This window comes from Amphiura filiformis, chromosome 14, assembly GCF_039555335.1.
Source record: "Amphiura filiformis chromosome 14, Afil_fr2py, whole genome shotgun sequence".
In the NCBI taxonomy this organism is placed as follows: Eukaryota; Metazoa; Echinodermata; class Ophiuroidea; order Amphilepidida; family Amphiuridae; genus Amphiura; species Amphiura filiformis.
In genome coordinates, this window is record NC_092641.1 from 14227583 (window position 1) to 14299671 (window position 72089).

The window sequence follows — 72089 nt, forward strand, 5'->3', positions numbered from 1 at the left end:
AGCCTAGAATTGGCTGAAATTGGGCAGATTTGGATGATTTTTTCTTGATTTTAGCTTAATTAAATGTTTTGGGTATTTTAAGGGCTGGGGTATGAACGTTTGGACAGTATTTATTGTGGGACATTAGAGCACATCAGACATATCGAATTGCATTCTGAATACTGAAGAATGTCATTCTGATATCAAATAATTTTGATTTTTTGAAATTCGCAATTTAATACACATTTTATGGCAAATCATTAAAAATTTATATTTTTGATATTTAACAGTACTTGAAGTAAACTTTATAAATCTGATGATTTATACTTAGTGTATGTAGGTGGGATGAAAAGCCGACGATCAATTGAAAATTTTGACCTTTTCATTATTGAAGATATGGATTTTTTTCCCAAAACACCAAAAAAAATTAGGTCTTTTTTTTATAAAAATTTATATCTTCAATATTAAAGTTCATTTTTTTCAATTTACCGTCTACTTTTCTTCCCTTCTATATACACTTTAATATTATATTCATTAGATTTATATAATTTACTTCGAGGCCTGTTATACATCAAAAATTTGAAAAATATCAAATTTTTATAATTTGTCATAAAATTTGTATTATATTGTGATTTTAAAAAAATGAAAATTATTTGATATCAGAAAGACATGCTTCGTATTCAGAAAGCAATTCGATAGGTCTGAGGTGCTCTCACGTCCCACAAAAAATACTGTCGAAACGCAATAAACGCTCATTTTAGATCCCTTAAGGGACATGCACCAGGTTTTCTCCTATGTGTGGATCCACTCATGAGGACTATTTCCTTACAGCATTAATAAAATTCATTGAAGTGACCAATCAAGCCTCTTCAGCCTCACCACCATTCTTACCATGTTGCTGATTGGCTCAATAAATCACAATAGTCTTCTAGTAACCAATCAGCAGGCAGTACTCACGTCAGAGTCAAGCCTCTTCAGCCTCACCGCCATTCATACCATGTTGCTGATTGGCTCAATAAGTCGGAATAGTCTTCTAGTTACCAATCAGCAGGCAGTACTCACGTCAGAGTCAAGCCTCTTCAGCCTCACCACCATTCTTACCATGTTGCTGATTGGCTCAATAAGTCGGAATAGTCTTCTAGTTACCAATCAGCAGGCAGTACTCACGTCAGAGTCAATCCTCTTTAGCCCCACCACCATTCATACCATGTTGCTGATTGGCTCAATAAGTCGGAATAGTCTTCTAGTTACCAATCAGCAGGCAGTACTCACGTCAGAGTCAAGCCTCTTCAGCCTCACCACCATTCTTACCATGTTGCTGATTGGCTCAATAAGTCGGAATAGTCTTCTAGTTACCAATCAGCAGGCAGTACTCACGTTAGAGTCAAGCCTCTTCAGCCTCACCACCATTCTTACCATGTTGCTGATTGGCTCAATAAGTCGGAATAGTCTTCTAGTTACCAATCAGCAGGCAGTACTCACGTCAGAGTCAAGCCTCTTCAGCCTCACCACCATTCTTACCATGTTGCTGATTGGCTCAATAAGTCGGAATAGTCTTCTAGTTACCAATCAGCAGGCAGTACTCACGTCAGAGTCAAGCCTCTTCAGCCTCACCACCATTCTTACCATGTTGCTGATTGGCTCAATAAGTCGGAATAGTCTTCTAGTTACCAATCAGCAGGCAGTACTCACGTCAGAGTCAAGCCTCTTCAGCCTCACCACCATTCTTACCATGTTGCTGATTGGCTCAATAAGTCGGAATAGTCTTCTAGTTACCAATCAGCAGGCAGTACTCACGTCAGAGTCAAGCCTCTTCAGCCTCACCACCATTCATACCATGTTGCTGATTGGCTCAATAAGTCGGAATAGTCTTCTAGTTACCAATCAGCAGGCAGTACTCACGTCAGAGTCAAGCCTCTTCAGCCTCACCACCATTCATACCATGTTGCTGATTGGCTCAATAAGTCGGAATAGTCTTCTAGTTACCAATCAGCAGGCAGTACTCACGTCAGAGTCAAGCCTCTTCAGCCTCACCGCCATTCATACCATGTTGCTGATTGGCTCAATAAGTCGGAATAGTCTTCTAGTTACCAATCAGCAGGCAGTACTCACGTCAGAGTCAAGCCTCTTCAGCCTCACCGCCATTCATACCATGTTGCTGATTGGCTCAATAAGTCGGAATAGTCTTCTAGTAACCAATCAGCAGGTAGTATTCATGGGGTCATCCATTTATTCAGTAAATATTATTTGTGTCATGGCAGCATTTTCCATATAATTGGCAAGTAACATATAATGCAGCATTCGTCTGTTGCTCTTGTCATGGAAAGACATTTCCAGACACAAGTTTGTGCAATCACAGGTCTGAATTTACTTTTCATATTTCAACAAACTCCCACATGCTCAAAAATTAAATATGCAATCAATATGCTCTGTCGTCTCTGAATTCAGAACTAGCGACACTTACATGTACTAGCAAAAATGTATAGTACGCTCTAGGTAATTATAGCACTTCTCCAAGTGACCAGTGGCCTAGATTTTGTGCCAGTTTGCGAGAATCAAAAACCATCCGAGTCACTACACTTACTGCATGATTCAATGAAAGAAATGTTACGAGAATCATTACGAGAATCGATTCAGTGATTCTCATCGAATCTGAGGCCCTAAAATTTTGAAATTACATTTGAATTTTCGGGTGAATCTGAAAATGTACAAGAATCAATCCCATTTTTGTAAATTTCATTCAAAGATATTTATGAAAAGACTTGCTTGAATCAAAGAAGTTTGGATGTCATATATATAAGTTTGCATAAGTTTCTCTTATTCACATGACGGTGGGAGACTAATAGATATATTGTAATTTCTTACGCTTTTATGCTTGTCTAATTTATTCAAAATCACTCTTCAGTGACATGATTTTGACGGGGCTAAGAAATCACAACTTCTTGAATAACACAAAGCAATCATTAAATGGGTGTGACCAGCTCAAGATCTTCATCGCACCTATCAAAATGGAGAAAGCTCAGAATAGAGGTAGTCATTGTGACGTCAACGCCGCCATCTTGTGGGTACGGAGTGCCTTGTTGCTAAGATCACCGCATTGACGCTTGACTGAAGAAGTGCGTCATGCGCTGCGACTTCCGCGTAATTGGGGTGTAATGTCTAACGCATGACATGCAGAATGGCAGTACCCACAAGATGGCGGATCCTGTGGAAAAGGCTGACGGCCTCTATTACTTTCCCTCAAAATCTCAGTGACATTTTCAGTCTGATGTTTCATTTAGTTCTGAAAGAAGTGATATATAGCTCCATCCCCCCATGGTGGTTACCATCCATACTGATCTATGGGCCATTATGAAACACATTTTTGCTTCTAATATCAAAATCGCAAGAGCAATTTAACTCGAACCTTGGAATCAGATTATTTTAGTACAGGCTTCAATGTTGTAACACACAATATGAAAACAATCTGACCACACACCTTACTTCACCTTTATAATCATTCTTCATTGATAGTTTCATAAAAATCACATAATGTACAGCAATCATCATCATCATAGTTGATTAAAGTAAGTGAATAAACCTTCAAGCTCAAGATGGCACAGTGGCGCAGCAATACGGGCTTCCACTCAATGATTGGAAGGTTGTCGGTTCAAAGCCCCACGGTGTCATCATGTTGTGTACTGTGGGGTGTCTAAAGGTAGAATGGCCTGTTCCAGTTGAAATCCACACACCCCTATGGAAGACATGACCTTGATCTCCCACACTGGGGATGTAGATTTCAAATGGATTCACCCATCCAGGTGATTCTGTTTGAAATTCACACTCCCTATGTGGAAGATTGTGTCTTCTATTGGGTTGTAACTGTATGCATATCAACTGGAATAGCCCAATGACACTAATATAACCCTTCATTTTCATCTATGTTTTGCTTTGTTTGCTCAGGAAAGTGGTAAAAAATAAAAATAAAATAACCAATATTATTGTCATTTTTCATTCTTGCTTCCATTTCAACTCAAGGTAGTTAAGTTATTGTACAATATAAAATAATTACATTAAAAATATAAATAACACAACTGAAATTTGAATTCAATTGTAAATTAAACTAATCAAATAGACTATTACTATTGGAATTAAACTACAATGGAACACAAAATTATTGACAATTACTCCACCCTGAGACTAGAACCTCTCAGCTGCCTCTTGAAGTATAACTTATTCTTCCCCAAGAATTCTGCCATTTTGATTATATGTAAAACACCTTGCAACTGAAGATGACAGGAGGCATTATAATGCAGAGTCGAGATCCAAAGATAACTGATTCCACAACTCTTCCTATTACCTTTGTACAGGAGCCAACAATAATGAATTTTTATTTTGCCTGACAAATGAGCCATTTTGCTTGATCGAATCACATACTATTACATTACCAAATATGTGTACATCCATATCAAAAGGATGCACTTGTCGGCTGCTATATGTGTCTCATTTCACATAATAACTGGGAATAAATACCGCACTCATTTCAAGGAGGTCACTTTATATATCATCCCAAGTCACATGGCTTATTAATACAGCGAACATGCCATAACCATGTCACTTGGGGATGATTTGAAGTGACCTCCACTTGAGATGAGTCTGGTATTTATTCCTAGCTCTAATGTAAAATGAGGCACATGTAGCAGCCGACAAGTGCATCGTTTTGATATGGATGTACACATATGTTAATGTTAAACTGGTTCACTTTTTGCGACACTTTCTAAGCCTTCAACAACAGGCAATGCCAAATAACAGGGAAGGATTTATGCTATAAAGTCAACATTGAGTCCATCTTACATACTCTGGTAACACAATTTTAAGGACAGTGCTTTCCATAGGCTTTTGGATTGAGAGACACCTAGCTTAGTTGCAGCTAGCACATTACTTCACAGTTCCACTTCTGAATTATTTGGAAGTTCAAAGAAGGGATAAACAATTTCCACATCAGTTACAGCCTACTGTAAAGATTCGCCTAATGGCGCTATAGGCTCACTTGACATAAGTGGTATTTTAGGCACAACCTAAAAGTGCCCTCCAGTAAAATTTCCGCCAGCAAATAAGGGCACAGAACCTTAATTCTTGTTGGGATTTCAGAGGAAGCTCTCTATTTGAGAGAGGAGCCCAAGTGCGCCATGAGGCGAATCTTTACGGTATTACACGACAAAATTCCATGATTGCAATTAGAAGAGAATTATGCATCTACCAATAGACACATAAACACCACATTCAACATCCATTCCTTATTCATTTAACATTAATTTGCAAGCAATATCCTTGTAGGTAGACCAATGCTCACATATATAGCAGGGTTACACTGAGTATCAAATTCTCCTTGCAAAGGCAAATATAATGCACTCAGCAAAGGTCTGTTGGAAGGTGCACAAGTGGTCTACAACAAACAGACCATTTCGGTAATCCTGTAAGTCAGTGATTAAAACTGAGATTACGTCATCAACAAAGTGCACACCGTCACTATGCACTTTTGACAAATCAAATGAGCACAGTGATGGTGTGTGCAACTGCGCATAGATTTAGAATGGATTTTGGCACATACCAACAAGGTCTATTGCATGGGAAATGCATGTGAATTGGATCACATTATTTGCTCTGTTACCCCATTTAATTCCCATTTGTTTCAAGTTGTACACAGCTTATTATAAAGGCACCCTGTACACATACCACAGCAGACAATCACACCTTCCCCAGGGGCATTGCTATATTTTGTTTTATAGGGGTTAGTGTTCACAGAACATCAAACGGCTTAGTTATATAAAGTTGAAACTTTTATCTTTAAACTCATAGTCAAAATAATAAGTCTTATTTTTGTGAAAAAGTGCTATTTGTGACCGGCTAACACAAAATGAGCATGAAGTTGGTACATTCGGAGACATCCTGGCTTCTGCGTTGGTGTTCTTTGTTTTTACATGCACCTGTTCAAACCAATAGTATGTTCATAATTGCGAATGGAGGCACAATGGGCCATTCACGAAGGACTTACTACTGGCTTGTACATATGCATGGCAAACAAAGAACACTGCTCACACGCACCTGTCAAGGCAATAGTACGCCTGTATGTCTTTTGTAAATGGGGGCACAATGGGCCATTCACAGGCTTGTACAGGTGTGCGGCAAACAAAGAACATCAACTCCAAACTACCAACTTGCGACTTTACACTATTTTCGTGGTAGCATGTCACATTTATGACGTCTCTAAAATGAGGCATGATGGGAAAGCATGATTGTCTGCTGCGTAACGAGATTAGACTTAAAAGAGTCTACACTCTGGTATATCCACCTGCCATATTGGCTTGTCATCCATGGAGCCCAAAATAATGTTGTCGTTGGGCAGGAGAACCTCCTATGTGCTTGTGGCCCCTGAACATGTTTAAAACAAAACTGCCAACCATTTACTTAAGATGTTTTGCTTTAAACATGTTCAGGGGCCAAGGACACATAGGAGGTTTTTCCTGCCCAGCGACGATGTACTTCCTGCATTTACCGGTAAGAGCTAGAAATCTAACAATGATTTGAGCCTTTGAGCTTGAGTGTCCCAAAGGCTTGTGTATGTAGCACTTAGCAGCTCTACCAGAGATGCCACTTGGTGTGTCAAAATTTCCTGAAAAAGCACTTTGCCCTATCATTTTGCAGTTGAAGGGTAGAGCACAAATTTTCTAAAATTTGTACATTTTTTTCAAAATTTCCTGAAAAGTGGAATCTCTGGCGGCATAATCCATCATACAGACAAGCATGCACTATGCCAGGTTTGACGGACACATGCAAAAGAATCTGGAGCCACACTTTTTGCCCTCCACAATCGACACGCAAACATGGCCGAGTTAGGACTCTCCAAGTATAATCTCACTGGTACACATACATACATACAATACTATATATTGCTGCCCTGAATCAGCCCAGCATCAGCCTGAGTCAGCCTATCATCAGCCCAAAACCAAACCGGTACTGATTTTTCCAATGATTGAGTACACCGCTAAGTAAGAAAGTGAACGGAGCCTGAGCCATTCTCTTCTCCAGTACACCTGCTACTGTCCAGTTGGTATCTACCATACCTGTAGCGATAAATAAGAGTTGATACAGAGATTATTTATATTTATCTCAAGAGGGCTACAACAATTATCGGTTTTAAAATATCATTTATTTTGAACCTGCAAAATACATACAAATTGAAAAAGGAAAAAAACACACAGGAGGATTGAGGAGGTACAAAGTAAAAGCTAGCTCAAAAATTCTCAGGGGAATTAATATGAAACTTTATTTACACCAAGAAATATACTATTGTCTGTCCAATTAACTTAGACACCCAGTTTTTGTTACTTATTTGAAAAAATATCCACTTTTAAAGAAAGTCATGAAAGAAAAGTGTTCGATGAGACCTAACGGGATTTTTGTGTTTCCAAAGCATTGAGTGAGAGTTTACCAGAAATTCTATTGAAATTGGAAGGTTTTTCTCAACACTTTAAAAATAATCCGGTAGAAGTTGGGTACCATTATTTTGGAAGGTCTCATTATACAGATTTGTAGGTATGGTGATTTTGGATAGTGAATGGATGAATAGTAAATTAATTATACTCCTCACCAAAAACATTTTATAAAAATGAAAAATATAATTCAATTCATAAAATGCAGACAGTGTTTCTAATTGGCATATTTATTCTTAGTGTATAAAACTATAAGTGATCCCAGCTATCCCTCAACCAATTACAACAATTCGGCGCGGTATTTGAATCTTCTTCTGTGCATGCTTGGCCCAATTCTAAGAAAATACAAATTGTATGCCCTATAAATGTTCTGATGTTATTGGTGAGGAGTATAATTCACAATACACTCCAGACGCATAGTAACTTGCCCTATCATTTGTTATAATGCACCAACTGTGACATCTTTTGAGTTATAGAGGTTGTGCATGAAATTATTGATTGGCTCCAAACAAAGGATTTGAACTGGTGTCCTTCATCGAAATCATGGCACAGTGCAGTCCATTCAATCAAATATTGTCTTCAACCTATTTGATCATAGTTTATTTGTTATGTGTGTGAGACGGCCTCTCGCAGTAGATTGCAAACATGCTTTTGTTGAATGCATTTGAGTAGACCGCCATTATTGTGAATTAGTAAAAGGATCAAAGAAAAAGGGTGGAATCACTGATCAATATGCATGATTACAATGTTCAAACACCCCTTACTGTAAATAGATTATCCCATCAAAAGTTTCAAGTCATTAGGAATATTCGGCTGGACCCAGATATCTTGCTGTAAATCGGTCAAAATTGAATAAAAGTAGACAAGGAAAATATTTTTTCATCGCTTTAATAATAATTTCTGTTAGGTCTGACCGTGTTTAGCAACTTTTCTTTCATGACTTTTTGCCAAAGTGAAAACTTTTCGAAATATATCCTAAAAACCGGGTGTCTAAGTTATTTGGACAGACAATAATATACTCCCCACACAAACACAATTTACACAAGTATGTGTCCACAAACCTTCAATAAATATACATGCATTAAAAGGTGCAGGAATGGATCAATGCCAATTACGCATCAGGAAACATAAAAGCTGTCTTTCTATATATTGTCAACATGCACAGCTAGCATGACGTACTATAAATAGTATATACAGGGGTGTAGTAAGAGGTGGATGAAGTCCAGGTGCTTAAGGGTTCAGGCGCCCTGAGCAAAAGCAAAAATAATGTGGGCTAGGGATAATAAAGGATATGTTAAAAGTGCCCCGTAATGTTCCTTGTCCATGGGCCCTCAAGGCTATATGCTGGAATAGTGCACATTAGAATATGATCGTTCCTACGTCAACTGGCTCACGCTTCCTTTGTTATGAACCACTGATCAAAATGATCACAACACAAGCCTATGGCATATCAAAATTCCGAACAGGTGTATGAGCCAAGGCTTGAATCAGTAACCAATGGTTACTAACATGCACTACAGCAGTGGATTGCTACGCCCTGAGTACATTTGTTCTAAAAGTATTGAAGCACTTTTTTATAGATATAATTTAATCAAACTTCGGTTCAAAAGTGTACAACTGTACATGTATGTATACAATAAACCAAGCCATGCCTCAAGTTTCCTGTGTTCTAAAAACAAGGGCCCATAACAGAGCCTTGTGGCACACCAAAGAAACTTAACTCTCTTCACGCGGGTGTCAACTGCACACGACAAGTTTCAATTTTTTTTTTAATTCAAAAATTTCAGAAATGTAAATTTTCATGACCATATTTGGAATCAGCATGAAAAATGCATTAAAATGAGTACAAACAAGCCTACTGTCTGTTCAATTAGCTTAGATTCTTGAATTTTTAAGATATTTGAAAAAATAAATAATTGTGGCCAAAGTCATCAAAGAAAAGTGTTAGCACAGCCTTAGACCTAACGTGTTTTATACTTTTCAAATTCCAAAGTTCAATTTAAAACCCCATTTCTTTTCAATTTTGCCTCATTTTAGGCAGTTACTTGGGTCCACCATAAGGGTTCGCGACCTTTTTACAAATCGAGTGGGACGGTCCATTCTCAACTTAGGGGCATAGACCCTATCCAATTTGGCAAAACAATCTGTCCACCAATCTGTCCTGCCATTCCAATTGTTATATCGTTCCGGTTATTGGATAGGTTCTATAGGTGATGATGGTCCACCGGTTTTTGTTACACGAAACTATAATTAGGGCCTATGGCGCGATTACGTTTTATACATAACATTATTCTGAGCATTATTTTTTTCTAAACAATGACATTAAAATTATGGATTTCGTTCTTATTTCAACTGGTTTACAATGTAACTTGAGTTTTGTTTAATACCATCATTCCTTCCCAAGAATATCAGCTTTCGCTTGACATTTTCAGATACAGTGACTTTACAAGAATTGTTTTCTGTAACCTGATTGTTTTAAATAATATTTTCTGATGCAAAAATTCTTTTGTTTCCAAATGTCCTTCTCATACAAAAAAAACAAAAACAACCGGAATAACAAATTGAAAATAAATGTGTAATTTTATAGTAGGCCTATAGGCCTATACCTTCTCATACCAATTGTAAAATAAATAAATAAATAAATAAATAAATAAATAAATAAATAAATAAATAAATAAATAAATAAATAAATAAATAAATAAATAAATAAATAAATAAATAAATAAATAAATAAATAAATAAATAAATAAATAAATACACAAGGAATGTATTTATAAGCTGGGCATATTTTAGAACAGCTTAGTTCATAAATAATAACGTAATGTTTCAACAGTAGGGTTTCAACACAAATTATGCATACTGGCAAATATATAGGCCTAGCTATTTTGATGGACAATACTTCCTGATACGGATGGTCGAATAGATACTATCTCAGCGCATTATGACATTCGTCCCCATTGCTCTAAATGGATTGATTCAAAAAAGTTTATGGTACCCGACGTTCTCTGCTTTTTATAAAAAATATCGCGGGAAAAGACCAAAATTGAAAAGAAATGAGGTTCTAAACTGAACTTTAGAATTTGAAAAGTATAAATCATGTTAGGTCTAAGGCTGTGCTAACACTTTTCTTTGATGACTTTGACCACAATTTTCTATTTTTTCAAATATCTTAAAAATTCAAGAATCTAAGCTAATTGAACAGACAGTAGTACTGATTCAGTAATTCTTAAGATAGCTCTTGATATTTTGAGAAAATATTTCAAAACTTGGAACTTTTTTACATTGAAGCGCATGGCTAGCACGCAGAGCATTAAACTACTTTTAAATGAAACTCTTACCTTTAAATGTACAGTTAGCTTGTGGTATATCTACACAGTATCCAAGACCTACAGCTGTTTCCTGCGCTCTAAAATTGCTTTCAAATTCAACACCAAATTGTATGTCTTTGCCCTGGTGATAGTATGTTGCATGACATGCTGTTGAACCTATAGTACCTGATGCTATCCAATTATCACCTGTAAGAAATAAAACAAACAATGATAGATAAATAATGACTCATGAAGGCACACAACAGAACCTTGTGGTACACCAAATTGTTTGTCTTTCAACTGGTGATAGTATGGTGCCTGACATGCTGTTGAACCTATAGTACCTGATGCTATCCAATTATCACCTGTAAAAAATAAAACAAACAATGAATAATGACCCATAAGGGCCCACAACAGAACCTTGTGGTACACCAAACTGATGTCTTTCAACTGGTGATAGTATGTTGCATGACATGCTGTTGAACCTATAGTACCTGATGCTATCCAATTATCACCTGTAAGAAATAAAACAAATAAGGATTGAATCATAAGGGCCCACAACAGAACCTTGTGGTACATCAAACTGTATGACCTACAGCTTTCTTTTCCCTGAGGTTGGGTCAGTGTAAGACAATCAATAAATCCCTGATTTATTTGATGGGAGGAATTTGTCAGTCTAGTGATGGATATAATGCCCAAGTATGGACTTGAGTCACTTGACTATACTTACATGTTTAGTTTATTGCTGATTGGAGAAGACTCATAACATTGTGGATTGATTTAGAATCATTCCAATGGTGTGCACACAGTTGGGCGCAACACCTAAATTAGTTGCGCTTTACATGACTGATGCAAGTGTAAGTTGGGATTTTACTGATAAGTGCACTAACAAAAAACAAATAATTTTCCCTAATTATAAGCCGAACAACATACTATGTACAAAGTCCCCGGATTTTAAGATTTAGGAAAAAATCATCCTGGGGAAAATGTGCTGAAGCATAGTATTTTTGCATAGAACACACCCACACTGGTACAATTGTGCATGTGATTATAATTGGAGGAAAAAAAGAGAAAAAAAAGTACAGGTACAAAAAAGGGTTAATAGTCAATTTGTGATATTTACATAGTGGGTCTACTCTCACATCCCTGCATTACTACCCTCTTCAATCTTATGATACATTGCTTGGTTACACATTGCTGAGCAGCACTTGGTTGCTAAGCAACAGTGTCAACAACTGACAGCTGTGAACATAGATTGCTATTTAAACTCTTTTACATGTAGTATCAAAATTGTTAGCAATTTGTAATTTTTTAGTCGTATGTCAGAAGGTGGGCATATTTTCCAGCTCATGTTCAAAATTAACATTTTTTTTATTATGTTATACTAAGGTATTAACTCTCTCCCTATAATATTATTGACACCATTATAAACTTGAAAACATGTTTACTTTTTGTGATAATGCTAACACAGGCACCAGATGTAAATCTCAATTTTTAAATGTGTTTTTCTTAAGGGCTCGGATAGCAACGTTTGCACAGTATTTTTTGTGGGACATGAGAGCACATCAGACATATCGAATGACATTACGAATACGGTACAAAGAATGTCCTTCTGATATATTAAATAATTGTAATTTTTTTGAAATTTGCAATATAAATACAAATTTTATGGCAAATTATTTATGCTTTCAGGGTCAAATTTAGGACAGGGGATTTTTGGTGGAAAATGAAAGGCGCTTGTCATATCCTAGCCTAGCTAAGACCCTGCATGCAGTTTTACTTTTTAAATATGAATGCAAGGAGATGAATACTAGCGAAAATAGGCCCCATTATTTTTTTAATTTGCATCTTTATTCCCAATGCCAAAATCAAAATACCCCACATGCAATTTGCAGATTGCAGAGAACCAGAGAAGATATATCTTACACTTCCCATACCGTAATGCATTTCTCCCATTTCAATTTTCTGTCCTGATTTGCTATCTAGTGCAACATGGGTGGATAGTGACGAAATGTACCTCAATGAACAGAGCACAGTTCTAAATAAATATGTCTTTAAGAAGCTCTGCTGTTTACATAACCGGCTGCTACCTTTCAGAGTAAACATTCTAAAAACATTTGTAATAATTCAATTCAGTAATAAATGAGAACCCCTAACAGGTTTCCAACAGTGTGTACAATATATGAGATGTGTCCTTCATATACACCTACATGAATTATGATGTCAACCCTCATCAAGACAGTTTTAAATACAAATGATTTATATAGCACCTAACCTTTAGGCACTTCAGGTGGATCGTAAGGCAATTTCTTAAAATTATGAAATGCACATTATAATTGTGACCCGGCAGCACAAACGAGCCGTAAATTCCCTAAATTGTATTCTGTGTTACGGTGTAAAATGTGTACGAAGGTCGTATTCATCGATAACTTAAGCTGGCCCGACATCCGTCTTATTTTGATAGTCAAAAACTAATCAATAATCCTATTGTTGAAGTGGATAATAAGCTTCTACCTTAGATGGCCGGCTATAGAACTTTTAATAGCTCTGGTCTTTGTTTGCTTTTGCTAAATCCTGTTCAAGTGGTGGGTTATCAGGCATTGTATTTTGTACAGGTATGCATAACCAACAATTAACAATGAGAGAACTTTCTTAAACCTCGTTGACTTGGGGATGATTTGAAATGATCGCCAATTATGACTGTTTGATATATATTGCCAGCAATGTGGAAAAAGAGACACATGTAAAAAGCTATAATTTTGTTGAAGGAGCAAAGTTTAACAAACCATAACCCCGCTTCTGGATATCGTTTGAAGTCAAATGATATACCATTTTAAAGTTTATGATGGGTTTTTTTTAAACACAAAATAAAACAAAATTGACCGGGGGAGGAATTTACGGCTCATTCGCCGTGGACGGTCACAATTGATAAATTGCTGTTGGTTTTTAAAGCCAATCAAGACTCCCAGTTTTACTTTTTTTCATTGTTCTTAATATATAATCAATGTAGTTATTATGTACTATTTAAGTGCTTCCACCCCAATTTGCCATTTTTGTGAAAAAGTAGCCCCTAGTCCATCCCTCCTTATTTTCACCCTGCCCCCCTCCCCCAGGAAATATGGTGAAATGACAGGCTTGTAACTTTTGGATCATTTACATTTAATAAATTCCTTGATTCCTGGAGATCCCTGTAAATAGGCCATTACATGCCTCTATTTATCTAGATATATATGGAGCACCATAATTATAGTCACGAAACCCTGTATTTAAAAAAATAGGGATCGGTCAAAAGTATCAGAATAAACAGTTTTTGATTGCCTGTAAATAAAGTACAATGTATTTTATCAACATCGGAAATTGGTAATTTTAGCCCAGCAGTTGCTACGCATACTTACTAGTATATTTCCCTGCTAGAGATACTATTGCTGCTTGTTGCCCTTGCCCATAATGATATAACAACTCGGCCCCTAAGGCTAGTCTCTGTGTGATGCTCTGTAGATAATGGCCTACTACTATGCCTGTTTCTTCTAGCGGATTGATGTTTGCAAGGGTCATAGTCCCTGTGTATGACGGACCTTTGTATTCAAATTCACCCTGATAAACGCCCCATTTCGTTTGTTGTGTCTGGAATAAAGAGAGACAAGCAAGGTCATGGATTAGTTTGGGCAAGTGCTCTCGCACCAGGGGCTGCCATTTGTGGAGAGTGAGAGCAATCGCTCTCTACTGCTCTCCTTAAATCTGATATATAGGAGAGTGATTTTTAGCTCCCCTTAAATGCACTAAACAGCTCTCCTTGAAGGCACCAGAAGAGCTATTTAATGCTCTCCTGCAAATTCCAAAAGACAGTCCCTGATTTTGCACTGGCATCACACTGACTAGCCGGGTGTAATGCGACATCATCTGATCCCATCAGTCCAAAGTTGGTAATAAAAAAATGGGATATAGGCAAAAAACAATACAAAACATTAATTGAAATATACTAAGTTCATAACTTTGCAGGCAAGTATACCATGGGATAACCTGAGCAAGTTAGTAATAACTGACTTTTTAAAGTTTCTGACTTTGGTCAGAGTGGATCAGAATATGGCACATATTGCAACAGCATCCAGGGAACATGGAATGACATATTTTATCATGCATTTGAACTTGACTAATAGTAGGGAAATGCAAAAAAAACTCAATTTTTTGAAGTAAAAAACAAGATCCAAAATATTAAAAAGAGCGAAAAGCATCATTTTCCCTAAAGAAATGGCACCAAAAGCTTAAAAACGCCCGAAAATACAAAATCCCCCCCACCGCAAAAAAATCCTGTCTGCCCTCTATAGTTCAGAATTACCAAAATTCTATTTTTAGATTGTCAACAACATTGCCGGTGTCTGTCGAAGAAAAAATGACCAGTCTCTCATTTATACTCCCTGAAGTATCTCCATCATCTAGACCCACACACCCATGTATAATACCAGCAACCATGGACATCACCCAGTCTATATTACTACATAAACACACATCTACTCACCTGTAAAACAAATTTTCCCCGTAACCTTTGTGTAAGTTGATGAATTATTTGTGCATTTAGACTCCCTGAAGTATCCATGTCCCCTAGCATAACAGGAAAAGCCTGAAAAGTAAGGATATTTGAATTACATTTTAATGCATCAATATGATTTCATTATACTGTGTAATAAAATGTCACAATACAATGTTGAGATCATGGCATATTGCCAGGGTTCGAATTCGTCAATTTTTTTGCATCGCAGTTTGTGCTAGATGCAAAACACATGTTTGCATAGCAGTATAGCACTTTTAGCTATGCATTTTGGAAAAGAGCATAGCAGTTGATGGAAATTGCATCGCATTTTGCGATGCGATACCGTCGAATTCGATCGCTGCATATTGCCCAATAACATCCAACTATAGTTTGATCAGCTTGTAATCTTAACGTCAGTCTACTTTTTGGCGTAGTGGTAAAAGCCTAATAATTCCCGACGATTACGAGCTGATCAAAGTATACTGTACATGCATTGGTAGCACTTGATCTAATAGATTTGAACTAACTTTGACCAGGCTTTTGTTGCAGATATTAAGCAGTTTCCAATGTTTTTCAAAAATTCAACCAAACAAGCGTGATGTCAATTTGATGCCATTGGATAATTATTACAACTTTATCACAAAATGATCACATGACATTGTATTCATGTCTGTTCACATCACTCTCTAGATCTACTGCTTCATACATATTCATACGCATATTTTTTTTTTGGGGGAGGTTCGCGCCCCGGGGTAAAATCAAAAGAATTATTATTTAAAGTAAAAAGGGCTGTTAAGTATTATGCAAAAGGTTTAAAAAATGTTGATAAAAATGGGATCAAATTTTCCTTTGCTTTTAGGTTGATAGTGCCTATAATCCTTTTTTTGTTGCTCAATTCACCTTTTCAAACCATCGAATTGATGAAGGGGGCGACAAAATTTACCTTTTCTGCAAGGAGAAGTGACCATAGTCACTGATATCACTGAGTTTGATGAGAAAAATATGAACCATTACCGGATAACAAAATCTGCATTTTCATTGGGTAAAGTAGAGGATGTACACCAGTATGGAGATGTGGCTGTCAATTAGGGCACACACCTTTAATATTTTTACTGTTCCCAGTCACCTTTAAGGGGGTTCGAAATGATGTTTCTGGAAAACAGAAACTGAATTTAGAACCATTTGAATATATTGAATAAGTTAAGCTAAATACACTGAGCAAAATAGTTTTTGTTTGAAGGAAATCGGACATACGGTTGTCAAGATATACATGTTTTTAGTTTCTTTGTATTCTATTGTTTTTGCCAATATATTGATGAAGTTAATGAGGAAAATTGGCATAATGTGCTCATGAATATTCATGTTTGCCAATATTATACCAATATCTTATGAATAAACCTTCATACTACTTTTATTTTATATGATTTTGACATGAAACTTTGCCAATGTGTTTCTATGGCCTAAAACATAATTAATAAGCATTATACTTAAAGCTAATTAATTATGCAAATATGCAAATTAGATGGGCGGGAAAATCACATGTTAAAGGTTTAGGTCATAGAGACACATTGGCAAAGTTTCAGGTCAAAATTCTTAAAGGTAAAAGTAGTATGAAGGTTTATTCATAAAATATTGGGAAAATATTGGCAAAAATTAATATTAATGAGCACATTTTGCCAATTTTCCTCATTAACTTCATCAATATATTGGCAAAAACAATAGAATACAAAGAATCTTTCAACAGCAATATCTCAAAAACCGTTTGTCCGATTTGGCTCAAATTTTGGAATTAAGATTATTTTGCATATCTCTCTGCAACAAGTCTATTTTAATCTCAATCAGAGCAACTTGATTTTGCCTTTCGTACCACCTTAAGGGGGTACTACACCCCTACCTAATTTTGTGCCAATTTTTGACTTTTTTTCAAAAATTATAGAGCATTGATGACAAGTAAGATATGTATATTATAGGGGCAAGGACTACAACTACTGCACTGGAAATTTTATTTCAGCACAGACAACAGTTGTGGAGTTACAGTCAAAAATGAGGAAAACCAATATTTGATCAATAAATCAATTTAACTACTTGCCTTGAGGTGCTTAATTTTCAGTGCAGTAATTGTAGTCCTTGCCCCTATAATTTACATATCTTACTTGTCAACAATGCGCTATAATTTTTGAGAAAAATGCAAAAATAGGCACAAAATTGGCCAGGGTGTAGTAGGCCCTACCCCTTAAGGATTCATTTTTTGGATATTTTTGTTTACCTCTGATGGACTCAACTGCTTGGATCCCACGTATGTTGTACCAAAGTGATATGAAGACGGAGAAAATGATGCTAGCGATACTGTGTGACTAATCTGGAAGTGGTTACTTAGTCCCTTGTTGACTGCCAACTTGAAACCTTCAACTGGTGTTGGGAAAACCTCTGCAATGCAAAGTGAACTAGAGTCAACAGACGCTGATACAAGCCGCAATTTGACCCCTATAACTTGACCCCTGGGTTACGGATGGGGTCAACTGCTCTTGCATTGTGCTTAGGAGGTCATAAGAAATATTCCTGGTGAATTTCAGCTTAATCGGAACTTATACATGGATTTTGATTTTTTGAAAATTTTGATTGACCTTTTGACCCCCTTAATGACCTTTGACCTAAATGAAAAAAAAAAAAAAAAACCTTGTGTACACCGACAAAATGCATTGTTCCAATTTTAATTAAAAAATTCTAACTTGTTTAGTTCTTGAGATAAAAATTCTTAAAGTTATTCAGCTAAAAACAGGAAGTGACCCCTTAATGACCTTTGACCCCCAAAATAAAAAATACCATGCATACATCAGGGAACACTTATTCATGTATGTTGGTTATATTATTCTGGTTTGTTTACATTTTGAGATAAAAAATTTTAAAAATTTTTGATAATTTTCGCTTTTTGACCGGAAGTAACCCTTAATGACCTTTGAGCCCAAAACTGTAGGCATCCTAAAGACCCTGGCTAGTAGCAATGCATGTGTGCTAATGGCGACGCTCTGCTATATAATTTGTAAAGACAGTGATTTTTTGAATATTTTTTACAAATTTTTCAGACTTTCACCAGAAATGACCCCTTAATGACCTTTGACCTCAATCTTTTTAGGAAGTTTTAAGCACTGCCACATGTTGATTCATATGCATGAGTCACATGATCATTGCATGTAATTTGTGGAAGGAGTAGCATTTTTGTGAAATCAATATTTTTGGCCATAAGGTCAAGGTCAAAGGTCACAGTCAGGTCAAAGTCAAATGTAAGGTTTGGCCTAGTCCAGTGGTCATTTGGCTCAAGTATGGTTGAAATCTGTCGAAGCACAAGAGAGCTAGGGCGCAGCGTGGCAAGTCACGCAAAGTGTCACGAGGTTGCCAGAAGAAAGAAAGAAGAATTAGAAGAAGACAGAACAAGCCGACATCCGTCGTCGGCTTGTAAAAATTGATTAGTAAAATATGTATGTACTAATAAGTGCCTTGGGTTTTTCCTACGGCAAACACCTATTTATCACTGTAACATAAGGCCAAAAAAAAAAAGGTTTGTCTCAAAGCTTGCGCGCGCGTTTGTAAACCCCCACGATTTGACAAAAAACAAATGCGGAAATTTGTTTTATTTCAACAAAAAATTTTTATAAAATTTTTTTCCAGAAAAAAATCCATATTCACAGGCGAATAATTGGAATAATTGTACACGCAGTACACGTTCTACCGCAATTGCTAAACGTTTAACGGATCATCCGTGTGTTTAACGGTACATGCGTTTAACGTGCCCATCCCTAGTGATCATACGACTCAAATCTAGGAAAATGTCAAACTGTTTATTACAACGTCTACTATAGCCAAAATAATAAAATCTCGATCATGAGAGGATGTACCTTCTGCGTTGACCCAGCGTATTTTTCATAGAATAACACGATCGCGCGACCTGCATGACCGAACCTTGACCTTGCCTAGCACCGACCGTGTGATTGGTTAATTTTCAAAAGCTGTGTTTGCGCCGTAAGCGCCGGTCTTTGCGTAGTAGGCCTACGCTCGGCGCAAATAACTGTGCGTTCCGAAATTGGCTCTCATGATCGAGCATTTATTATTTTGGCTATATTGCCGTGGACGTGGACTAGTTTTTAAATCCACTATTATCAAACTACACATCATCACATGTACAGTCAATACGTATACTGTAAGGTGCATCATGCCCCCCTTTTGTCAACCAGATTTTATGTAGCTAGTCTTAAAATGTGCCAAATGATAAAATAATAAGATTCCCAAAATTTAAATTCATTCCGAGTTCGTCTTATGGGTCCTCCGTGGCCCTAAAGTTTGAACGAATAACCCATATGAACATTACGCAATAGGCATATGGCAGCTATACATTTTCTAATGTTTAATGGTACATATAATGGCTGCCATGTACTTAAAATACATGATCAGGATTATATGTAATTGGGGTTTGTTTTCAACTAAACTTGAAGTTAAAATTCACATGAATATGGCATTTATATCACAAAAATGAATAGCTGCCATGTGCTTTGACACACTTATTTAGCATAGTGCTGCCATTTACAAATAAAAGCTGAATTTTAACTATATTTCAAAGCATACTTTTAGCTAAAAACTTACCCACAGTTCAAGTGGGATGAAAGTCATATTTTCAATTAGTACTCCTTCAACATGTTCAATGTTTGTCTTCATATTAAAAGTTTGTTTACCCAGATTTGGCCTGTTCTCACCTAGGTTTCATTATCATTGAGGTATAGGACTTTTTATTTTTTTGGAGGAGAGCAGATAGGGCAACTACTTGATTATATTTCTACATGTTCATACTACATACTCTGAAAATTTTAGAAAATTCATGACGAGTCCGTTTTTTAAAATCACATTTTTGTTCCTAAAATGGGGTTATAAGCGCCCTCAACGGGCACTCTCTCCATAGGGCTACATGTAAAGACCAGTTATAGACAAATGGCCCTAAAATAAAAGCGGACTCGTGCGAATTTCCTCAAATTTTGCATATGATGTAGATTTAACATCTGGAATGTAATGCAAGTGATGCCGTTGCTGCTCTCCTAAATTCATTTTTAAAATGTCCACCCCAGACCAAGGTGTCTTCCTGTCCTATTCAACCTGAAGAACATTTTGATAATGGCGCTCAGATTTTGCAGTGCTTAGGAAATCTGAATTCAATTTTGATTGCATTGATGGCACTGATGTTGATTTTAGGAGTCTGATATTTGCACACATAGCCCAGTTCTTCACTCTCTCTTCAAGACATTGATGGTCGATCTGCAGTATCGCTAGATCCTCATCATGAACCATGAGTTTGGTCCTACCAAGTCTGCGTCTCTGCGAGTGAAGTTGACTGTGTGATGTTGTCTGGGAAGGTTGATTTACCAAACCCCATACCAAACCGGTTACTTGGGAGTTATAACCTCTTCTGCTGGTTTTACCTCTAGAAGTTTAACCGCAATTGCTTGCTTCTCTGTGTCTGGCACATATCTACTGAAGAGGGCAAGAGGAATCATATTCTTCAATTTAGGCGTTTTAGTGCCTTGATTGCACTCTGTGATACTGAAGAATTCACAGAATCGTATGCTAATACATTTAGGCGCTTGTAGAGATCAAGATCATTCTAGGCCTCCAGGGTGCATATCAGCAGTCTGACTACAGCTTATCCGCCAGGAACTGTAGATGTCACATATCTTGGGTAGCTGATGCTTTGTTGTAACTGTTCCCTGTGGCACCTGACCTGGCGATGTTATTTTTCAACATGGTGATCTTAATCGAGGCCAGTATCTTTGCCATCCACCTTGCCTTCTGGATTGCACCAGGTTGTTTAGAAATTAATGTTGGCACCTTCTGATCACCCAAGAATATCTTAGGCCCTACATAGCTGAATGAATTCAAGGGAGTCTCTCTTCATTTCTGTCTTCTCCAAAGTATCAATTTACATGACATACCATCTAATAATTGTGCGTCTGATGAATCTGTGCTGGGGTAACCCAGCTAGTGCCCAGGGATACAATGGAAGTCCATGCACTATTTTATCTCATTGACTTCATATTATTAGGCCTAAGACCAATCATCAATTACATTGTAAGCCAAAGTCATTTTTAAATAACTCAAAAAGTCATTTTCCCCACCATAAATACACATAATTTCACTGTGTTAAGTGTCAAATACAAGAAATGTATATGGCAGCTATTTGTTTACATGATTAATTATGGGTTTGGAAAAGCTACTTCATGTTAAAATGTAATAGTTTTGGATTGCCTGTATCATTTACATAGTTGAATAACACCCCAAGTACTTGGGTACTTAGAGCAGCCAATTTCTATGATTAAAATGCATGTTATGTGAATAGCTGCCATATGCCTATTGCATAATGTTCATTTGGGTTATTCGTTCAAACTTTCGAGCCACGGAGGACCCATAAGACGAACTCAGAATGAATTCAAATTTTGGGAATCTTATTATTTCATCATTTGGCACATTTTAAGACTGGCTACATAAAATCTGGTTGACAAAAGGGGGGCATGATGCACCCTACTGTAAACTACATAATTTATCCAAGAAATTAAAAGAAGAAACACTAAATATTGCTTTTAATAGTTTCAATGATGCTTACCAATGCTGGAATCCACCGATCGTGCATAACCGATTGTCTGTGACACTGTGTTTTACTTCTGAACATCTCTTGCTTTACAAATTCATGAATTATAATGCTTCAATTTTTCCCGGATTTCGCTAGCTCAGGATTCTAGCCATGTTAGCCTGCTTGAACATGTTGAATGTGCACATCCACATGTGTAGCTATTCACTCGGTCGGACATCCGGGACTCTGGAACATTGTCCCCTTTTTTTGCACAAACGCGCGCATAGCAACCAGCTCGAGAAAGGGGAACTACACATGCGTACACTGGTTTTACAAGGCTATTTCCCCTTTGTGACGTCAGCCCGACCAAGAGAATTGGGAAAGCCTTGGTCATGTTGGTGAGCAAATGCAAGGCAAATCATGCAAAGCAAAGCTAGATTTTTCGACAAGTCACAAAGCTTGTCAGTGAAAAGTTGAAAAACAATACGGTTCCGAATACGGGGTACGGTACAATATATTGGATTGCTGATCACATGATCATGCAGCAATGCTATGGTAAATAACAATATACTAAAAAGTACAACTGCTTACTGACCTTTAACCTTCTTGAATAAATCTTCAAAATTGCCAGGATTTTGTAGTCCATTCTTTTCTGGACCCGGCACTCCGGTAGGCTGTGGCATTTGCCCAAATGGTGACCCTGATGCCGGAGGCGTCGGCATTCCCGGGATCGGAGGGCTGGGTGGGGTAGTTGGACCTTCTGCTGCTAAAACGTTACCCATTTTAGAGTATTTTAAAAGCCATAAATTGGAAAACTAAAATGATTTGTGTAACTACTATACACACACGTGTTGTACGATAGGAACCGGCGATCTCGAGAGATGACATTACAGAGTTTCTATATTGTTTTACACATTCCCATAAATCAGATTTATTTTTTACTATGTTAAGATAAACACCCAATTTACTACATTCTACAAATTCTACATTTTAAATTAAATATGGGGTGTGTTTTTTGATACAAAAAGGTTACATTTATCGCTAAATTACATTAACAAAAAGCAATCAAAATTTTACTTATTTCAAAACTTTGACCCCAAGGTGAGAGGTCAAAGGGTAACTTAAAGCCAAACCAGAAAGTTCGCGAAAACGTGTATGTTTTTATGTTGTGTAAAGCAATAGTGCGTAAGTCACTACACATGTTTGTGCGGGGGTTAGTGTCGCAAACTGTTAACATTTGTGTTAAATCTTGACAACATCACGATGTCGACTGAACAACCATACGGCAACGCTCCCCTTTTCCGTGATCTTCAAGGGGATGAGATTGGAGATTTAGAAGCAACTCAAATTGAGAGTCTCTGTATGAATTGCCATGAAAATGTAAGTAACATGATCAGTTGTTAGGTATGCTATACTAAAATGCAGAAAACCTTAGACGAGCGCGTATTGTAAGGATACATCGCGTATATACTGCGTTGCACGCACTTGTCTCTGATTGGCTGCTAAGGCGATATATTGTTGCTGAGTGGAAATTTATGAATGAACTGTGCGCCCGTCACAGCGTTGTTAGCGCCGAATTTGCAACATCACGGTAGTCGCGCTCGTAAAAGGTTTGCTGCATTTTAGTATAGGTGAATTCAAATTTGCCATCAAACTGCATCATTTTATATATCAAATTAAAGCCCTTGAGTAAACAAAGCCAACACTGAAAACCTTTTTTTTTTTTTCTCTTTCCGTAGCAAAGTTACATCTTGTCAAAGATTGACTTTCATCAAAAAGATTCAGCTAGCAAAATAAGCCAAATCGGCATTAGAAGTTTGCAATGCATTGTGGGACAGTTTTTGCATTTTCAGGACACTTTGTCCTTTGACCTATCAGAAATATTGGTTTTTGTGCATACAAAAATAATTTTAAAAAGTTTTACTAGAATAAAAACAAATCAAAAAAATATATTTGTTGTATAAATTAATTATTTAAATATTTTTAATGATAACATTTTTACAATAATAGATAAATAAATAATAATTAGAGAAATTTCCCCGATATGTCATAGTACAAAGTGTCCTAAAAGTGCTCTCAAAAACCGGAAGTCACAATGGCGATTGGGCTTATTCCCCAAAACGGCATTTCGGGGTGTTTCTAGATCTTAGTCTCATGGCGATAGCAGCTTTTTTAATGGAACTGCTATCAAAATCCTCTAAAATTCCATGTGCGACTTGATTATCACCATAAAAATCATATATTTGGGTCAAGTGAAGTATAGAAAACATATTTATGTAGGTTTCCTTCACCGACCTATTCTCGAAAAAAATTCAAATTTCTATGTAAATATGCATTATGTTTGGGCCCCGGTCTCGGCGAATTTCGCTGACTAGCAAATGTGTTAACTAAGGTTTGCCTGGGATACCTACAGTTGTACTTGTAGTAACTACAAATTTCGAACGTTTGAGGACTTGTTCTCCAGTTGTCTTGATCTTGATCTTGATGTGGTTTCTGCACAAAAGCGCCCGAAGCGGCTGTTGGCGTGCAGGTTCCGCCTCATGCATTGCTAATTTCTGGTGCTGGTGGCGTCTTGCAGCTTGGTTTTGAAGCTCTGCACAGTAGCTGCTGTCTTAACGTCCGGGGGAGCGCGTTCCATTGGGGGATGGTGCATGGGTAAAGTGATTTCCTGTAGCAGTCTTTATTTGATTGGGGAATATTGTAGTTGAGATTATGAGATGAACGGGTGCGTATGTTGCCAGAAGGGAATTTGTTGACCTGGAGATGACTAATATTACTTGGGATGAGTCCGTGTGTTTCCTTAAAAATGGTAATCAGTTTATCATGAGTCCTGCGGGTTTCTAGGGTGTCCCACCCAAGTTCTTGAAGCATTGTAGTAACACTGCTCATGCGTCCGTAGTCACTTTTCACGAACCTTGCGGCATGCCTTTGAACTTTTTCCAGGTTATCTTTTAATGTCTTATGGTAGGGGTCCCAGATTTGACTGGCATATTCCAACTTGGGTCTAACAAGAGTTTATATGCGATCTCCTTTGTTTTAGATGAACCGTTCCACAAGTTTCTCTTGATGAGACCGAGCATTTTATTTGCCTTAGTAGCTGTTTGATTTATGTGCTTTGTCCATGCGAGGTCGTTTGAGAGTTCAACACCTAAATAAGGGTGCTGGTTCACTTCCTGAAGTGGCGAGTCACCCATGAAATATTGATGATTCAAGGGGGTTTTCTTATGGGTCATCCTCATAATAAAGCATTTTGCTTTATTAAATTTCATCTTGTAGAAGGTGCCATAGGGTGTCTTCAGTGTTAATTGTTTTCATTATAAATGTCGCAAAATATTAATATTATTGACATAAATAATTAACAACCTGTTTGACCTCTATATTCATACATTGCTCACCTGTTTTCATATCATATTTTATACGTATGTATCTAGTCGTTTTGCTGTGCTTAGCGCATTATAAATCACTGCGCTTTAAAACAAAATAATTACCTGTTTTTAATTTTGTTTTCAGGGTATGACAAGGCTGCTTTTGACAAAGATTCCATTTTTCCAAGAAATTGTCATCTCATCATTTGACTGTGAACATTGTTGTTTTTCCAATAATGAGGTGCAGCCTGGAGGCAGAATACAAGACAAAGGATGCAGAATTGTGTGCAAAATACAAACACCAGAGGTATATATGGTAGCTTTATAAAAAAAAATTACTTGAATGCTTGATTTTGTAAGACATTTAATTATTTTTGGTAATTAGAGAATAAAAGTACCGTAGGCCTATTGTTTTGAGACCCACTGTATCTCTATCGCCCTGATATGACATATGGGAGATAGCATTATTTTAAAGGTCCTTGACCCAATCAACAGCCTCATCCCCCATTTTCTTAAACATCAAAATTGATATTTTGGTATCAGAAGCAGGGTCTTGGCTAGAAATCGAGGTTTGCCCGTCATTTGAATAACATCACTGGCCTAATTTGACCTTTTCATTCATTCATTCATTTATTTCCATACGGTATATTAAAACATTTACCAGACTTCTACAGCCCATTGGAGGTTCAAAGAGTTCAAATATTTGATGATACAAATGTGGATGATTGTTCTTATTTTTAAATTCAAGTACTAGCCCCTCCCCTGTTTTTGAAGTGAAATCTGCCATCTAACCTAGACTAGAGGCTTGGACTTATTCCCGAGTGTTTACGGTAATTAGCACTAGCAATCATCGGGTCATGTCGGGCGTTGGCAATGACACGCTTCATGTATATTACATCTTTCTTTCGTTCATTCTTTCTTTTTTTTTTTTTTCTTTCTTGTTTTTCTTTCTTTTTTCTTTCTTTCTTTACATCTTTCTTTTGATCATTCTTTCTTTCTTTCTTTCTTTTTTTCTTTCTTTTTTTCTTGTCTTTTTGCCTTTCATTCTTTTCTTTCCTCTTTTCTTTTCTCTTTTCTTTTCTCTTTTCTCTTCTCTTCTCTTCTCTTCTTTCCTCTTCCTCTTCCTCTTCCTCTTCACAAACAGGGGAAAACTGATAGTATTGTATTGGGTATCCTACATGCATCTGGAAGTTTAAGTTAATTTACTCTTTGTGTTTCCATTTCAGGACATGAGTAGACAGGTAGTGAAGTCAGACTCAGCATCATTGAGAATACCAGAGTTAGACTTTGAGATTCCAGCCAACTCACAAAAGGAAGTAAGTCATTCTACCCGGAAAAGTTCTCTTTTGTGTTTTGTATACCTATAATGCGAACTCCTTCCCTCTTGCTTCTTCTTCTTGTTCTTCTTGTTCCTCCTCTTTCTTCGGGCTTTCTTCTTCTACCTCCTCCTTCCTCCTCATCTGCCTCCTCCTCCTCATCTGCATCCTCTTCATCTGCCTCCTCATCTGCTTTCTCATCCTCATCTGCCTCCACCTCCTCATCCTAATCTGCCTCCTCCTCCTCATCTATATCCTCCTCATCTATCTCCTCCTCCTCTTCCTCATCTGTCTCCTCCTCCTCATCTGCCTCCTCCTCCTCCTTCTCCTCCTCCTCATCCGCCTCATCCTCATCTGCCTCCTCATCCTTCTCCTTCGTAAAGTGAAGATTTTACACTGCATTGTAATTGCATTGATCATTTTGCCCAATTATGTAGAATTTTAGTAATTTTAATTTAGCTGTTTTAAGGGTAATTGAAATATGGTCATAAAAATGAAAAGTTTTGCATATTGCATATAATACAGTCTTGCAGAGTTTGGAGCTCTCACTAAGTGACATCATTTTCATTTGACTATTAGTTTTAACCACAGTTGAAGGCCTAATATCAAGAGCAGTGATGGGACTTGAACAAGACCAGCCTGTCAGAAGGGTAGGTATTTCTTGCTTCAAATCAAATGATGGAGGCAACTTTCTGGACTTTCTCGATACCAAATGACACAATTCATTCACACAAGTGATTGTTTTAATGTCTGCCATGCTGCTAACAAAGATTTACTGTATCATTGATGCATAAACATACCATGCGCTTGGTGTTGCTAGATTCAAGGGCGCACAACACTGGATATTACAGCAACCTATCACCCTTTATAATTGCATAATATTTATATAAGACAGTTCTAGATAATGTCTTCTGCTTCTATATGGATAACAGCTTCCATTTTCAATTGTTAGCAAAGAATGTGTTACCGGTACATGAACATACGTAGGAATGTACTTCAGTCAGTGTCATGTTGAGGCCAAGTACATTCCTCTTCAGAGAGGGCAAACAATTTTATGGTTATTGCCCCAAATCCACCTTGTGCATGAAGGCACTGATCTACTCCCCATTCCAGAAAAATACAGCACTAATTTTTTGGGATTAAAAAATATTATCAAGTTCTACCAAATGAAACAAAGCTCAATCCTAATCATTCATTTAGTTCTAACTGGAGATAAAAGAAGAAGTTCACTATTTTACTAATTTCTTCAAAAAAGAGCCAAAAACATGCATTTTCAGCATGTTTTCTGACTATCAAGGACTTGAAACAAGTCTAAGCATTCAAAATCTTTAGTATACACCTATCCGACTTCGCCATTACTGCGGTGTCCCCGATGTAAAACTGCGGTGTCCCGAGGTCGGGGGTTCTATCCATTATTTATTGTGTGCTATACAGAATTGTACCCGGGAATTGTACACAACAGTGATATTCAATGCACAATCATGAGTATTGAATTACAAATTAAATCTCCCGCTCTGGTACATCTGTGTTGCCGTCAAGAGAGGGCCAAATACAGTAAACGCTTCTCGGATTGGTGTATATGCCGAAATTTTGCTCTAATTTTCATTTTTTTGTGTTACTTTGATTAAATGGTTGGTTATAAGAATGAAACATGTCTTTCCAAAAATCAGAATGCATAAACTGAAATTAGTCTTAGTACAAGTCTTTGGGCTTGATTGTCACAGCATACGAAAAACACATGTTTTTGGCCCTTATTTCCAAAAATTGGCGAAATATTAAAATTGTACTTTTATTGCTAGTTAGGACTAACTAAAGGATTAGGATTTAGCTATGTTTCATATGGCAAAACAGGATAATATTTTTTAATCCCAAAAATTAGTTCTGTATTTTTCTGGAATACGGGAGTAGGCACAAAAAGCACACAAAGAATTGCATTGTGAGTGCTCCCCCACAAATATAATATTGCAAACAAATATCTCAACATTGTAAGGCACTCAAGTCTAATACATTTATTTTTTTTACCAGATTATGCATCCAGAGGCAGCTGAACAAATAGATGGTTTCATTGGCAAACTCAAGAATCTTCAGCCACCATTCCAGATGGTAAGTGATGCCAAGAGGGAATGAAAACAGCAACATGGTTTTACATTTGCAATGAGCCATTCGAGGGGTCATTGACACAAAGACGTAACTCCACTTTGGCCATTCTGAGAAAAATGAGTTTAAAGATAATGGTCCATGCACACAGGGCTGTTCCGACCATTAGGCCAGGTAAGGTGGTCACCTAGGGCGGCAAACGCAGAGGAAAAAAAAAAAAAGGTCGAAACATAAACCAACGGGAATGGAGACAGAAAAGGGAAGAAAAAATGAGGCGGATAAAAAAGAAAAATGTGAGGAAAAATAAAAAGGGGCGAAAAGAGAAACAGAAATCAGGGCGGAAAAGGAAAAGGGGGACCTGAGAAAAAGACAAAAATCGAGCAGAGAAAAGGAAAGCAGACACGGGGCAGAGAAAACAAAAGAAGAAATGGGGCAGAGAATAAGAAAGAAGAAAATGAAGATGAAAATCCGAGGCCACTTCATCTTTGCGCGCAATGAGCCCAATGTGTATCAACTTTCCCTTCAAATAGTATGAAACTGAAAATTTTGCGCGCTGTGCGCGCATCGGAATAATGCTCGCTGGATAATTTTGTTTCCCCCTCCTCCCTTGACAAAATGTCCAGGCTAGCATAGCAACTAGAAATAAGCTGCAAACTGTTTCAGTTGGAACTTAATAAAAGTGTCCACCAAATGCCTTCATTTGGCCCCCATTTTGTAAAATTTTCCAACGACTAAGAGGCCACATCCCCCCTCAGTCATCCCCCTGCGACGCGAGCCCTGTGTTCGCGGTCAGATTTTTCAAAACTTATGTCCCCCCCACTATCAAATTCGGATTGACGCCTTTGGTGTGCAGTATACAAATAGGTCAAAACTGGTGAGTTTTCAAGCTTAACCCCCTTAACACTTTTTTGGTGTGCTTTGGTGGGGCGGCAGGGAGGGGCTTTGCCTAGGGCGGCAAAATCCCTAGGAACGGCCCTGGGTCCACATTGCAGTTAAGTCTATGTTTCACTGGCCATTGATTTCAATGGGGTGCTAAATGGAAAGTGCTCATGTTTCTGAACATTTTGATATCAAAGTCTCATTTCGCAAAAAATGGATTTACGTCTTTTTTTCACTGACCCCTCACATTATTCTCACTCACCTTCACTTGCACAAAGGTGATTTCTGCATAACCATAACCTATAAGGTCACTCACTTTGACAAAAAGGTGATATGGCTGATGATGTGACTCCAATCAATATTCTATGAAAGGGGGGTCTATTTAAGAGCATGGTACTTAAGTGTCCCAAGACTATTTTCCAGGATTATAGATTAAAAACGGTATCTAATTTTCAACTTGATTTCTCTGTTTATTTTCCAGATTTTAGATGATCCAACAGGGAACAGCTACATTGAGAATTTGATGGCTCCAAAAAAGGATCCATCAGTTGAAACACAACATTACACAAGAACACATGAACAGGACCAACAACTAGGGCTATCAGTAAGTTAGGGACGCACCATTAGACTTCAAGGTAGGGTTGGGATTTTCGGGTAATTTTGTGCCCGGGTACCCGTTTATTTTTCGGGCGGGTACCCGAAATTGCAACAAAAAAAAAACATTTTAATTTTTTTTTAAAGTTATTTATTTTTTCGGCTTTGTAGTGAAAAAGTGTATTTTTTTGCAATTTTGGGTACCCGGGCATGGAATTTCCTGCCCGGGTACTAGGCTACCCGTGCGGGACTCAAATTGCCGGGACTCAGTCCCAACCTTACTTCAAGGGTGGGAGTTGGAAGTTTTTGAAAAAAAAACTTCACCCACTACATGAGCAAAAAAAAAAAAAAACTTTCCCCACTAACACACAAAAAAACTTTCCCCACCTATAACTCACAGTGTATAAATGCATGAATTTTTTTTTTTATTTGCCGAAAAAACATCAACTTTGCCTCGACCCCAACTTCCTACCCCCCCTTGAAGTCTAATGGTGCGTTCCTTATAAGATGAGGTTTAATATTACCAAAACCAATTTAGCTTTACTCACCTGACAATTTTGTTCATCTTGGGTGGTGGCCATCATCTGAATGATGGTGAAGGCTATAATTAAAGACAGAATTAAAAAGACTATTTTGCATCTGATGTGAGTGTCAATCAAATTCCCTTTGACCCTTGATTGTTTAATTACGCGTAATAGGAAGTTTGATTCATCTGGTGCTGATTGGAGAAAAGGAATCGCAGAAAATGGCAAAAAATTATATTGTATATTTGATGGTAATTTGGGATTTTGAAGGCTGACAAGGCCTTAAAAGTGAGGGGGGGAAACTAGGGAGGGGGCAAGAAAAATGTAGCCAGGGTCGTAACACTCATCAATCCCTATATAAAAAGTGAAGTCATTTTACCGGCATTTAGATAGTTTTTAGCCTGAAATTTATATTTTCTTTATGCTGGAATTCAAGTTTCAGAAGTAAAATTTTTAAATTGCATTTGTTTACCTCTACAGGATGGAAATGAAGGAGAGTTGCAACAGGAAGCAGCAGAAGCTGAAGGTCAGAGGTCAGGGTCAGAGGTCACTGTATCAGGAGGTGGAGATACTGATGAGGATGTTAAGGATGAGGTTCTACAGTTTGCTGTCAATTGTTCTGAATGCAATTCACCAGCCAAGACAAACATGAAAGTTGTCAGTATCCTTAATGTAATTTTAGTAGGACATTAGTGCATGAAAATTGTTTTATTTCATACTATCTGTGCCCAAAGTCATGATGAATTTTGCTATTTGAAGGGCCAGTGCGGGAGAAGTGTGCAAAAGTTCGCAATTTTACAATATTTTGGCCCCAAAACACTGCGTTTTTCGGGCTAAAAAGATGCACAGGGCAATTTTGAGGGCCCCATGGTAAATCCTGCCCTGGGTATTAGTTGGGAAAATAAAGTCGCATTGAGCCGATGAGGTTTCAAAATATGCAGAACAAAATTGTCCATCAATTTGTTAATTTAGTTTAGTGTCTTTAAGGGATCTAAAATGAGCGTTTATTGCGTTTCGACAGTATATTTTGTGGCACATGAGAGCACCTCAGACCTATCGAATTGTATTCTGAATCTGAAGCATGTCTTTCTGATATCAAATAATTTTCATTTTTGAAAATCACAATATAATACAAATTTTATGACAAATTATAAAAATTTGATATTTTTTGAATTTTGATATATAACAGTCCTCAAAGTAATTGTATAAATCTAATGATATATTCTTAAAGTGTATGTAGCAGGAGGAAAAGCCGACGGTCAATTGCAAATTTTGACCTTTCATATTGAAGATATGGATTTTATCCCAAAAGACCTATTTTTGTTGGTGTTTTGGGAAAAAATCCATATCTTCAATACTTAAAGGTCAAAATTTTCAATTGATCATCGGCTTTTCAACCCACCTACATACACTTTAAGTATAAATCATCAGATTTATAAAGTTTACTTCAAGTACTGTTAAATATCAAAAATATCAATTTTAATGATTTGCCATAAAATGTGTATTAAATTGCTAATTTCAAAAATTCAAAATTATTTGATATCAGAATGACATTCTTCGTATTCAGAATGCAATTCCATATGTCTGATGTGCCCTAATTTCCCAAAATAAATACTGTCCAAACGTTCATACCCCAGCCCTTAAGATATTGCTTATATGTGACGTGTCATGTCAAAAGGAGACACTTTTGGGCAGGATCGTAAATGGAGAAATAGCCAAAAATCTGCCCGAGGGTGATTTTTTCACAATTTGGGTTTGTTACTGAATTTGTGATGTTGTTAATGTTTAAAATATTATCTGATAGTTTCAGACCGGAATTTAACTCGCATCTTGTATTTTTGAAGACATTTTTCAAGGTAATTCCTACTCTCAACATTGTCAATAATATTTTTAATGGCCGATATCTCAATTTCCAATTTTGTAATACTATAACTTACGAACTCAATATCTTCGCTTAGGAATGTCAGATTACATTGGGGAAAACGGTGTTGTGGAGCAAAATATCTCTATATTTAAGATATGTAAAAACCACCAAATTTATAACCTGCCCAAAAGTGTCTCCTTTTGACATGACACGTCACATATGTTTTAAGTGTATGAATACTTTTTTGCGCAGTATACAATCATGTATGTCAGTTATAAATGTCAGACATAGAGAGACTAGTTCACTGTTGCATCACTGCATGCATTCAGAAATTTCAATCATCATGAGGAATAGTAAACAAACTATTGAAAAATTATTTAATTCGTGTACATCGTGGAACATTCAACTACGCTTGTTACTTCGCGACTCATGCTCATGAATACACGAGCGTACAACGCTACTCTACGGGTCCATATTAGCGAGGTTATTTGCGTACAACAGCTTACTACGCACAGCCACGCAAAGAGTATGTTCCACGATGTACACAAATTAAATAATTTTTCTATAGTAAAGAAACTGTTTCTGAGTTTGATAGACAGGTGACCTCAACCCAAACTTGTTTCTTTATTTCTGACTTTACTATCGCCCAACCAATCATGTATTCCCTGAATTGAAAGATATAACTTTTTACATTGATGAGTCTTTATAGATGAGTTGACCTCAATGTTTATCAACAAAGGCAAGGGACTGGTATATTGATATGCTTGAGTGAACCCCGTGCAACCACTACACTGTTCAATAACCTTATTATGATATGGTGGGAGTTTTAAAGACATGAGCCCTGAGCATAATATGATGCACCGCATACTGCCAAGCAAAAACAATAAAAATTGTGATGATGCATGCGTATACTGCAAGGCATTGATGTCAGAAGTCAACTCATCTATATTCAGAACCTCCGCGTATTACGCCATTTGTGCGTCCCAATCTAATTGTTCGTTATTGATATCCATCAATGACCTCCGCTTATGCTTACGCGGTACAATGACTTCTGCGTGTGCGCATCTGTTGCGCCGGAATACTTCACGCGCACGCAACTACCATATTTGCACATGGCGTGATTGCACAGTGCTGTAATTGGTAAGTCCGTTTTAGCCTGTTCGACTTTTTGAAGGGCGAAATATAAGTTTTGATAAAAATTGTTTATTTCAACAAATTTCGGAGAATAAAATCTTTAGATTTGGTTGAGTGATGAGTTAAAAATGAAGGTTATGAATTCGGTTAATAACTTTGCATCAGTTATATGTAGGGCATTGTGAAAAATCTAAACATTTTGCTTTGGACCTCGGAATATCCCTCGGAGCTGCGCCCCTCGGGATATTCCTCAGTTCCAAAGGCAAAATGTTTAGATTTTTCACAATGCCCTCCAAATAACTAATGCGCAGTTAACCTATAATTCAGAACCTCTTTTGTACAAATCCAAATTTGATGAGACATACATCAGTGATAGTTACAAGCTAAATGACCAATTCCCGATCATGGATGACTCCTTCCTGTAGGAGCTGACACTTCCCGATCATGGATGACTCCTTCCTGTAGGAGCTGACACTTCCCGATCATGGATGACTCCTTCCTGTAGGAGCTGACACTTCCCGATCATGGATGACTCCTTCCTGTAGGAGCTGACACTTCCGATCATGGATGACTCCTTCCTGTAGGAGCTGACACTTCCGATCATGGATGACTCCTTCCTGTAGGAGCTGACACTTCCCGATCATGGATGACTCCTTCCTGTAGGAGCTGACACTTCCCGATCATGGATGACTCCTTCCTGTAGGAGCTGACACTTCCCGATCATGGATGACTCCTTCCTGTAGGAGCTGACACTTCCCGATCATGGATGACTCCTTCCTGTAGGAGCTGACACTTCCCGATCATGGATGACTCCTTCCTGTAGGAGCTGACACTTCCGATCATGGATGACTCCTTCCTGTAGGAGCTGACACTTCCGATCATGGATGACTCCTTCCTGTAGGAGCTGACACTTCCCGATCATGGATGACTCCTTCCTGTAGGAGCTGACACTTCCCGATCATGGATGACTCCTTCCTGTAGGAGCTGACATTAATGGAGCTGTTTGATTGTTATGGACTTGGTCATAAATTTGGTCGAAGAAATATTTGTGTATAATGTGTGGAAGAAAGCATTTCCTTCATCTGTTTGGCTCTCTCTTTCTTATCCAGATGGCTTCCTGCATATCATCACCCTCATAACCAAATTGCCTAGGTTTTTTTTGCAGTTTTGAGAAAAAGGCAAACCAAAACCTGCAAAATGATCACTTGGCAATTTGGTTATGAGGGTGACGTAATGATGGTGTGGTTTTGGTGGTGTTGAAATTAAAATAGGCCTATGTGCATAAGATTTACGTAGGCCTATTCAAACTAATGATAAAGACAAAGTCACTGGTATAAAGGTACAAGTTCTGGAATAACTGTCTATTGAAATAAATTGCCTAAGTCACACTGACACATGCAGAACACCATAAAAGGTGTTATGAGGGAGGCTTTCTATTCTAATAATGACTAAGTCATTTTGTTACAAGGTTGCAATTGTTATAAAGATTGAGTTAAGGGGGTACTACACCCCTGGCCAATTTTATGCCTATTTTTGCATTTTTCTCAAAAATTAAAGCGCATTGGTGACAAGTAAGATATGTATGTTATTGGGGCAAGGACTACAACTACTGCATTGAAAATTCAGCAACTCAAGGCAAGTAGTTATTGATTTATTGATCAAATATTGGTTTTCCCTCATTTTTGACTGTAACTACACAACTGTTGTCTGTGTTGAAGTAAAATTTCCAGTGCAGTAATTGTAGTCCTTGCCCCTATAATATACATATCTTACTTGTCACCAATGCGCTATGATTTTTGAGAAAATGCAAAAATAGGCACAAAATTGGGCAGGGGTGTAGTACCCCCTTAAGCAAAAAAACTCAAAACCTCAAATAAGTGACTTGGGCAATTTGGTTATGAGGGTGATGATATGTTTCCTCTTTCTATTCTGTTCTCCATCTTTGATTTGTCATTTAGAAGCACAACGAGTTATGTAAGCTATCCACCAGTGGAGCTTCTGCGACCCCTACGCAGAACTTCCGATAGTGGATTATCTGCGCACGGTGGACGCAAGGAAGCCACAGTCGGATTTTCTGCGCACGTGCACTGAAAATCCCTCAGTATATAGTTCGTGGAGTAATTCTGCGACGGTCGCAGGGAATCCACTGACGGATTTTCAGCGCGCGTGCTCAGAAACTCCCTCCGTATATAGTTCCGTGGAGTAATTCTGCGACGGTGATGCAGGGAATCCACGGATGGACTTTCGGCGACGACGTGCGCAGAAACTCCCCTCCGTATATAGCTCCGGTGGAGTAATTCTGCGCACGGTCGCAGGGAATCCACGGACGGATTTTCGGCGCACGTTTTAATCATCTCATGAATTGTTATGATTTAATATTATTAAATGGTAGAAAGTATGAAATATTATTTATATATATAACTCCGTGGAGTAATTCTGCGACGGTCGCAGGGAATCCACGGACGGATTTTCGGGCGACGCGTTTTAATCATCTCATGATTGTTATGATTTAATATTATTAAATGGTATAAAGTAAGAAATATTATTTTAGGGCCTATATGTTTAGAGTCAGTTCTGCGCATCAAGTTTCATGTTTAAAAAACATGTTAAAAAAATAACTTAGAAAGTAAGAAATATTATATATATTTTTAGAGTCAGAACGGGGGAGTGTTTCTGCGCCCGGTCGCAGGGAATCCACAGTCGGACTTTCAAGTACGCTTTTAATCATCTCATGAATTGTTATGATTTAATATTATTAAATGGTAAAAAGTAAGAAATATTATTTTAGTGCCTATATGTTTAGAGTCAGTTCTATGCATCAAGTTTCATGTTTAAAAAATAACTTAGAAAGTAAGAAATATTATATTTAGAGTCAGAACGGTGGAGTTTTTCTGCTTGACGGTCGCAGTGAATCCACGGACGGACTTTTCGGCGCACGCGCAGAAACTCCCCTCCGTATATAACTCCAGTGGAGTAATTCTGCGCACGGTCGCAGGGAATCCACAGACGGACTTTCGGCGCACGTTTTAATCATCTCATGAATTGTTATGATTTAATATTATTAAATGGTACAAAGTATGAAATATTATTTATATATATATAACTCCGGTGGAGTAATTCTGCGCACGGTCGCAGGGAATCCACTGATGGATTTTCGGCGCACGATTTAATCATTTCAGGAATTGTTATGATTTATTACTATTATGGTAGAAAGTAAGTAATATTATTTAGGACTATATGTTTAGAGTCAGTTCTGCGCATCAAGTAGGCATATCATGTTTAAAAAACAAAAAAAACAAGTATGAACATTATTAACAATATTTAAAATGGACGCAAACCCTCCGATTTATGAGGTTTCGCGCGCGCCGCTTGCGTAGCATCCGCAAAAACCCCGAAATTAGAGTAGAAACATAACCGTTCGCAGAAAAACTCCACCGTTCTGACTCTAAATATAATATTTCTTACTTTCTAAGTTATTTTTTAAACATGAAACTTGATGCTAGAACTGACTCTAAACATATAGGCACTAAAATAATATTTCTTACTTTCTACCATTTAATAATATTAAATCATAACAATTCATGAGATGATTAAAACGTATACCGAAAAGTCCGATCAGGATTCCCTGCGCACCATGCAGAAAAAACTCCACCGTTCTGACTCTAAAAATATATATAATATTTCTTACTTTCTAAGTTATTTTTTAAACATGTTTTTAAACATGATTTCATGAAACTTGATCATAGAACTGACTCTAAACATATAGGCCCTAAAATAATATTTCTTACTTTATACCATTTAATAATATTAAATCATAACAATCATGAGATGATTAAAACGCATCTTAAAATCCGTCTGTCAGGATTCCCTGCGATCATGCGCAGAATTACTCCACCGGAGTTATATATAAATAATATTTCATACTTTCTACCATTTAATAATATTAAATCATAACAATTCATGAGATGATTAAAACGTGCGCCGAAAGTCCATCCGTGGATTCCCTGCGACCGTGCGAAGAATTACTCCAACGGAGTTATATATATAAATAATATTTCATACTTTCTAATGAGATGATTAAAACGTGCGCCGAAAATCCGTCCGTGGATTCCCTGCGACGCGGCGCAGAATTACTCCACCGGAGCTATATACGGAGGGGAGTTTCTGCGCATCGCGCCAAACTCCATCCGTGGATTCCCTGCGACCATGCGCAGAATTACTCCACCGGAGCTATATACGGAGGAGAGTTTCTGAGCACGGCGCCTAAAATCCGTCGTGGATTCCCTGCGACCGCGCGCAGAATTACTCCACCGAACTATATACGGAGGGAGTTTCTGAGCATGTGCGCCGAAAAATCCGTCAGTGGATTCCCTGCGACGTGCGCGCAGAATTACTCCACCGGAACTATATACGGAGGGGATTTTCAGTGCACGCGCGCAGAAAATCCGATCAGGATTCCTTTGCGTCCACCGTGCGCGCAGATAATCCACTATCGGAAGTTCTGCGAGGGGTCGCAAAATATATTTCATACTTTCTACCATTTAATAATATTAAATCATAACAAGTAAGAAATATTATTTTAGGGCCTATATGTTTAGAGTCACCGGAGTTATATATATAAATAATATTTCATACTTTCTAATGAGATGATTAAAGCGTGCACCAAAAATCCGTCCGTGGATTCCCTGCGACCGGCGCAGAATTACTCCACCGAGCTGTATACGGAGGGAGTTTCTGCGCGCGTCTTAAACTCCATCCATGGATTCCCTGCGATCGCGCGCAGAATTACTCCACCGAGCTATATACGGAGGAGAGTTTCTGAGCACGCGCGCTTGAAAAAAACCGTCCGTGGATTCCCTGCGCACGCGCGCAGAATTACTCCACCGGAACTATATACGGAGGGGAGTTTCAGCGCACGCGCGCCGAAAATCCGTCAGTGGATTCCCTGCGGCCGTGCGCAGATTTACTCCACCGGAACTATACACGGCGGGGATTTTCAGTGCACGCGCGCAGAAAATCCGACTGTGGAGGCCTTGCGGCGACCGTGCGCAGATAATCCACTATCGGAAGTTCTGCGTAGGGGTCGCAGAAGCTCCACTGGTGGATCATGTACATACATGGCACAACATCAAATTTGGATTTGTCCAAACAAAATTTGGAATATTTTTTGACAATCCTGGTGAACTTATTTGCTGACATAATCAGCCTATATTTCCTTAACCATAAATGCCTGTAGACATTCCATACTTCAAGGAAGTAATCATCATGGCGATGGTTTGTGAAGCATGTGGATACCGTACTAATGAAGTCAAATCAGGAGCTGGGATTGAACCAAAGGGGAGGAAATTATCATTGAGGATAACAGACTCTAGTGACCTCAGCAGGGATGTACTCAAGGTAGGCTTTGTGTTTGTTTGTGTATGGATTCTGTTTGTTTGCTTGTCAATGGTGGGGTCCACAATGAATCTAGTGTAAAATCACACTTTTGAGTATATTAGGTAATTAAACAGTTGAAATCACCAGAAAACAAGTTTTAAAATGATATATCACTTAATTGTCATAACTACTTGGGAAATAGGTGCTCAAAAATTGATTTTGCTCTTGAAATTCCTTTGTTTTCTATTGATTTCTTTAATGCTTATTGATCCATACCTCTGAATAAGCACTGGCGACTTTACACGGTTTCGTTGGGAATGGTCACAATTGTGTAGTCATGGTATATTCTACTGAAATAGAGCCAAAGGGGAAAAAGTTATTAACACTATCAGTGATACCTGTGTGTTTTTTAAAAAAGAAGATTTTTGGCTTTATTTCCTCTTTTTTTTACATGGTAAATTCAACGTTCTTTGGTGTAGAAGTCCTGCTTTCCCATCAGTCAATTTTGGGTACATTTGTGTTTCATCATGCATGATTTTTGTAAAAATGTGTGCCATCGCAACCAAACTAGATTTAGGTATGGATTGATAGAAGGGAAATTTTTTACTTTAACCTAATAATAACTTTTCAACAACTCTTCCTATACCTTTGTACAGGAGCCAACCGTTGTTAATCCGTGATGAACCAACACTTTTACTGAAGCGTGATACTGTAACGCGAAGCGAGACTACGCGTTACTACGCGAGAGCGCCAGTAAAATTCGTCATGCCTGGAACCTTTGTGCGTATGCCAGCTTACAAGTTGAATTCAGTATTTATCAGGAAGCGGCTAAACATTGCCGTTTTATTCTGTAGTTTTATTGCTGATATCAAAAGAGAAATCATCGAAGTTTTTGCATTGCCTGAGTGGCAATGATGAACTGACATTCCTCGTAAAATAATCGTGAATTATACGATTTTTAGCTTCTTTTCGTTGTTGAAAGGATTCAATCATGTTTCATCGTTGTTCATCACCGACAACAACTTCGCGTCAGCAGCGTCTGCGTGGTTTACTTCGCTCTGCAGCTAAAGGGCACCCTCGCGAAGTAAACCACTCAGACGACGCGGACGCATCGTTGTTAATCGGTGATGAACAACGGTGAAACATGATTGAATCCCTAAATTAATCGAAGCATAGCTAGTGGTCAGGCTTCCTAAGCCAATAGGCTTTCATATATCCAGTGCTTACAATTTCACACCATACATCACCTAGAACGATAAATCAATAAAATAGATCCACATTGGTAGGGCTAGCCTACTGGTTTAGGAAGCCTGACCACTAGCAAAATTTCAAAAAATCGGACCTAAGTGGATTGATCATTTGAATGGGCAGCTAATAATTTACTATTCCGTATTCAAAATGTCCCTGCAGCTTTATATGCATGCAAATATTCACTGTCATTTTGTTTTTTTGTGGTTTTATTTGCGTTCTGCAGTCAGAAACCTGTGGTTTCATGATACCAGAGATCGGTTTTGAGTTGACAATGGGAACACTTGGTGGCAAGTTTACAACACTAGAGGGCCTCCTTGGAAATATTAAGGATCAGTTGTCACGGATGCATCCATTTGTAATGGGAGACAGCGCCCCCAATGAAAGAGCTGAAAAGATGAAGGAATTTCTGGAAAAACTAGATAAGGTACATGTAATGTAATCACATCCGTTTTTTGGTTGACTCACAATTTGTGCATCAACTTTTGTGTACAGCATTTGAAGATAAAGTGCCTTCTATAAGGTGTTGCCCTTGGTCACTATGGCAACAAATGTTGGGCTATTGGGCCAAATAAGGTATCAAAATGCGTGTAGAGCATATATATGGGCTTCTTTTTGCTGTTTTGGTTTAGAAATTTGATGCACATAATTTGAGTTATCATCTCCCAGTCAATAAAAGGTCTTTTTTTAAGGAATTCTTATTTTTAACTTTGTTGTGATTTAAACCTAAATAGAGCGCCAGGAATTAAGTAAGTCATTTTCAAATGGGTTCTTAATTAGTATTTACTTGTTGTGATATAGTATAGATATTTTGCATGCAAAAATACAGGGCCTCCTTATAAGGTATTGCATGCCTCATCAAATGATCAAGAGGAGCATGCTTTGATCGCACTCTATTCATTGTTTTTCCCGTTTTGGATCAATGGACTGTCTGAATTGGCCCTCAATGTTTTTACCTAAAGAATACTTGATAGCTTCCAAAATTCCTAGAAAAGACTAAAATCCAGGAGTTTCCAGAGGCTCCATTCTTTGAATCCTTGGCAGACATTGCCCTTGGTGCCCACCCATTTTGATGCCCTCAAGCTTTTTCTGAGCCAAACCAAGTCCTTAAGGGGGTACTACACCCCTGTCCAATTTTGGGCCTATTTTTGCATTTTTCTCAAAAATTATAGCGGATTGGTGACAAGTAAGATATGTATATTATAAGGGCAAGGGCTACAACTACTGCACTGAAAATTCAGGAACACAAGGCAAGTAGTTATTGATTTATTGATCAAATATTGGTTTTCCCTCATTTTTGACTGTAACTCCACAACTGTTGGCTGTGCTGAAATAAAATTTCCAGTGCAAAGGTTGTAGTCCTTGCCCCTATAATATACATATCTTACTTGTCATCAATGCTCTATAATTTTGAGAAAAATGCAAAAATAGGCACAAAATTGGGCAGGGTGTAGTAATCTTAAGGGATCTAGAATGAGCGCTTTATGGCGTTTCGACAGTATTTTTTGTGGGACATGAGAGCACCTCAGACATATATATCGAATTGCATTCTGAATACGAAGCATCTCTTTCTGATATCAAATAATTTTCATTTTTTGAAATTCACGATATAATACAAATTTTATGACAAATTATTAAAATTTGATATTTTTCAAATTTTTGATATATAGCAGTCCTCGAAATAAATTTTATAAATGTAATGATATATTCTTAAAGTGTATGTAGCTGGGAGGAAAAGCTTGACGATCAATTGAAAATTTTGACCTTTTATATTGAAGATATGGATTTTTTTCCCCAAAAGACCTATTTTTTTTTTTTGTGTTTTGGGAAAAAAATCCATATCTTCAATAATGAAAGGTCAAAATTTTCAATTGATCGTCGGCTTTTCATCCCACCTACATACACTTTAAGTATAAATCATCAGATTTATAAAGTTTACTTCAAGTACTGTTAAATATCAAAATATCAATTTTTAATGATTTGCCATAAAATGTGTATTACATTGCTAATTTAAAAAATCAAAATTATTTGATATCATATACGAGTGGATATTCATACGTAGTGGTAGATAAAATGATTGAAGAGTTTAACTTCAACACTACACTATTTTTCGCAATCTGGAATAGTGTATGAGATCACCTGCGCTGATTGTGATGCAAGTTACATCGGTGAATCTGCCAGGAAGTTAGAGAAAAGGATTAGTGAACACAAATCCACTGCCGGCAGTTCCAAATCAGCGGTCAGGGAGCACATAGTCAGATCAAAAGGACACCAGATTGACTGGGAAAATGTGAAAGTGCTTGAACGGGAACAAAAAGAATATTTCCGCAGAGTTCTGGAAGCTATACACATAAGAACTCAGAAACCGAGACTGAATCGTGACAAAGGACTCGAAATAGACCCAATTTGGGACAACCTACTGATGCCCAGGGGGGCGCCGCACATCGTAACATCCTATGACGTCATTCTGTCAATCATATGACGTCATCAGTGTAGGTTATCCCGATCGTAGACAAGATACCATCACAGCATCACCATCTGCTGAAGACGCTAGTCGAACTAGTGAAAACGTTCCAGGTGAGCGAAAAATAGTGTAGTGTTGAAGTTAAACTCTTTAATCATTATTTGATATCAGAAGGACATTCTTCGTATTCAGAATGCAATTCGATATGTCTGATGTGCTCCAATGTCCCACAATAAATACTGTCCAAACGTTCATACCCCTTCCCTTAAACATGTCATTTTATAACTTTAAAGCCATTTCTCTTGCATTTGCCTTTTCTTTATGTGTCACTCCCCCCCCCCCCTTCCCATTGAAAGACCATAGAATGAGGACCTCATGTCCCAGAAACATAATTTTGGTATCAATGAAAGCTGAAGACCTATACTAAATGATGACATTAAAATGTTTTCAAAATTAGTGACTTATGTCTAGTTTTGTGGGAGTGGGTCACATATGAAGAGCTCTGTTTCAAAACCCCTTACATCCACTTTTGGCCGAAATTGAGTTATTGGCATAATATTATAGTGTGGGTAAAAATACACATTTTGGTGGTTGTTTGACCTTCATACTACCTTCCTTCCGAGTTAACGATATTTCCTGTTTGGGAAATCTTAGGGAATTTCCGAAATCTGAACTTAAAATGAATATAGAATTGTTTTGTTTTAAATTTTTTGATGTATAATGGTAGCCTGGAATGTTCTTTACCTATTAAAACCAAAAGGAACTGTTTTTGGGTCACTATGTTTGAAAAAATCATTTTAATTAACAAAAGGTGTAGCTTCGAAATACCCAAAAATGCCATTTTCCGAATTTAATTAAAATTCATAATTAAAAAAGTACATGAGATATTTCAATTTTTCTTTTTGATTTTCAAAGCATTAGTCAAGTTACATAATGTAGTGCAAACAAATGGGCTCAAATTTGATTGCAAAGGTGGTTTCTAGAAAAGGGGTAAATTTATTTTGTTGCAAAACCCCTTACATCCACAAAAGGTGTGGTATAAAATAAATAATATAATAAATAGGAAGGCTTGAAAAATGTCCCAAACATATTCTTTTAGTTTCTATTCATCAACACTTTATCCAACCCCAAATTGAATCAAATCGTACAAGTAATACTTGCACAATTAAAAAAAGCTGTTTTTCTCAAAAAGTCAAAAGTGGATGTAAGGGGTTTTGCAACAAAGCTCTTCATATAATGAACCACTTGTCTTGAATAACTGAAATTTCAGTGAAGTAATTAGATTCCTTGCTCCTATAATATACATAACTTTTGTTACCAGTGTGTAGTTATTTTTTGAGAAAAATGCAAAATTAGTCACAAAATTTATCAGGGGGTGCCATTCTTCTCTGACAAAAACTGTAAGCCTGATATCATAAATGAAATGCTTTAATTACAATAAAAAATTGTACAATAAAACTGATGTCCCGGTTTTATTTGCCAACACACTGATACACACATACAGTGAACTTTGTGTAGGTCCTGGAATAAAACAGTGATTGTATATGTTTTGTTCAGCTCGAAATTAAAAGAGGACATGTCTGATCGTGCATTGTTTAATTTGCAACTTTTGAAAATGCACCAACTTTCATATACTGGTATCAATTTTTGTCAATTTAGAGTGTTTGGTAACAAATTTCACAGGTATTTTACAGCTAACAAGATTCTGCACACGATCTTATCAATCAAATTGTCATAACAATTAAGATCCGGCTTTGGTGTAGGACGGGTTACATAATAATAATAATAATAATAATAATAAAAACGCATTTATGGGGCGCCTTATGCCAGAACTGACCTCAAGGCGCCTTACAATGATATACTAAACTACAAATATAAAATATCTTAAAAGTACTATCTTAAGCTACAACAATGATAACAATATTGGCAAGCAAAATATATATACAAAAGTAAAAGACAGATCATAATGGCAACCACATAAAAGACACAGGCCTACCACAAAGGCAGGCATATTATACATAAGTGTTGACTTTCTTTATTTGAGGTGTTTATAATGACTTCCTTGTACCGATCTGATCTGTTTTAGATAATAGCTTGTGAGCTGAAAGTCACAGTTGTCTTAGATGACCCAGCAGGCAATAGCTATATCCAGGTAAGATTTTCTTTTAATGCTGTTAAAATTTGATTGCTGATGTAGAAAAACTTTAGAATTATTGTGCAAAAAGGAACTGTAAAAAAGAGTTTCACTTGAATAAGTGGAGCCCTATCATACATTTGATATGAATATTGAATTGGTCGCTGGGTGGAGGTGATGGCGTGTTACAGCTTTAATGGTAGTTGAAGGGACATAGTGACGTACCAGCTTTTATATTTCTTACCTGATGCGTCTTTGTGTAAATTCAGTGACTAGATTGCCTATACATCACTGCATCTATTTGGCGACGGGTTATACCAGCCAAGTTTCACTAATTGATTTTAAATTTTGGTAATGTATATTTGTAATGTATTTGTATTTGTAATGTCTTTCCCCATGTCTTGATGTGCCATTTTTGTTGCAAGAGTAAAATAAAATCCCTGTTTGGGACATGAGAAACAAAATCCAGGTAAGATAGAAGGGTGTATCTTGTCAAGATCAATGCATTTGCAACATCTTGCTACAGAGTCATGTTAAACATCAAGCGTGTGGATCGGATTCCAAATGAAACCATCTACAACCTGACCAACACCACTCCACTGGTTGCCAGAGTCAAGATTCATCAACTCAAATTTCTCGGCCATATACTGCGTCTTGAAGATGGCGAGCCTGTGAAAGAATATGCGCTTTATATTCCACCACATGGGAAGAGGAAACCGGGACGGCCGCGCACACTGTACTTACAGTAGTCCAGCACCTCCTGGGAGATACTGAAGGGATGCTGCAGCCAAACAAAATTGTTTCGCTTGCCCAAGATCGCATTAGTTGGAGAAAGCTTGTAGTCTGCTCCACAGCCGACTGATGATGATCTTGTATAAACTTCACTAACACGCTACTTCGATCCTTTTGTCATAGCTTTGGTAAACTGTTTTCAATGGCCCACACATGGTAAAAGGGTGTAACTTGCCACAGGATGTGCCATATAGATCACATACCGTAAACGTTCGCCTAATGGCGCACCTGGGCTCCTTTGTCTTATGGTAAATTTCATCAACAAAAAGAGAGCTCCCTCCTCTAAAAATCCCAACAAGAATTAAGGGAATGTGCCCTTATTTGCTGGTGGGATTTTTATGGGAGGGCACTATTAGTTTGTGTCTAAAATTCCAGTTATGTCAAGGGAGTCCATAGCGCCATTAGGCGAACGTTTACGGTACTCCATTATGAGTATGTGATTTATTCCATCAAAATTTAAAAAAAACCTAGAGATATTAGCGAAGGATTGCTATTGGTTGGGTAACCAGAAATGTTTTTGTCCAGCCTAAGGCCCCACACTTAATTGTGAGTGCACCCCAATATGTCAGGCTTTCCAGAGTATTATGCATATAATTGAAGACAGAGATAAAAAAGACTATAGTTTTGCGCCTGACGTCATCAGGCTGGGAAATAAGAAGCGCCGGACCAGGGGCTACTTTGTAAAAAAATAGCCCCTGTTCACAGGGTTTTACCGGGAACCAGGGGCTATTTCAAGGGGCTATTCAATGGATGGGAAAATTTGTTGTGTACATTTTAATACCTCACTCACATGGTTTTACAAGGAACCAGGGGCTATTTTCTATGAACCAGGGGCTAAATGGCCCCTGGCCCCCACTTACTTCCCAACCTGGACATATAATCACAAGTGTTGTAATGATGAGTTGCTGAATTTGGCGGTAAAACTGGATGCCTTACTGTTAATTTTGCACCTTCAAACATATAAACCATCTCAAAAGTTAGGTCTTTATAGTAGGAAACTTTCTTTCCCGAAGGCACCATGTCAACAATGTTTAGAAAAGTTGCTTTTTGCCTTGTAAAAGTACACAATTTTTCACCATTTTCATCTATTCCTTTTCTCCGATCGGCACCAGATAAATTGACCTTCCCTTTTACGCGCTATAAACCTATCAAGGATCGTAGGGAATTTGATTGACAGTGACGTCAGACGCATACTAGTCTTTTTATCTCTGTCTTCTATTATAGGCTATAGGGAATATGAGTTCTCCAGGGTCTGTTTCACGGTCAATCTAAAGTTTCTTTTAAGATAATAATAAACCCTCCTGAAATATTTCACATGCAGGTCTATTATTTTGAAAAAGGGTCACTTTCAGAACTAATTGTGTAAGCAATTGAGAGAACCTACCCAAACTAAAAAAAACTTTCTTAAACTTGATGCGTCTTTGTTTTCACTAAATGGGCTATTCCAGTTGAAATCCATACACCCCCTATGGAAGACATGACCTTAATCTCCCACACAGGAAGTGTGAATTCAAAAGAGATTACCTGAATGGGTGACTCCATTTGAAATTTATGGTGTATGGATTTCAACTGGAATAGCCCATTTAGTGAAACAAGGATGTGTCAAGTAAAATAGGTTTTTTTATAGTTTGGATCTGTTCTTTTGCTCGGGCAAATAGTTCTGAAAGTGACCCTTTTGGAAAATAACACACCTGCTGGGATATATAGGGGGTGTATAAATTTAAAATGGAATAGCCCAATATACGCTCTTCCACAGACTCACCTTTTTCCTTCTTGCTTTCAGAATGTGTATGCACCAGACCCTGATCCAGAGATGGTAGTTGAGGAGTATGATAGAACAGCTGAGCAGAATGATGAGTTAGGTATTACTGACATGAGGACTGAGAACTACACATGACAGGATGTAGGACACTGGGTTTTTTAAAAGTGTTTTTCTTCACATTGTATCAATATTTGTCACAGAAGATATCTCACACTTCCCACAATGCATTTCTTTCATTTTCTGTATATTGATTTGCTATCTAGTGCAACATGTGTCGATGGTGACAAAAAGTACCTCAATAAACAGAGCACATCCAGATCTTGTAAAATATGATAAATTTCTTGACTATCGACCCATGCTTAGCCAGTCTATTCTCAACATGAAAACAAAATTAACCTGTAGGCCTATATTAAAAGTGATAGGAGTGTCATTTGCTTTAATGAGGTGATGCATCATGTTGCAAAGGATTCTGGGAAGGGTAAGATATCTAATCTGAATATCTGTGCATGAAAGAAGTATGTAGTTAGTTCAGCTTATAATTGGCAAAAATTATTTGGATTTTGTTAATGCGCTTGTCAATAAAGTCCCAACTTATGCTCGCGTAAATTCACGTAAGCGTGCACCAGTCATGCATTAAGCAACACCCAACTAGTGCCTAACTTTGTGCACTCCATTCTATATCAATATATGATGTTATGAGTCTTTAATTTTTATTTTGCCAATTATAAGCTGAACAAACTATAGCTGTATCAAATTAATTAAGAGATTTACTCTAAAGCATATAGGACAAATCACGTACAAATCCCACAATGGGAGTGCTCCACTCACTAGGCTTATAAGGATGATGCTTTGAATTGAAACCCCTAAAGGGCAACATGTGACACGATTTGGTCCATGGGGGGTCAAAGGCGGCAAATATGAAACTGAGATAAAGGTAATAATATGGAGTAAAAAACAGTAAAATACATAAGAAAATAGACATCAAAAAACTTCATTACTTTAGAACCAAGTATGCTAGACCTTTGGTGTTTTCAGTAAATGATGGCCTATTGTATGTATAATGTAATAATTACAGTAACTCAATTGTCAAAAATGCCTCCTTTGGCCCCCATGGACCAGATCGTGTCACATATATGACTTTATTCAGGGATTTTGTCGCTGTGCATCAACAGACTTTGCATTTTTTGCTTCTTTGCTGCATATGACTTCCATCAAGTGTAATGTATGGAATAGAGGAAATAGCATTGTAGGACATGTTTTCTTGTACTCAGGGTATTGAAAGATACACTACAAGATTCCCATTGCTGGGTCCTGTGAACTAGCAGCAGAGGTACTGTGTAGGTACTATGTGGGTACCAGTCAAATACATTTCCAATGGTATACCTGTGCAGGCGACCCCAATAGGAATCTTGTAGTGTAATAGGTGTTGTTGTTCATAGTAAAGTTCCAGTTTAAGTTACCATAATATGAAGATGAATGGAAATTTGATGGAATGGCAGAAAGACATGTTTGCATTTAAGTGCTGTGTGTTTGATTGTCTGTATTGTACAGGTCACTTAATGCACAGTATATACATGCCCTGAATTCAGCAGGTATTGAATATATACTGCAAACAAAAAGTATCTGTACACTTAAAACAAAAGCAATCTTAAAGACACTAAACCTAAATTAGCAACAAAAACAATCAATAGATGAGTCATTTTTTGCTGCATATTTTGATACCTCATTTGGCACATTAAGAATATTCCCTCAAGTATACCAATTTCAATGGAAAAGGGGAGAGCATTTCAAAAGTGACAAATTTGGGATATTACCTCCTTCAGGGTGATTTCAACCAGCTTTTGTAAGGGCTCATTACAGCGTGACAGATCAACACTCCCCCATGAGAGAAAAGTCTATGTATACTTTTGTCACTTTTGAAATGCTCTCTTTTTGCATTCAAATTGGTTGGGAAAATAAAGTCGTACCATGTTGAATGAGGTATCAAAATATGCTTATTGACTTCTTTATTTGGTAATTTAGGTTTGATGTCTTTGAGATGTTGCTTTTGTTTTTAAGTGTACAGATACTATTTGTGGCCAGTATACATCTTTCTACTGCTGAATTCTTGCTTTTTGGATATCCAGGATAAGCGTGTGTGATTGGTTGATTGCATAATGGATCATATAGATAAGCTCTAAAGGTAAACAAGCAAAAATATTATATTGTTGTAATCACATATTGTTGAATATTATTCAAGTATTCTGTGCACAAAAAGTATCCGAACACAAACAAAAACCATTTCTGAAAAACACTAAAACTGAATTACAAAATAAAGTGGTCAATAGATGGAGAATTTTGTTCTGCCTATTTTGATACCTCATTTGGCACGATACAACTTTATTTTCCTCTCTTTTAAAGCAATTTGAATAAAAAAGAGAGCTTTACAAAAGTGACAAAAATTTATATTGACTGTTCCCTTGAAGCACACAGATAGTGAACACAGTGGGGTGACCGTTCATCCAGCAGGCTTTATTGAACCCGTAATAAAAGGTATAGCAGAAATCGCCTTGAAGGAGTATACATCTAAATTTGTCACTTTTCAAACTTTTTTGAAACTTTTTTTGTCATTCAAATGCGTATAGCTTAGTGGAATAAAATCACATTGTGCCGAATAAGGTATCTCCATCTATCAACCACTTTATTTTGCAATTCAGTTTTAGTGTCTGTAAGAAATTGCTTTTGTTTTCAGTGTTTGGATACTTTTTGTGTGCAATATATGTCAACCATCTGTATTGATTTATGATGTCAATGGAGTGGAATGTTTCCGATTTATAGCAAAATTCTGCATAATTCCTCATGATATTAGAGTGTATTGGATTGTGTCATGTTTACGGCACTCATGATGGCAACATATTGTACCTACATGCTGTAAAATTCGCCTAATGGCGCACTTGGGTTTCTTTGCCTTGAGGTTAATTTCATAATTATGCAAATAGAGAGCTCCCTCCTCTGAAATCCCAACAAGAATTAAGGTTCCATGCCCTTATTTGCTGGTGGAAATTTTAAAGGAGGGCACTTCTAGGTTGTGCTTAAAATTCCACTTTTGTCAAGGGAGCCCATAGCACCATTAGGCGAACCTTTACGGTATTTGCCATGCGCCCTGTAATCTTCAATTTTGAGTCATTCTTGTTTGCGTTCATCTGTATGTAATGCGAAATGGCGATAACCAGCACGGCCCTGATTTGGTAAAACGATCTAACTTGAAATTTGGACATTTTGAGATAAATCCATATCTTGGGTAATATGAGGGCTCTCTTTCCATTGGTGACATCCTCAAATCACCACCATGCCACCAAATAATGAGATTTTTATATTTTCTAAGACATTAGATCTGTTTAATAATTTATTTTATTCAAAAAGAAAAACGTCAAGTGTTCAAACTTAAAAGCTCTTTTTCTCGAAACAGCGATTTTAATTTCAAGTTAGATCATTTTACCAAATCAGGGCCGAAAACACTTCAGAAAGGTCATGTAATCATTGGTTCTACGCCATTAGCCTTTTAGAGGTATGGCGGACACAGTAGGATGGTGGTGCACAAAATGGGTAAAGGCTTTTGAATTTGGCGGGTTTTACCCATATAACCATGCTTCAAAAAGGCTTATGTGATATGAGATGATATAAAACAGTTCAGAGCGTGCATGTTGATGCGATGCACGTACACGCTTTTTGAACCAATCGGTTGCGCATAGCAACAACTGAACTGATAGATTCTTAAGTCTTAGGTAATTCCTTGTAAAATACAGGATTTAATTTGATTAAAATTCTGTATGTTTATGCTTAATTTTTTTAATTTGAATTGAAGTGTTTAAGAATGAGTATAAAGGTATTATTGTTTTTAGCCGCTGCAGTGCATCTATCGTCTTATATAACATAGGTGATACCATTATTCACGGCTGTTTGATGTATATAGAATTGGCTTCATTATTAACTAAATGCAAACTATAGATGGCGCTATTTATCCTAAATCATATTTCTTTATTTGCTAGGGTTAGGTGATTAATACCGCCAATAAAACAGCTGGAATAGGTGAAACAAGCAACAAGGAAATTTTATAAAAATATTTTATCAAACAATAAAAGGAATTATTTGTATTCAAAGGTTGAAAGGATAATGTCCAGTAACTAAATAGCGCCACCAATTTTGGCATTAATAGATTGATTTTATATCCGAAAAAGCTTTAAAAAATACTATAAAAGTGAATAATTTTGTAAAAGAGGGGAAATTAAAGTTGAGAACGACTCAAAAGCATCTGTATACATTAGCACGATATCACTTTTAGCTGTTTAAGCCTAAAATTTGGTTATTCATGATGTTTTGTTTGAAAATCTAATAAATGATCACATCAAACAACCGTGTATTGTTGGCGTTAAACAACTCTGCCTTGCCTCACTGTTCTACTTAAAATAATGATGTTGCCCGTGTTATATGAGACAATAGATGCACGGCAGCAGCTAAACACAATGCCTTTATTTTCCAAGTACCACTTGCTCTCAAACCATTCAGAATAAAGGTATTGTTTTGAGCCACTGCAGTGCATCTTTTGTCTGACATAACATGGGTGACACCATTATTTTTGGTGTTAAACAACTCGGCCTTGCCTCGTTGTTCTACTTAAAATAATGATGTTGCTTGTGTTATATGAGACAATAGATGCATGGCAGCAGAAACACAATGCCTTTGTCGTTGGGCAGGAAAAACCTATGTGTCATTAGCTCCTGAACATGTTTAAAGAAAAACCTGTTATGTAACTTGTTGGCAGTGTTGTTTTAAACATGTTCAGGGGGCAAAAGCACATATATGTTTTTCTTGCCCAATGATGTTATTTTCCAAGCAACACATGCTCTCAAACCATTGTAATGCTGAAGCTTAAAAACATCAATTATCGTTTCATTTTGGGCTTGTGGATAAATGCAGGAAGCACACTAATTGGTCTAGAAGTGTGACAAGACAATTCTCGCTATTCACAATAAAGGCGCCGCCAGCGGTTTGCGATGTAATCGTGATGTATCATGGGAAAAGGTCGACATCCAAGTCCGCTACATTAATCTGAATATTACCATGCTATTACATAGGAACATGTGACAATATTTTTTAGTTTGTCAAAATAAAGGTGTTACACGAATCGATACTCAATAATACTTAATAATGTGATTTGAAATGTGCACAATTAATTTTTTTTCTATCGATTTGCGTGTAATAGCGTTATATTGACAGACTAAAAGATATTGTCACGTGTTCCTATGTAATAGCATGGTAATTGTTGCAAGTAATTGCTATACTTGGTACTTCAGTCAAGTATCTGAAGTGGATGATGACATTGGACAACAGTTTATGAGTGGATTGAAGGAGATAAGTACACAAAGAGTGCTGGGTGTGCAGTCACCTATGAAAATAAAATCAATAAACCCTAGTCTAAAAGTTTGCGTTGAGGAAAGCCAACATGTAATATTCGTATTGCGCGGACTTGGATGTCGACCTTTTCCCATGATACATCACGATTACATCGCAAACCGCTGGCGGCGCCCTTATTGTGAATAGCGAGAATTCAATATGTCTGATTTATTATAGCATTATACACTGGGTTATTTGAGTCAGGACTTTATATTCTCAAAAGTATAACGTCTTTGTAAGAACCCATCAAGTATGGCTATGTGTATGTCGGGTAGAATATTGGTTGCAGGATTAGGCGACAAAAGAAAACCCTGTTCTACAGGTGGACAGACCTTTCAGGTAGGGTTGTTCGGTTGGACTTTTTTTTTTCATTTTGAAAATTTAATTTTGTTTTTTTACAAATAACTTTCAAAATCACCAGTCTGTAAATTTATATGTTTCACTCACTTTGCTTGCTTTTATGCGGTCATAATCAATCCATTTTTGCCCCCACAAAATCAGGGTTGGCTGGAAACATAAAACAGGGTGCCTTTTTGTTGCCTTAGGAAACATTGTCATTATGTTGCTGGACTTTATATATCGTCGTTGGGTGGGAAAAAACCTCATATGTGTACATCCATATCAAAACGATGCACTTGTCGGTTGCTACATGTGTCTCTGTTACATAATAGCTAGGAATAAATACCACACTCATCTCAAATGAAGGTTTTTATAATTCAAATCATCCCCAAGTCACATGGTTTAGGAATACAAAGAACATTCTTTAACCATGTGACTTGGGAATGATTTGAAGTGATCTTCACTTGAGATGAGTCTGGTATTTATACCTAGATATTATGTGAAATGAGACACATGTAGCAGCCGACAAGTGCATCATTTTGATATGGATGTACACATATGTGTCATTGGCCCCTGAACATGTTTAAAGCATAACCCCCTTATGTAACTTGTTCGCAGTTATGTTTTAAACAGGTTCAGGGGCCACAAGCACATAGGAGGTTTCATGTAAAACCACATGAAAATAAATCACTCTCTTTGACAAGGTTTGAAAGACAATAATCTCATTCACTTTATTTCAAAATACCATAATATAGATTATTACATTTTTAGATATTTGAAACAAAAAATTTCAGATCAGTTGAGTCTAGGACCTTAGTACAATAAGTACAATTTTATATTTTGGTTATCTTATAATGAATTGGGCTATTCAAGTTGAAATCCATACACCCCCTATGGAACACATGACCTTAATCTCCCACACAGGGGGTGTGGATTTGAAATGGAGTCACCCATTCAGGAAAACCCATTTGAAATTCACACTCCCTATGTTGGAAGATTAAGGTCATGACTTCAACAGGGGGTTGATGGAGTTCAACTTGAACAGCCCATTGGCATTTTACTACTTGATTACAATGGATAGCCACAGACTGGCAACTTCATGTTAAACAGGCTCCACATACAACTGTGTGCCTGATACGGGTTGTAAACACTGCCCTCAACAGAAATGCCTGACTATAGCTTCAGACATGCAAGAAGAGGGCAGTGTAACTTAACATCCAATGAATTTGGAAAAATGATCTCTCATGGCCAGCATACAAGTGCCTATGTGTTTCATCATCACTTTATTTCTGCTCTTTCTCCCAAGTAAAAAAAACAACAGAAACCGTCTTTTTATCGAGGGAGGCAGGTCTTTTGGATTCAAGTAAAAGTTTTATTTACAGTCAAATAAAGGCTGGTTGTGAGTCCAAATGTTTGAAAGATTTTACCGTTAACATTCATCTTGTGAAAGAAGAAGTACAAACTTGTATACACATGTTATAAAATTATGCCTCCTAAAGTGAAAATGGGCTATTCCAGTTCAAATTCATAGGCCTACACCTTCTATGGAAGGTAAGACCTTAATCTTCCACACAGGGAGTGTGAATTTTAAATGTGGTTACCTGAATGGGTGACTCCATTTGAAATCTACATCCCCTGTGTGGGAGATTATGGTCATGCCTTCCATAGGGGGAGTATGGATTTGAAATGGAATGGTCCAATACAGTATTTGGATGGCATATAACAAAGCAGACACTAGGCTTTACTTGATGCATTGTCTTGAAATTCACAGGAATGTATTGTCTTCATCAAATTCAATTATTTTGTAGTAAATTTTATTTTGGGTTTTGTTTGCATGCATATGTATTCTAAATAAGATTTAACTTATACTGTCATATTTTACTCCACAAAAATTTGAAAAACTAATAAATTATGCAACATAAAAGAAACATACATGGAAATAAATAATATGACTTGATGTACTTGGTGTTTGATATTCATTTTCTCAAATCCAGTGACAATTTAAATAGCTGCTGCTTTATAATTGGGACGATAGAAGCAAATTATCAAACTAGTTGCAGTCAGGTACTAAATTTTGGTATTATCGTCATGTTTAAGCCTTATCCTGGCCTGGTGTCAAGACAAGGATTAAACAGCTTACTGTATAAAGCAGTCTAATCCCTCAATGAAATATTGACCAAACTGGCGTAGTGAAACTGGATGTGGGGCAAAAATAACTTTGGTGTTCCTATAATTATACTAGAAACAGTTAACCCACCAACATGTGTTGCAAAACTAGCTTTGGTTTTAAAAGTTTATCAATCTGTTTGTTTGGTCCCTTATTTTATCACTTCTGATAAAATGAGCAGTGTTTGTACAAGTATGTTATTTGGTAGGGTCACAGATATAGCATTAAGCTCTGCATATTCATTAGGTTTTACTACCTGAAGAGAATTGATCAAAAATTGAATTCCTCCATGAGGTTGGTATCTGTCAATGAGTTGACCAGATCACAAGGATGTCATTATAGCTAGAGGGGATATGACACACATGGGTTAAGGGCTGGGGTATGAGCGTTTGGACAGTATTTATTTTGGGACATTAGAGCACATCAGACATATCGAATTGCATTCTGAATACGAAGAATGTCATTCTGATATCAAATAATTTTGATTTTTTGAAATTAGCAATTTAATACAAATTTTATGGCAAATCATTAAAATTGATATTTTTGATATTTAACAGTACTTGAAGTAAACTTTATAAATCTGATGATTTATACTTAAAGTGTATGTAGGTGGGATGAAAAGCCGACGATCAATTGAAAATTTTGACCTTTCATTATTGAAGATATGGATTTTTTCCCCAAAACACCAAAAAAATTAGGTCTTTTGGGAAAAAATCCATATCTTCAATATGAAAGGTCAAAATTTTCAATTGACCGTCGGCTTTTCCTCCTGCTACATACACTATAAGAATATATCATTAGATTTATATAATTTACTTCGAGGACTGTTATATATCAAAAATTTGAAAAATATCAAATTTTTATAATTGATCATAAAAGTTGTATTATATTGTGATTTTAAAAAATGAAAATTATTTGATATCAGAAAGACATGCTTCAGTATTCAGAATGCAATTCGATAGGTCTGAGGTGCTCTCATGTCCCACAAAAATACTGTCGAAGCATAATAAACGCTCATTTTGGATCCCTTAATGAGTTAGATAAAAATGACCTTTTGTGATGTTTAGTTACCAGGAAGTGATTTTTGCCTGAGGCAATTTGTTGTTAAATGTTGATCCCTCACTACTAGAGTGATTACCATCGATTTGGTTGAAAAAGGAGGTGAGACATGATCAATTCTGTTCAGGCAGTAAAACCTAATGTACACTTATTTATTATCAGTGATACTTTGAGAAAAATGGATTTCATCATTATTACCTGCTACTAATGCAGCACTCGACCTATTTAATATGTTTAATTATAAAATACATAAAACCATAGTAACTCATTACATTAACATAATTATTGTATAACATGTTCTGTGAGAACACATAGCCAGGAATAACCGCATGTGTCTATACTATGAAATACAACATATTCTACATAATATGAAATATTTGCTTTAAAGTAATTAAGTGAAAAGCAGGAATGGGAATCTGTTTCTGAAAGTCATCTTAGACAACCATTATCATCATGATTATTTACAATATTGGATACGCCATTGTAATGTCTAGTAAACCCATTATTGCCTCGCTATACTTTGAAATACATTTCTACATATAAAATATTTACCTTAAGTTATTAACCCCATGAGAACTACCTGCTGATTGGCCAAAAAGAAGTTTTCATTTTCAATTGGACCAATCAGCAACATTGTTAGAATGATTTCACCACACACAAAATTGGGGTGAATTATTTTCGAAGCTCCATTCTGATTGGTGATTAAAATGAAGATATCATGTAATCGACCAATCAGAGACAATGTTACATCGGAAGGTAGTGATCAGGGGGTTAAGGGAAAAACAGGAATGATTTATTTTTTGTTTGTGAAAGTCATCTTGGTCTATCACTCATGATTATTTACAACATTTTATATAATCATCATTTCCTCATACTGATGAACACTGGATTTAATATAAACCGTACCTTACTTGATTCACCGAATGCTATATTCTGAGACAGAAGTAGAATGACTAGTTTAAGTCTGATGTCACTGTCAATCAAACTCTTCACGACCCTTGATTGGTTAGTACCGCATAAAAGGAAGGTTGATTCATCTGGTGCCGATCGGAGAAAAGGAATCGCAGAAATGGCGAAAAATTATGATACTTTTACAAGGCAAAAAACAACTTTTCTAGGCATTGTTGGCATGGTACCTTCAGGAAAGAAAGTTTCCTATTAATTAAGACCTAACTCTTGAATTGGTTTGTTTATTTGAAGGTGCAAAATTAACCATAAGGCACGCTGTTCTAACACCACATTCATTACGACACTTATAAGTACAAATTGTGTCAGAGTTTGATTGACAGATGACGTCAGACGCAAGCTAGTCTTTTTAATTCTGTCTTTGATTATAGTAGCCAAGAGCCGTGGGAAAAATCGTTTAGTTCTGCAGACGATAATGTCGCCCTCTATTGCCTGTATCACAGAAAGGCTCGGTTTATATTTATGCAGAGTTTGTCAGTACGAGGAAACCGTAATACTATGAAACAAACTGTTAACTTATTTACAAGTAATAACTAAAAATTATGACTTCTTTTGAAGAACCAATGTGTTGTAATTTTGTTTAGGCCCACACGTGAAAACTCACACAAAAGTAGGGTTATTTTGGTAATGATCATATTGTAAGTCTACCTTTTTGAAATGTTTCAAAAAATTTTGTAGTGTGTAATTTTCTACCAGTTTTAAGAATAATTTCAAAATATTGTCTTTAGATTTCAACAAAATTCCATATACAAAACATCTACACGTGTACCTCCTATCGCATATATACATAACCACTACTCATCCAAAACATCTGGGCACTGCTGTCTTTAGAAGAACATCTTGCGCAATTGAGAAACTCCGCTGTGAACAAATCAAAACAAAAGTAAAACTATGAATAGGATGATATTGGTAAATGTGTAGCAAGTTGTCAATTCATGTATTTGTTACACTGTTGGTGCCTTAAACAAAGTGTCAATGTCACCATCATTTAGTTGGAAAGGTGTTGATAAACCGGGGGGGTAGGCCTACTCACCTTTATAAAGTATGCGGGGATGTGCCGCTCTAATCATCGCTTTTTGCAAAAAAAACCTAAACATGGGTCCCGATTTTAGAAAACAGACCCTAAACATGGGTCCCATTTGAATTTTTTCAAAAACTGTAAAATCAGCCGTTTTTCAAGGTAAAAAATTTCATAAACATGGGTAGGAGTTTCAGAGCTCCAGAGGCACAATCCTGTCAAAATGTTAATCCGAGTACCCCCCCCCCCCCTTCCAATTGATCACCCAACCACACCGTGGCCAAAACACATTTTCGAGTATGACAGCTGTTACCAACTGTCAACATTTAATAACCAATTTCTTCAGGTGAAGGACACTTTCTGGAAAGCTATAGAATAAATTAATGGAATACTAGTTGACACAAACTTGGTTATGTCTGCATAATTTGCCGTCACTGCATCTCAAATTAAAGAAAACGTCCTTGTGGCACCTTGATTTTCAAAATGACCCTCTCTTTGGCTATAAGGTCATGATTCTTCAGCTGCTACGCCCGATTCCAAAAAAATACAGGGCTAAGTTTTTGGAATTCAAAAAATATTATATTGTTGTGCCAAATTAAACATGTAGCTAAATTCTGATCCTTCTGATAGTTTGGTCTAACTGGCAATAAAAGTCAAATTGTTATATTTTTGCAATATGGCTTAAAAGAGGCCAAAAGCATGTAATTTTGCACGTTTTCTTACAATTGTAGTCACAAAATTGTACGACAGGATACTTGAAAAAGATTTTACTGGGGGAAAGAGTTCTGTCTGGGGGATTTTTCCCACATCCCCCGGGCGCCACTGCATGCTGCTGGTTAATTAATTATGTTGATGGAGTTTGTTCTCGAGGTAGTGACGTAAAAGCTTTGATATAAATATAAAAAATAAACTGGCCTCAAAAAGAAACTTATAATTTTTCACAAGGTCATATCTTACAATTCTGTCCATAAAAATGAACCAAAATTACTTCAATACTCTACTCTAAACACATGTCAGTAACCAAGCAGTTGTCCAACTGACACAAAAACAAAATGCACTCACACGGAACAGCTTCCTGGACTACATTCACAGGCGAATAATTGGCATCCAGCAAAAGAAATCTGTGAGAATACGTACAAGATCCATACACAAGTGATTATTTCCAAAGAGTAAGTGAAATAGTGTGGAACAGGGCTATTTCTGCTTTTCACAAACTTTCTTCAAGAAACAGGTCTTGTTCCACTTACTCACAGATTTCTTGTGTTGGGTGCCAATTGTTGGACTGTGAATGTGGTTCAGAAAGCTATTCTATGTCAGTGCATTTTGCTGTTGTGTCGGTTGGACAATTGTTTGGTTACTGACCATTGCTTGCTTAGAGTAGAGTATTGAAGTAATCCTGTGTGCAATTTTGGTTCATTTTTATGGACAGGATTTTAAGATATGACCTTGTGAAAAATTGTAAGTTTCTTTGAGGCCAGTTTACATTATCCCGGATTTATTCTCCAATTGACCCGGTTTTATTCATCAATTTCACCATATGAGCGCCATTGCTGAGCGGCTAAATTGTTTCTTTCATTTTACCTCAAAAGATTTTATAAATCAAAGATTACGTCACTACCTCGTACACTGTGGCGTCATCTAATCAAAGATGACATCACTGCCTCGAACACTACTACTAAACTTACTCGGACTTGAGACAAATGAAATCGGAGCCCTTTTGGTCTGGATCGTAGCTACACTCATACCCTTGCACGCATTCACAACTTTGAGGCTTAGACCTAAACATGGGCCGTAAGCACACCTCACCAGGGCCTGCATTCTCATCTCTGATGGCGCATTCAAGCTACAGAGAAAAATCAACAGAAAAATTGGCATGTTACCATAAAGGAATTTCTACGTACTATGTTTTGTCGCAAATGAAGGATTTTCCAGGCACATAATCGCATCCGTATCCGTCTGGGCATGAACATTTGTATGTCATCCGACCTTTTCGTTCCAAACATGGTTCATTTGCCATGGCTCTACCTTCTTTGTCGCAGAACTAAAAAACAGAAAAGAACAGAAAAGAGAAAAACATGCACTAAAATATAGAACAAAGAACTAGTACTAGACTACAAAAATAATAAGTGAGTGAAACTACTTGTATACATACTCCCGGTCATAAATATCCCATACCCTGCCTGTCGTCTGGTTGTGATTTGTACATAGTGACGAATCAAGATACCTATAACTCGTCCATTATGTATTATACTGACTGTAGGGGGCGACATTTAGGACATATGCGCAGTGCAAATTAGTCTCCTCCACCGTCATTTTGATATCGCTCACTCCACACCTCCACAGAAACAATCTGCCAATGATATCGAACGAGCTCTTTTTGATTGGCTAAAATCAGTGACTATACCGGTCACGTGGAGCGATTATACCATATAGCCGTATTCATATTATTTTCAGTATCGAACTCGGATCAACCTGATCTGGATAGCGAATTGGCAGACGATTTATATGTTGGGCAGGAAAAATCCTCCCATGTGCTTTTGGCCCCTGAACATGTTTAAAACAAAACTGCCAACAGGTTACATAAGAGGCTTAGTTTTAAACATGTTCAGGGGCCAATGACACATAGGAGGGTTTTTTCTGCCCAACGACGAGGTGGTGATCGAGCGAGCGGAATCAAAATGGCGGCTAAGGGGATTAAAAGCTGTATTGACCATAGTCGCCACCGGACCGTAGTCGGCGTGTATACAAGGCACTTATTGAGTTCAACTGAATAATTATGATGTTATTCGACAGTTCGCGGAAATCAGTAAGGTAATGTTTTGCAATAGTTCATAAGGCGACTTTTTGTACAGTACTGTATGTATAGTACTTTCAAACGTAAAACGTCCCTCTGCGACGCAGGTGGGTTATTGATAGACCAGGAGTAGGTGGATTTGGTATATAAAAAACGTCATAAACATGATAAATGAGATAAGAAAATACCAAACATGGCAAACAAATTGTATAAAACCATAATTAATTGGAAAGAATAAATTTTAAACAATCTCTACATGCTACCATTACAAGAGAGCTTGTGGTTTTTGGTTTCTCCACAAGTATTTTTAAATCATTATGATTTTACCATGCAATATAACTAATTAAACAAAACAAACAAACAAACAAACAGTGCAGTATGAGTCATTCAATTGAAGGGGTACCGAGCCAGATTGATGGGACATCTGCCCTTTTTGGTAATTTTTAATGAGGCTTTAAGGGTAGACAAGGTAACGTTGGTCGAAGCAGCCAAACAAAATCGATTTTTATTGTCTAAATCAATATATTAGTGAAAAATAACACTTTGATGTTTTGCAAAAGTTCATTCTACAAATCATATACTTTGAACAGTTGCTTAATTTATTGTTGTTAATGAGTTATGTACATTTTACAAAAGTGTTGTTGTTTCAGCCCTCTTTACAACATAACTCAAGAACCACATGACCTATAAAAGCATTTCTGTGATATTTGAATTCTTCTACACGCTCGCAAGGAAATGAGCAATGCAATTTTTGCCGAAACTCACTACCATTCGCAAGATGTTGTGAACTACCAAATCGCAACACTTTAAAATAGTGTATTACCTTAATGATTTTTCACTTCATCCCGTGTTGCTTTGACGCTACGCCACTCACCCCCAACAAGTAAACAAAGCCCCGATAGAAAATGCTAAATTAGTAGAACATATTGCAAACATTTTGTCAACACTTGTTAGAATATTTGCAGCAAGTTATCAAAAAAATGTTTTTGAATGTTATGAAATCGTTTTATACCCTTTTTATAGCTTTTTATACCCTTTATATAACCCGATATTTAAACGTTTTCTGGCGACCTTTTCTAACCTTTTACGAATGATGCCGAAAATGTTTTGTGTTTGCTGGGGAGTCAGATGGGGGAAGAGCAATGATGTTATAATTATCTATATAGGTTTTTAACACCTGATATTCTTACACGACAGGCTCCCTACATCTTTAGTTAGAGACTGTTTTAGCTGTTTGTTTGCAAAAGAAATACATTTATAATACAATACATCATCATAAAAAGTAAAACATATTTGATCGACATGTCGGTGTCATAAATCATGTAAATCGAAAACCCTAGGTAATAAAACATGACAACACAACACTTTTCATCTTTTTAGGCTTCTCATTAATTTTAATTTTAAAAAGCGCTAATAAAAATGATAAAGTAAAACAAATTCAAGAAGCAGACGTTAGTAGAATTTGACGCATTATGAGGACCTCATCGCGCTGGGAACCTTGACATAACAAACAGTAATGACTGTCATGTTATTAATGTTTATGATTCATAACTCATCTTTTCCAGTGGGAAATAAAGCCGTTAATAAAAGCATGTGAAAGTAAGTAACTTCATCATTATGTGTTTGCTTGCGTGATCATACGCCTCCTTCAAGTACTCTTTGTATTGTCATAGGCGATCCATCACATGGAAAAACTACTTTGTCATTGATTTTGTCGATGATAAACATAGCACCAAGGCAGGATTTAGCTTTTGCTGATTAGCCCATGGCTCTTCGGATAGAATTGTTACATCCAATCCCATCACTGTAACCTAAGTTTTTTCAATAATTCTTACTCCAGAGTATCCTCAAATGATGTTACCTGGACAATTCAGCGCGAAGCGCTCTAAATATGTGCAAATTTAATGCTAAAATGGGGCAAAACTATACAAATATGGCCTAAATCGGGCCAAAGGGCTCTAACTTCTGTTAGTGTGTTATATTAGACATTTTAAAAGCATTTTCCTCTTTTTTCACAATTAATGGTCGGTTTAAGGTCTTTGTTTATGGACTGATATGGGCCGTAGTGCGACAACCTGTAAAGTGTGCTGAGGCTTGCGGATCAACGTCTTAGGCGTTATTTTTTATATACACTATAAATCTCTTCTCCCTTTTCCCCTTAAGGGGGTACTACACCCCTCAATAAATTTGTGTCTATTTTTGCATTTTTCTCAAAAACTAATAACACAGTGGTAACAAAAGTTATGTATATTATAGGGGCAAGGAATCCAATTACTACACTGGAATTTCAGTGACCCAAGACAAGCGGTTTGTTATTTATGATCAGAAATAAGGTACCGCTAGGATGTACCTCGTTTCCTATCATAAAAACTGAACCGATTGTCTTGAGTCACTGAAATTTCAGTGTAGTAATTGGATTCCTTGCCCCAATAATATACATAACTTTTGTTACCAGTGTGTAATTATTTTTGAGAAAAATGCAAACATAGTCACAAATTTACCACATGGTTGTAGTACCCCCTTAAAGTAAAGCTGTTCATCACACTTGATAATGCAATTTTCGCGCATTTCAGGAGGTCTCGCTCTGGGGAGCCTTGAAACAATACACATTAATAATAACGCATTATTAATGTTTTCAAATTATAAATCCCTCTTTCCAGTGGGAAATAAAAGCGGGAATGAAAGTAATAAAAAGTAACTAAAGTTTATATGTGGCTAATAAAACCGCTTGATTTACAAATACACCGATACATTGATTTCAATTATGTTCATGAGAAAAGCAGGATCTTTCATGTAATATCAATTTATCACGGTTGTTTGATGTGATCATTTATTAAATTTTCTAACAAAACATTACAATGTTCAATTCTAGACCTGGACAATACCAACAACTATCGCACTACATATATTTCCAGCTCTTTTTTTTAAACATAGATTTTCGCTTCTTTTCCAACTTACATCTTTTTCTGCTTTTTTGTCTTATTTTTTATTCTATAAACTGTATATTTGTGCAAAAACTGCATTGCTCAATTCATAGCGAGCGTGTAGAAGAATTAAAATATCACAGATATACTTTTATAGGTGCTGCGGTTCTTGAGTTACGTTGTAAAGAGGTCTGAAACAACAACACTTTTGTAAAACGTACATAATTCATTAACAACAATAAATTAAGCAAGTTTGCAAAGTATACGATTTGTAGAATGAACTTTTGCAAAGCATCAAGGTGCTAATTTTCAATAATATATTGATCTAGATAATGAAAATCGATTTTTAGGTTGCTTCGACCAACAATACCTCGTCTACCCTTAAATGGGGACAAATGTGTCTTCGTTCTTCGTTAATTTGATCCATCGTTCGTTAAAACTTTAACTAAAAAAAAAGTCGAACCTTAACATGGAAAAAGTACATTATAATTATTTGGTTACTGTGCTCTATTCATTGAAAGCTTGACTTTTCTATGAAATAACATTCATAATTCCAATTTGCTTTTGGCACTTACACATTTTTATTTCCCCTGGGTGTGTATATGGCCAACTGGGACTATACCTGTAATAACGAGATCTTTAATGTGTTGAGCAATGTACGCATTTTTTCATATTAAAGAAAGCTCTGGATGAACCCGTTTTATCACTTTGGCCGGCAGCAGATAAATTGGGATTATTGTGGTTCCAAATTAACTATCTTGTGTTTATGTATGGCAGATGAGCAAGTGTGACTTGACGTTAATTGGAGTTTGCCCTTTGCCATGTTTTCCAATACCAACTACCGAATCTGGTATAATGAAAGACAGAGATAATAAAGACTAGTTCGCGTCTAAAATTCTGACGACAAAACAGAAAATGTCGGCAACCAATCACGGCACGCCTTTGCCCTGACGTCAGACGCGATTTAGTCTTTTAATCTGTCTTTCATTATAAGTATTCAACACTTTCAAAACGATTACGAATAAGATAAAATACATATCAACGCTTATAGAAGACACAAAATAATACAGAGGCGAGCTTACAGGTTATGCCTTCATAAATATAAGACTTACACTTGAAAGTTTTTGATTTTGAGTACTAGAAAAAGAAGAGAGAGTGTGCAACATGCTTGCTATGCTGTCCAAGATCATGCATTGGTATATTAAGATGGATCAACAAAGATGAATAACCCATGACGCTCCATCTAACACCAGTTCTTGAAACGCGCGAAAAATTGAACAAATACCAATAAGTTATTTTGGTTATAATGAAGTTCAATGACTTTCGGTCTCAAATGGATTGTTTAAATGAGCATTTGAATTTCTGCAAAACATCAAAGGTGTTATTTTTGATTTAGACAATGAAAATCGATCTTTTTGGCTGCCACGACCAACAGTAATAGTCAACCATTAAAACGTCCGGACGCTTCGACTTGCCCATAAGACGCTGCGCCACCGAAGAAATTACAAAGTAAAATTTATTTTGTTTCCCAGGATAAATGGTTAGGATCATTAGATCATAATGCAGTGAGCAATTGTGAAAGTGTATAGATCTGTATAATCTGCATTGAGCAAAATAACGTTTATATTTCTTTTGGCGAAAGTCTTGCCCTTTAAATTGAACCAACTATTTTGATCGTGTCTCAGCAAATAAAACCTGGATCTGGAATGACCACGCATTGCATCACGCCCCTTTTGTATGCATAGCTGGGCATTCATTCGTGCGTAATTAATGGTGACCTAATAATTAGAACAAGTGTGCTCTAATTAGGTTATGCATCTATTATGAACATTCGAATTCTTGATGACAGAGTTCAGTAACCAGTACCCTTCTATATCACTTTCGCAGTTGATCTTATGTTACAGAGTATGAGTTACAATACCCAATTCATACAAGTTCATTCAATGAATATATGTGTGTAATTGGGGTTACAGAACTTTGTATTCTTGGGATGACATGAAGTAATGATCCTTACACAAGAATTTCTCGCATATAGGTCAAAATACGAGCGTACGTTTCACTAATGTTCCAAAGTGTCATCATATTATACTTGCACTTATAAATATATTCATTTCGCGTGAAAAATTGCTTTAATTACAACATCTGCATCAGAGTGTTAATTATAAGAGAGAAAGTGCATGCTATTCTTCGGGAATATACAAGCTACTCAGTAATTCATTCAAGTTGAACATGAGATAACTTCAAAAACGAATAATTTGTTGCAAGAACTTTTTTAAAGAGAGGTGAAAATTGAGAAACATTCAGAATGAAATCAATCACCCGGCCACGGTTGTTTGATGGCATGTAAAACTGAGTCATTTTAAAGAAAAGTTGAACAATGATGGCGCTATTTATTTAAAATTATTTGCATCTTTACAAGGGGTAGAAACTTGTAAAATGGTATTAGAACATCAGCAAACAGACTAACAAATGACAAGGGACTTTTCAAAAAACTTTTTATCATGAAATGTAAGGTATAACTCATATTATTTGGCTAATTTATATTTAAAATATATGTATTTAAAATATATATATTTTCACACAAATGTACAGTTTATAGAATTAAAATTACCACAAAAAACGGAGAAAAAGATGAATAATTTGATATAGAAACGAAAATCTATGTTAAAAATTGCTACAATATATGTGTATATACAGTTTATTTAGTGTGATAGCTGTTGCCATTATCCAGGTCTAGAATCGAACATTATAATAATGTTTTGTTAGAAAAATTAATAAATGATCACATCAAACAACCGCCCCCAACCCACACAAAAAAAAGACCAAAAGAATTTCATAAATTGTAACTATACAACAGAAACATATACGTATTGTCAAGTTAGCTCAATCGATAAGGCGTTCGACTATGGTGCGAGAGGTTGCGAGTTCGAACCCTGGTGGTGCCTAGTATGCTCTCGTGGAAAAATTGAGTTAGCTTGAAATTCCCTTGGACAAGGAACTCACTTCTAATTTGTCTCGTTGTAACCCGTACGAAACTCGGGGAGCTGATCCTGGTTGCGATGGTTATTTGTGGAATGTCTAGGGTGTGCGCTCTTGAAGCAGCAAAGTCCCTGAATTGTTGTTTAATGGTTTATGGAATGATGTGGGGCCATAGTGGTCAGCGACAACCTGTAAAGTGTGCTGAGGCTTGTGGATCAACGTCTAGGCGTTGTGCCTGTGCGTAGCGCACTTTAAATCACTGCACTTTTTTTATTGAGGTGTTAAAATACGTACAAGGTACAAGCATACCGATGGATTTGATTATTAGACAAATTGCCTTGTTCAAACCATTGAATGTTTTATTTACATATATAGTATTAATATCAACACATTTTATTAGTTGAAGTGTTATCTCTTTATTTATTCGAAATACTTCTTTCCTAGTTATGTTGTGACATATCTTCATGCCAAACTCTGCGTAAATGTCTCCATCAACTCTAGCTAGAATCGGTCGTTTCAAGTTATGAGTTTCAGGATTGCTTTTGGTTTTGGTCACATGGTTTCATATTATCCTGCCTATGCTCTTGACTGACGTCATTACCAATAACTTTGTCTGTACCCTTTGTTAGAAACTTAAAACTTGTAGAAAGCAGTTTCGGGTTTCATTTCAGTTTGTTACATAATCGTGTAACCACAGAATTTCAGGTTTGAAATTCAACTTTAGATGTTATGATTGCAGACAAGTTCTGCCCATCTTTTTAATCCCCTGAGTTTTGGTTGCTGAAAAAAAGAGAAACGAAACCTCATAACTTGAAACGAGGGAATGGTGATCAACGGTTAAAATTGTTTGAAAATTCCGTCTAAGCCCAAAGCTCACAAGGAGAATATCACAGTTGATGATTAAACAGTGTATTCTATAGAGTGTATGCAATAAACCAACCGGAACGGTATAACAATTGAAATGGCAGCCATGCTGGAGGATAGTTCTAAGATAACTTAAGATGACAGAGGGACAGGTCTCTAGATCGATTCCACAACCATTCATACCTATCACACGTTTTATTGTATTATCAGGCGAAATTTCCCGTGGTACCTTATGGAGGACAGAATTTTATTTTAATGAGGATGACCCTCTTATGAGTGACGGCGTATTGCATACCCTCTATAGCCATTTTCATTATCAAAATCACGAGCAAATTAATGCACATTGAACATAGTGAAATAGTTCCCAGACAATATAAGGACCCACAACATGAACCTATAAGGTATTTCAATACTTATCAGATTCCCAAAAACACGTACACAGTGTTTTATGTTACCCCCATTCCTAACGATCATAGAACTACATACAAAATGAAAAAAAAATGCAACAAAGAATACAAACAAGCCATGAATTACATTTTTGAAAACAACTGTTTCTTCAACCTTTTTTGAAAACAGGCAATGAAGTAAATTAATGAAATTAAGCGCGCACTGAGATTGGGACGATTATGGCAACCCGTATAGCACAGAGAGAGATAGACTAGAGTACCTCGATCAGCTCAGAGGTTGGCTGCGCCATCCCATACAGTCTGTTTTACCTAATGACTTTACGCTTTAACAGGATTTATCATTTTGGCTTGATCAAGTCTGATGGAGCTGGGGAATTGACCGCTTCAACATTCCCCATAATCCATAGCGTCATTGTTCACATTACATCAACGTATCATTTTGATTTCTATTGAGAAGAAAAGTTTACACTGGTGCTGTGATTGTGAATTGTGGGATATTAACAAATCGGAGGATATTGCCTGAAGGGGATCAAAACGACTGTAAAATGGAGACTAGATAAATCCAGATGCATAAAGGGCATCTATACAACGCATTGTTATGACTACAAACAACGTGTAGTCAGGCGCTCATTGAAGAAGAGTGAGGTGGTACTAAAAATTGTATTTCAAAATGAACGCCGATGTAGATAAGTGTTGGTACTAGTTTAACGTATATGATACAAATAAAGGAATGTTGTAGTAAGTAAGACCCACATAAGCACACGCCCCTTGTCATGGCTGTGCACAAGTGATCAAACACAAGCATAGACGCACCCGCGCACACGCACCCGAAAACGATTATTCTACGTATTACCCTCAAGCCCCATTATTCAAAATCGCGTACTGTGATTTGTTAAAACACATCACGTGGGACTACCAAAAGCAATTTCACTTTAAATAAAATAAATACATCAAGTGGTTAGTGGAAGAAGATCACATGATATACGATAGCTGCCAGGTGTCATATGTACAATATAGAATGCCCAAACTGTCACAAGTCTATAGGGAAGCTATTGCAGATAGGGCTTCCTTAAGGTGGACTACACCCTCTGATAAATTTTGTGACTAATTTTGCATATTTCTCAAAAGATAATTACACACTGGTAACAAACGTTATGTATATTATAGGGGCAAGGAATCCAATTACTTCAATGACATTTTAGTGATTCAAGACAATGTTAAGAAATGAGGTACATTCTAGCGGTACCTCTTTTCTTATCATAAATAACGTACCGATTGTCTTGAGGCACTGAAATGCCAGAGTAGTATTGGATTTCTTGGCCCTATAATATACATAACTTTTATTACCAGTGTGCTATCATTTTCTGAGAAAAATGCAAGAATAGTCACAAATTTTTCAAAGGGTGTAGTACCACCTTAAATACTTACCCCTGGATGTATTCTTACCAATTATAAGAAATACAGGGTACAACTTAATGGAAGCAATTACCTATTAGTATTTTGTAATAGTATGCTTTAGATCAGGAACTATGTGCGATTTCCGTACAGACGTCTGGCGCAACATCCGTATGAAAATATATAGTCTGAATCAATTTCAATCATCTCTTCTGTGAACTGAGTAATTAGTATACATGTACACCAGCCACAAAAAGAAATTCGTAAACTCGTCAGTTATAGTCATCTTTGCTGTTCAACAACCTGATAATTTTGTATTATTGTGAAATACACATTTTGTTAATTGGACTCTGCTTTCTCATTTGACACCCTGTTCGTGCAAATCGTGCAAGAATCAACCAAGATATATGCCCCTCCAAACCCTCAAACTCCAAAATCAAAAGTTGCAATTTCAACGATTCAATTGTGCCTGTTACCATTGTTACATTGTGTGCTTTATTGGTTGGCCCGTGGTGCTTGTGTGCAATACAACGATGCGTTCCCATTGAAAATCGTTGAAATTGCAACTTTTGATATTGGAGTTTAAGGGTTTGGAGGTGCATATCTTGGTCAATTCTTGTTCGAATTTTTACGAACAGGGTGTCAAATGAGTAAGCAAAGTCCAAATAATAAAATGTATATTTCAGAATAATCCAAAATTATCAGGTTGTTGAACAGCAAGGATAACTATCTGACGATTTTCTGTTTGTGCCTGGTGTATATATACTGCGCCAATAAAGTATCCTTACACTTGGAAACATAATCACAATTTCTAAACTGAACAATACTGGGGTAAATTTGTTTTTTTAATAGATGTCCTATCTAATCCTGCACATTATGACAACACATTGAATCCAATGTGACTTCAAGAAGCAAAGTTACAAGCATTTGATTAGACGAAGGTCCAGTTTTAAAAGTGACAAACTGGCCTATTCAAAACTCCACAGACTAGACATCTGGTTTGAGAGTGGCGACTGGCTAATTTTTGGCTTTAATTAAGAACAAAAGGACCAAAAGAAAACTGAAACAAAAGAACTGACAAATAAAATGAAAGTTATGAAAAGTACAGAGAAGCAACAACTGATATAAAACTGCTTTAAATAACGGTTCATTGAAGAAGCTGTGTTGTCTCTTTGTTTCGCTTGTTGGAATCTTTTTGAGCCTTGAGGCCAGTTTGTCACTTTTAAAACTGTACCTTCGTCTATTCAATTGCTTGTAACTTTACTTCTTGAGGTCACATTGGATTCATTGTGGTGTCATAATGTGCAGGATTAGATAGTGCATCTATTAAAAAAACAATTTTACCCCAATATTGTTCAGTTTTGAAATTATGATTATTTTTCAAAGTGTAAGGATACTTTATTGGCGCAGTATACTTACCAAGTTGTGTGCAGTAGTATTGTAAAACAACCAATGACTTGTAATTTTTCACTTTTTACATCCAAGATCTTTTTGAAGTCCTTTCACTTATTTTTAGTTATCCTTTGTCATTCAGGATGTCACTCACCACTTTCGTATTGGTTGTCTTAGAATAACACCAATACTGAAAGCAAGAGTTTTGAACTTCTCGTACAGCAACATGTTGTGATCTAATGGGAAACTGTATAAAAACACATGCGTAGGGGGGGGGGGGTAAATCCATTAACTTATTTTGTTGTCAAAAGATAGTGCATTCAACTTCCAAGAAATCTTTTCGATCCCATCCCACCAATGTTACAAAGAAATCTGATAAAGAAATCACATTTCTATCATAAAGACAACACCTAATATAGATTAGATCCACACTAATATCTTGAGTTGGTTATCCTCTTGGATTGGGATAAAGCTTTGACTGTGTCCATTTGAAATTCAACAAATTATCGGCAACAGTAAATGATAGTGCACACGTACTAGATAAATATGCATACTTTGGCCGAATTTGTGGATGTCAGCTAAAGAGATCATAATGAGGAGATCATGAGTGCAGCCACCTAGGACGGTGTATGTAATACTCATTTTCCATAGACCGATAGTAGATTGACAATTAAAGCCCGAATCCAAGTGGCCCGTTCAATCCTTAAAGAGGTACCAGCACATCTGGATTTATTCATAAAATGTTACACAAGCTTAGCATTTTATAGCATAACATAATCCATGATAATAAAATTGTCCAACTCGCCAAGGTCCTGACCATCTATCTTTGAAAGTACATAGTGATATGTAAGGACAAGGTTACTTGCCCAAATCCTAGTATAAACATTTGAGTAATTGTTGGTATTTAGT

The 72089-nt window shown here is 36.8% G+C and overlaps 2 protein-coding genes across 2 annotated transcripts; one reads left to right on the top strand and one right to left on the bottom strand.

Moving 5' to 3' along the window:
- Nucleotides 1-5875: 5875 nt before the first annotated feature.
- LOC140169759 (mitochondrial import receptor subunit TOM40 homolog) lies at nucleotides 5876-22787 on the bottom strand. The gene is made up of 6 exons (XM_072193065.1): nucleotides 22490-22787; nucleotides 17554-17714; nucleotides 15276-15377; nucleotides 14155-14383; nucleotides 10790-10966; nucleotides 5876-7082 (listed from the first exon to the last, which is right to left on the bottom strand). Exons 1-6 carry the CDS (start codon nucleotides 22674-22676, stop codon nucleotides 6943-6945), a joined length of 996 nt encoding a protein of 331 aa, XP_072049166.1. The 5' UTR covers nucleotides 22677-22787; the 3' UTR covers nucleotides 5876-6942.
- Nucleotides 22788-23017: 230 nt separating this feature from the next.
- On the top strand, nucleotides 23018-48342 carry LOC140169761 (zinc finger protein ZPR1-like). The gene is made up of 11 exons (XM_072193066.1): nucleotides 23018-23274; nucleotides 25405-25566; nucleotides 26486-26579; nucleotides 27155-27225; nucleotides 28601-28678; nucleotides 30033-30155; nucleotides 31150-31330; nucleotides 38904-39064; nucleotides 40518-40718; nucleotides 44842-44907; nucleotides 47465-48342. Exons 1-11 carry the CDS (start codon nucleotides 23158-23160, stop codon nucleotides 47576-47578), a joined length of 1368 nt encoding a protein of 455 aa, XP_072049167.1. The 5' UTR covers nucleotides 23018-23157; the 3' UTR covers nucleotides 47579-48342.
- The last annotated feature ends 23747 nt before the right edge of the window (nucleotides 48343-72089 follow it).

Coding starts and splice junctions, on each gene's coding strand:
- LOC140169759 (XM_072193065.1), bottom strand. CDS start 22,676: ATGGGTAACGTTTTAGCAGCAGAAGGTCCAACTACCCCACCCAGCCCT. Junction 10,967..14,154: donor TCTAGCAGGGAAATATACTA/GTAAGTATGCGT, acceptor TATTTCTTACAG/GTGATAATTGGATAGCATCA. Junction 7,083..10,789: donor AGCTAACTGTACATTTAAAG/GTAAGAGTTTCA, acceptor TTATCGCTACAG/GTATGGTAGATACCAACTGG.
- LOC140169761 (XM_072193066.1), top strand. CDS start 23,158: ATGTCGACTGAACAACCATACGGCAACGCTCCCCTTTTCCGTGATCTT. Junction 23,275..25,404: donor GTATGAATTGCCATGAAAAT/GTAAGTAACATG, acceptor TTTTGTTTTCAG/GGTATGACAAGGCTGCTTTT. Junction 44,908..47,464: donor CAGGCAATAGCTATATCCAG/GTAAGATTTTCT, acceptor TCTTGCTTTCAG/AATGTGTATGCACCAGACCC.